A 69,740-nucleotide genomic window follows, 5' to 3' on the forward strand; every position below is an offset into this window, starting at 1 on the left:
TTTCCCCAGTGCTCTGCAAGCTCTCCAGGACAACAACAAATCTGGGGCTCTGTGCTTTCTTTCGTTCTGAACAAGTGTTACTGTTTTCTGCACAAAAGCGATTCTGCCAAGCAATGTGAACACTTCTGCTTCCCAGGCACAGAGAAGGTGCTAGCAGGGAATTCTCTGCCTGCCTTTCCCCAGTGCTCTGCAAGCTCTCCAGGACAACATAAAATCTGGGGCTCTGTGCTTTCTTTCGTTCTGAACAAGTGTTACTGTTTTCTGCACAAAAGCGATTCTGCGAAGCAATGTGAACCCTTCTGCTTCCCAGGCACAGAGAAGGTGCTAGCAGGGAATTCTCTGCCTGCCTTTCCCCAGTGCTCTGCAAGCTCTCCAGGACAACATAAAATCTGGGGCTCTGTGCTTTCTTTCGTTCTGAACAAGTGTTACTGTTTTCTGCACAAAAGCGGTTCTGCCAAGCAATGTGAACAGGCACAGAGAAGGTGCTAGCAGGGAATTCTCTGCCTGCCTTTCCCCAGTGCTCTGCAAGCTCTCCAGGACAACATAAAATCTGGGGCTCTGTGCTTTCTTTCGTTCTGAACAAGTGTTACTGTTTTCTGCACAAAAGCGATTCTGCGAAGCAATGTGAACACTTCAGCTTCCAGGCACAGAGAAGGTGCTAGCAGGGAATTCTCTGCCTGCCTTTCCCCAGTGCTCCGCAAGCTCTCCAGGACAACATAAAATCTGGGGCTCTGTGCTTTCTTTCGTTCTGAACAAGTGTTAATGTTTTCTGCACAAAAGCGATTCTGCGAAGCAATGTGAACACTTCTGCTTCCCAGGCACAGAGAAGGTGCTAGCAGGGAATTCTCTGCCTGCCTTTCCCCAGTGCTCTGCAAGCTCTCCAGGACAACATAAAATCTGGGGCTCTGTGCTTTCTTTCGTTCTGAACAAGTGTTAGTATTTTCTGCACAAAAGCGATTCTGCGAAGCAATGTGAACACTTCTGCTTCCCAGGCACAGAGAAGGTGCTAGCAGGGAATTCTCTGCCTGCCTTTCCCCAGTGCTCCGCAAGCTCTCCAGGACAACATAAAATCTGGGGCTCTGTGCTTTCTTTCGTTCTGAACAAGTGTTAGTGTTTTCTGCACAAAAGCGATTCTGCCAAGCAATGTGAACACTTCTGCTTCCCAGGCACAGAGAAGGTGCTAGCAGGGAATTCTCTGCCTGCCTTTCCCCAGTGCTCTGCAAGCTCTCCAGGACAACATAAAATCTGGGGCTCTGTGCTTTCTTTCATTCTGAACAAGTGTTACTGTTTTCTGCACAAAAGCGATTCTGCCAAGCAATGTGAACACTTCAGCTTCCAGGCACAGAGAAGGTGCTAGCAGGGAATTCTCTGCCTGCCTTTCCCCAGTGCCCTGCAAGCTCTCCAGGACAACAACAAATCTGGGGCTCTGTGCTTTCTTTCGTTCTGAACAAGTGTTACTGTTTTCTGCACAAAAGCGATTCTGCCAAGCAATGTGAACAGGCACAGAGAAGGTGCTAGCAGGGAATTCTCTGCCTGCCTTTCCCCAGTGCTCTGCAAGCTCTCCAGGACAACAACAAATCTGGGGCTCTGTGCTTTCTTTCGTTCTGAACAAGTGTTACTGTTTTCTGCACAAAAGCGATTCTGCCAAGCAATGTGAACACTTCTGCTTCCCAGGCACAGAGAAGGTGCTAGCAGGGAATTCTCTGCCTGCCTTTCCCCAGTGCTCTGCAAGCTCTCCAGGACAACAACAAATCTGGGGCTCTGTGCTTTCTTTCGTTCTGAACAAGTGTTACTGTTTTCTGCACAAAAGCGATTCTGCGAAGCAATGTGAACACTTCTGCTTCCAGGCACAGAGAAGGTGCTAGCAGGGAATTCTCTGCCTGCCTTTCCCCAGTGGTCTGCAAGCTCTCCAGGACAACAACAAATCTGGGGCTCTGTGCTTTCTTTCGTTCTGAACAAGTGTTACTGTTTTCTGCACAAAAGCGATTCTGCGAAGCAATGTGAACACTTCTGCTTCCCAGGCACAGAGAAGGTGCTAGCAGGGAATTCTCTGCCTGCCTTTCCCCAGTGCTCTGCAAGCTCTCCAGGACAACATAAAATCTGGGGCTCTGTGCTTTCTTTCGTTCTGAACAAGTGTTACTGTTTTCTGCACAAAAGCGGTTCTGCGAAGCAATGTGAACACTTCTGCTTCCCAGGCACAGAGAAGGTGCTAGCAGGGAATTCTCTGCCTGCCTTTCCCCAGTGCTCTGCAAGCTCTCCAGGACAACAACAAATCTGGGGCTCTGTGCTTTCTTTCGTTCTGAACAAGTGTTACTGTTTTCTGCACAAAAGCGATTCTGCGAAGCAATGTGAACACTTCTGCTTCCCAGGCACAGAGAAGGTGCTAGCAGGGAATTCTCTGCCTGCCTTTCCCCAGTGCTCTGCAAGCTCTCCAGGACAACATAAAATCTGGGGCTCTGTGCTTTCTTTCATTTTGAACAAGTGTTACTGTTTTCTGCACAAAAGCGATTCTGCGAAGCAATGTGAACACTTCTGCTTCCCAGGCACAGAGAAGGTGCTAGCAGGGAATTCTCTGCCTGCCTTTCCCCAGTGCTCCGCAAGCTCTCCAGGCAAACATAAAATCTGGGGCTCTGAGCTTTCTTTCGTTCTGAACAAGTGTTACTGTTTTCTGCACAAAAGCGATTCTGCCAAGCAATGTGAACAGGCACAGAGAAGGTGCTAGCAAGGAATTCTCTGCCTGCCTTTCCCCAGTGCTCTGCAAGCTCTCCAGGACAACATAAAATCTGGGGCTCTATGCTTTCTTTCGTTCTGAACAAGTGTTACTGTTTTCTGCACAAAAGCGATTCTGCCAAGCAATGTGAACACTTCTGCTTCCCAGGCACAGAGAAGGTGCTAGCAGGGAATTCTCTGCCTGCCTTTCCCCAGTGCTCTGCAAGCTCTCCAGGACAACAACAAATCTGGGGCTCTGTGCTTTCTTTCGTTCTGAACAAGTGTTACTGTTTTCTGCACAAAAGCGATTCTGCCAAGCAATGTGAACACTTCTGCTTCCCAGGCACAGAGAAGGTGCTAGCAGGGAATTCTCTGCCTGCCTTTCCCCAGTGCTCTGCAAGCTCTCCAGGACAACATAAAATCTGGGGCTCTGTGCTTTCTTTCGTTCTGAACAAGTGTTACTGTTTTCTGCACAAAAGCGATTCTGCGAAGCAATGTGAACACTTCTGCTTCCCAGGCACAGAGAAGGTGCTAGCAGGGAATTCTCTGCCTGCCTTTCCCCAGTGCTCTGCAAGCTCTCCAGGACAACATAAAATCTGGGGCTCTGTGCTTTCTTTCGTTCTGAACAAGTGTTACTGTTTTCTGCACAAAAGCGATTCTGCCAAGCAATGTGAACACTTGTCCTTCCCAGGCACAGAGAAGGTGCTAGCAGGGAATTCTCTGCCTGCCTTTCCCCAGTGCTCTGCAAGCTCTCCAGGACAACATAAAATCTGGGGCTCTGTGCTTTCTTTCGTTCTGAACAAGTGTTACTGTTTTCTGCACAAAAGCGATTCTGCCAAGCAATGTGAACACTTCTGCTTCCCAGGCACAGAGAAGGTGCTAGCAGGGAATTCTCTGCCTGCCTTTCCCCAGTGCTCTGCAAGCTCTCCAGGACAACATAAAATCTGGGGCTCTGTGCTTTCTTTCGTTCTGAACAAGTGTTACTGTTTTCTGCACAAAAGCGATTCTGCGAAGCAATGTGAACACTTCTGCTTCCCAGGCACAGAGAAGGTGCTAGCAGGGAATTCTCTGCCTGCCTTTCCCCAGTGCTCTGCAAGCTCTCCAGGACAACATAAAATCTGGGGCTCTGTGCTTTCTTTCGTTCTGAACAAGTGTTACTGTTTTCTGCACAAAAGCGATTCTGCCAAGCAATGTGAACACTTCTGCTTCCCAGGCACAGAGAAGGTGCTAGCAGGGAATTCTCTGCCTGCCTTTCCCCAGTGCTCTGCAAGCTCTCCAGGACAACATAAAATCTGGGGCTCTGTGCTGTCTTTCGTTCTGAACAAGTGTTACTGTTTTCTGCACAAAAGCGATTCTGTCAAGCAATGTGAACAGGCACAGAGAAGGTGCTAGCAGGGAATTCTCTGCCTGCCTTTCCCCAGTGCTCTGCAAGCTCTCCAGGACAACATAAAATCTGGGGCTCTGTGCTTTCTTTCGTTCTGAACAAGTGTTACTGTTTTCTGCACAAAAGCGATTCTGCCAAGCAATGTGAACACTTCTGCTTCCCAGGCACAGAGAAGGTGCTAGCAGGGAATTCTCTGCCTGCCTTTCCCCAGTGCTCTGCAAGCTCTCCAGGACAACATAAAATCTGGGGCTCTGTGCTTTCTTTCGTTCTGAACAAGTGTTACTGTTTTCTGCACAAAAGCGATTCTGCCAAGCAATGTGAACACTTCTGCTTCCCAGGCACAGAGAAGGTGCTAGCAGGGAATTCTCTGCCTGCCTTTCCCCAGTGCTCTGCAAGCTCTCCAGGACAACATAAAATCTGGGGCTCTATGCTTTCTTTCGTTCTGAACAAGTGTTACTGTTTTCTGCACAAAAGCGATTCTGCCAAGCAATGTGAACACTTCAGCTTCCAGGCACAGAGAAGGTGCTAGCAGGGAATTCTCTGCCTGCCTTTCCCCAGTGCTCCGCAAGCTCTCCAGGACAACATAAAATCTGGGGCTCTGTGCTTTCTTTCGTTCTGAACAAGTGTTAATGTTTTCTGCACAAAAGCGATTCTGCGAAGCAATGTGAACACTTCTGCTTCCCAGGCACAGAGAAGGTGCTAGCAGGGAATTCTCTGCCTGCCTTTCCCCAGTGCTCTGCAAGCTCTCCAGGACAACATAAAATCTGGGGCTCTGTGCTTTCTTTCGTTCTGAACAAGTGTTAGTATTTTCTGCACAAAAGCGATTCTGCGAAGCAATGTGAACACTTCTGCTTCCCAGGCACAGAGAAGGTGCTAGCAGGGAATTCTCTGCCTGCCTTTCCCCAGTGCTCCGCAAGCTCTCCAGGACAACATAAAATCTGGGGCTCTGTGCTTTCTTTCGTTCTGAACAAGTGTTAGTGTTTTCTGCACAAAAGCGATTCTGCCAAGCAATGTGAACACTTCTGCTTCCCAGGCACAGAGAAGGTGCTAGCAGGGAATTCTCTGCCTGCCTTTCCCCAGTGCTCTGCAAGCTCTCCAGGACAACATAAAATCTGGGGCTCTGTGCTTTCTTTCATTCTGAACAAGTGTTACTGTTTTCTGCACAAAAGCGATTCTGCCAAGCAATGTGAACACTTCAGCTTCCAGGCACAGAGAAGGTGCTAGCAGGGAATTCTCTGCCTGCCTTTCCCCAGTGCCCTGCAAGCTCTCCAGGACAACAACAAATCTGGGGCTCTGTGCTTTCTTTCGTTCTGAACAAGTGTTACTGTTTTCTGCACAAAAGCGATTCTGCCAAGCAATGTGAACAGGCACAGAGAAGGTGCTAGCAGGGAATTCTCTGCCTGCCTTTCCCCAGTGCTCTGCAAGCTCTCCAGGACAACAACAAATCTGGGGCTCTGTGCTTTCTTTCGTTCTGAACAAGTGTTACTGTTTTCTGCACAAAAGCGATTCTGCCAAGCAATGTGAACACTTCTGCTTCCCAGGCACAGAGAAGGTGCTAGCAGGGAATTCTCTGCCTGCCTTTCCCCAGTGCTCTGCAAGCTCTCCAGGACAACAACAAATCTGGGGCTCTGTGCTTTCTTTCGTTCTGAACAAGTGTTACTGTTTTCTGCACAAAAGCGATTCTGCCAAGCAATGTGAACACTTCTGCTTCCCAGGCACAGAGAAGGTGCTAGCAGGGAATTCTCTGCCTGCCTTTCCCCAGTGGTCTGCAAGCTCTCCAGGACAACAACAAATCTGGGGCTCTGTGCTTTCTTTCGTTCTGAACAAGTGTTACTGTTTTCTGCACAAAAGCGATTCTGCGAAGCAATGTGAACACTTCTGCTTCCCAGGCACAGAGAAGGTGCTAGCAGGGAATTCTCTGCCTGCCTTTCCCCAGTGCTCTGCAAGCTCTCCAGGACAACAACAAATCTGGGGCTCTGTGCTTTCTTTCGTTCTGAACAAGTGTTACTGTTTTCTGCACAAAAGCGATTCTGCCAAGCAATGTGAACACTTCTGCTTCCCAGGCACAGAGAAGGTGCTAGCAGGGAATTCTCTGCCTGCCTTTCCCCAGTGCTCTGCAAGCTCTCCAGGACAACATAAAATCTGGGGCTCTGTGCTTTCTTTCGTTCTGAACAAGTGTTACTGTTTTCTGCACAAAAGCGATTCTGCGAAGCAATGTGAACACTTCTGCTTCCCAGGCACAGAGAAGGTGCTAGCAGGGAATTCTCTGCCTGCCTTTCCCCAGTGCTCTGCAAGCTCTCCAGGACAACATAAAATCTGGGGCTCTGTGCTTTCTTTCGTTCTGAACAAGTGTTACTGTTTTCTGCACAGAAGCGATTCTGCGAAGCAATGTGAACACTTGTCCTTCCCAGGCACAGAGAAGGTGCTAGCAGGGAATTCTCTGCCTGCCTTTCCCCAGTGCTCTGCAAGCTCTCCAGGACAACATAAAATCTGGGGCTCTGTGCTTTCTTTCGTTCTGAACAAGTGTTACTGTTTTCTGCACAAAAGCGATTCTGCCAAGCAATGTGAACACTTCTGCTTCCCAGGCACAGAGAAGGTGCTAGCAGGGAATTCTCTGCCTGCCTTTCCCCAGTGCTCTGCAAGCTCTCCAGGACAACATAAAATCTGGGGCTCTGTGCTTTCTTTCGTTCTGAACAAGTGTTACTGTTTTCTGCACAAAAGCGATTCTGCGAAGCAATGTGAACACTTCTGCTTCCCAGGCACAGAGAAGGTGCTAGCAGGGAATTCTCTGCCTGCCTTTCCCCAGTGCTCTGCAAGCTCTCCAGGACAACATAAAATCTGGGGCTCTGTGCTTTCTTTCGTTCTGAACAAGTGTTACTGTTTTCTGCACAAAAGCGATTCTGCCAAGCAATGTGAACACTTCTGCTTCCCAGGCACAGAGAAGGTGCTAGCAGGGAATTCTCTGCCTGCCTTTCCCCAGTGCTCTGCAAGCTCTCCAGGACAACAACAAATCTGGGTCTCTGTGCTTTCTTTCGTTCTGAACAAGTGTTACTGTTTTCTGCACAAAAGCGATTCTGCGAAGCAATGTGAACACTTCTGCTTCCCAGGCACAGAGAAGGTGCTAGCAGGGAATTCTCTGCTTGCCTTTCCCCAGTGCTCTGCAAGCTCTCCAGGACAACAACAAATCTGGGGCTCTGTGCTTTCTTTCGTTCTGAACAAGTGTTACTGTTTTCTGCACAAAAGCGATTCTGCGAAGCAATGTGAACACTTCTGCTTCCCAGGCACAGAGAAGGTGCTAGCAGGGAATTCTCTGCCTGCCTTTCCCCAGTGCTCTGCAAGCTCTCCAGGACAACATAAAATCTGGGGCTCTGTGCTGTCTTTCGTTCTGAACAAGTGTTACTGTTTTCTGCACAAAAGCGATTCTGCCAAGCAATGTGAACAGGCACAGAGAAGGTGCTAGCAGGGAATTCTCTGCCTGCCTTTCCCCAGTGGTCTGCAAGCTCTCCAGGACAACATAAAATCTGGGGCTCTGTGCTTTCTTTCGTTCTGAACAAGTGTTACTGTTTTCTGCACAAAAGCGATTCTGCCAAGCAATGTGAACACTTCTGCTTCCCAGGCACAGAGAAGGTGCTAGCAGGGAATTCTCTGCCTGCCTTTCCCCAGTGCTCTGCAAGCTCTCCAGGACAACATAAAATCTGGGGCTCTGTGCTTTCTTTCGTTCTGAACAAGTGTTACTGTTTTCTGCACAAAAGCGATTCTGCCAAGCAATGTGAACACTTCTGCTTCCCAGGCACAGAGAAGGTGCTAGCAGGGAATTCTCTGCCTGCCTTTCCCCAGTGCTCTGCAAGCTCTCCAGGACAACATAAAATCTGGGGCTCTGTGCTTTCTTTCGTTCTGAACAAGTGTTACTGTTTTCTGCACAAAAGCGATTCTGCCAAGCAATGTGAACACTTCAGCTTCCAGGCACAGAGAAGGTGCTAGCAGGGAATTCTCTGCCTGCCTTTCCCCAGTGCTCCGCAAGCTCTCCAGGACAACATAAAATCTGGGGCTCTGTGCTTTCTTTCGTTCTGAACAAGTGTTACTGTTTTCTGCACAAAAGCGATTCTGCCAAGCAATGTGAACAGGCACAGAGAAGGTGCTAGCAGGGAATTCTCTGCCTGCCTTTCCCCAGTGCTCTGCAAGCTCTCCAGCACAACATAAAATCTGGGGCTCTGTGCTTTCTTTCGTTCTGAACAAGTGTTACTGTTTTCTGCACAAAAGCGATTCTGCGAAGCAATGTGAACACTTCAGCTTCCAGGCACAGAGAAGGTGCTAGCAGGGAATTCTCTGCCTGCCTTTCCCCAGTGCTCCGCAAGCTCTCCAGGACAACATAAAATCTGGGGCTCTGTGCTTTCTTTCGTTCTGAACAAGTGTTACTGTTTTCTGCACAAAAGCGATTCTGCGAAGCAATGTGAACACTTCTGCTTCCCAGGCACAGAGAAGGTGCTAGCAGGGAATTCTCTGCCTGCCTTTCCCCAGTGCTCTGCAAGCTCTCCAGGACAACATAAAATCTGGGGCTCTGTGCTTTCTTTCGTTCTGAACAAGTGTTAGTGTTTTCTGCACAAAAGCGATTCTGCCAAGCAATGTGAACACTTCTGCTTCCCAGGCACAGAGAAGGTGCTAGCAGGGAATTCTCTGCCTGCCTTTCCCCAGTGCTCTGCAAGCTCTCCAGGACAACATAAAATCTGGGGCTCTGTGCTTTCTTTCGTTCTGAACAAGTGTTACTGTTTTCTGCACAAAAGCGATTCTGCCAAGCAATGTGAACAGGCACAGAGAAGGTGCTAGCAGGGAATTCTCTGCCTGCCTTTCCCCAGTGCTCTGCAAGCTCTCCAGGACAACAACAAATCTGGGGCTCTGTGCTTTCTTTCGTTCTGAACAAGTGTTACTGTTTTCTGCACAAAAGCGATTCTGCCAAGCAATGTGAACACTTCTGCTTCCCAGGCACAGAGAAGGTGCTAGCAGGGAATTCTCTGCCTGCCTTTCCCCAGTGGTCTGCAAGCTCTCCAGGACAACAACAAATCTGGGGCTCTGTGCTTTCTTTCGTTCTGAACAAGTGTTACTGTTTTCTGCACAAAAGCGATTCTGCCAAGCAATGTGAACACTTCTGCTTCCCAGGCACAGAGAAGGTGCTAGCAGGGAATTCTCTGCCTGCCTTTCCCCAGTGCTCTGCAAGCTCTCCAGGACAACATAAAATCTGGGGCTCTGTGCTTTCTTTCGTTCTGAACAAGTGTTACTGTTTTCTGCACAAAAGCGGTTCTGCGAAGCAATGTGAACACTTCTGCTTCCAGGCACAGAGAAGGTGCTAGCAGGGAATTCTCTGCCTGCCTTTCCCCAGTGCTCTGCAAGCTCTCCAGGACAACAACAAATCTGGGGCTCTGTGCTTTCTTTCATTTTGAACAAGTGTTACTGTTTTCTGCACAAAAGCGATTCTGCGAAGCAATGTGAACACTTCTGCTTCCCAGGCACAGAGAAGGTGCTAGCAGGGAATTCTCTGCCTGCCTTTCCCCAGTGCTCTGCAAGCTCTCCAGGACAACAACAAATCTGGGGCTCTGTGCTTTCTTTCGTTCTGAACAAGTGTTACTGTTTTCTGCACAAAAGCGATTCTGCGAAGCAATGTGAACACTTGTCCTTCCAAGGCACAGAGAAGGTGCTAGCAGGGAATTCTCTGCCTGCCTTTCCCCAGTGCTCTGCAAGCTCTCCAGGACAACAACAAATCTGGGGCTCTGTGCTTTCTTTCATTTTGAACAAGTGTTACTGTTTTCTGCACAAAAGCGATTCTGCCAAGCAATGTGAACACTTCTGCTTCCCAGGCACAGAGAAGGTGCTAGCAGGGAATTCTCTGCCTGCCTTTCCCCAGTGCTCTGCAAGCTCTCCAGGACAACAACAAATCTGGGGCTCTGTGCTTTCTTTCGTTCTGAACAAGTGTTACTGTTTTCTGCACAAAAGCGATTCTGCGAAGCAATGTGAACACTTCTGCTTCCCAGGCACAGAGAAGGTGCTAGCAGGGAATTCTCTGCCTGCCTTTCCCCAGTGCTCTGCAAGCTCTCCAGGACAACAACAAATCTGGGGCTCTGTGCTTTCTTTCGTTCTGAACAATTTTTACTGTTTTCTGCACAAAAGCGATTCTGCCAAGCAATGTGAACACTTCTGCTTCCCAGGCACAGAGAAGGTGCTAGCAGGGAATTCTCTGCCTGCCTTTCCCCAGTGCTCTGCAAGCTCTCCAGGACAACAACAAATCTGGGGCTCTGTGCTTTCTTTCATTTTGAACAAGTGTTACTGTTTTCTGCACAAAAGCGATTCTGCGAAGCAATGTGAACACTTCTGCTTCCCAGGCACAGAGAAGGTGCTAGCAGGGAATTCTCTGCCTGCCTTTCCCCAGTGCTCTGCAAGCTCTCCAGGACAACAACAAATCTGGGGCTCTGTGCTTTCTTTCATTTTGAACAAGTGTTACTGTTTTCTGCACAAAAGCGATTCTGCGAAGCAATGTGAACACTTCTGCTTCCCAGGCACAGAGAAGGTGCTAGCAGGGAATTCTCTGCCTGCCTTTCCCCAGTGCTCTGCAAGCTCTCCAGGACAACATAAAATCTGGGGCTCTGTGTTTTCTTTCGTTCTGAACAAGTGTTACTGTTTTCTGCACAAAAGCGATTCTGCGAAGCAATGTGAACACTTCTGCTTCCCAGGCACAGAGAAGGTGCTAGCAGGGAATTCTCTGCCTGCCTTTCCCCAGTGCTCTGCAAGCTCTCCAGGACAACATAAAATCTGGGGCTCTGTGCTTTCTTTCGTTCTGAACAAGTGTTACTGTTTTCTGCACAAAAGCGATTCTGCGAAGCAATGTGAACACTTCTGCTTCCCAGGCACAGAGAAGGTGCTAGCAGGGAATTCTCTGCCTGCCTTTCCCCAGTGCTCTGCAAGCTCTCCAGGACAACAACAAATCTGGGGCTCTGTGCTTTCTTTCATTTTGAACAAGTGTTACTGTTTTCTGCACAAAAGCGATTCTGCCAAGCAATGTGAACACTTCTGCTTCCCAGGCACAGAGAAGGTGCTAGCAGGGAATTCTCTGCCTGCCTTTCCCCAGTGCTCTGCAAGCTCTCCAGGACAACATAAAATCTGGGGCTCTGTGCTTTCTTTCGTTCTGAACAAGTGTTACTGTTTTCTGCACAAAAGCGATTCTGCGAAGCAATGTGAACACTTCTGCTTCCCAGGCACAGAGAAGGTGCTAGCAGGGAATTCTCTGCCTGCCTTTCCCCAGTGCTCTGCAAGCTCTCCAGGACAACAACAAATCTGGGGCTCTGTGCTTTCTTTCATTTTGAACAAGTGTTACTGTTTTCTGCACAAAAGCGATTCTGCGAAGCAATGTGAACACTTCTGCTTCCCAGGCACAGAGAAGGTGCTAGCAGGGAATTCTCTGCCTGCCTTTCCCCAGTGCTCTGCAAGCTCTCCAGGACAACATAAAATCTGGGGCTCTGTGCTTTCTTTCGTTCTGAACAAGTGTTACTGTTTTCTGCACAAAAGCGATTCTGCCAAGCAATGTGAACACTTCTGCTTCCCAGGCACAGAGAAGGTGCTAGCAGGGAATTCTCTGCCTGCCTTTCCCCAGTGCTCTGCAAGCTCTCCAGGACAACAACAAATCTGGGGCTCTGTGCTTTCTTTCGTTCTGAACAAGTGTTACTGTTTTCTGCACAAAAGCGATTCTGCGAAGCAATGTGAACACTTCTGCTTCCCAGGCACAGAGAAGGTGCTAGCAGGGAATTCTCTGCCTGCCTTTCCCCAGTGCTCTGCAAGCTCTCCAGGACAACATAAAATCTGGGGCTCTGTGCTTTCTTTCGTTCTGAACAAGTCTTATGGTTTTCTGCACAAAAGCGATTCTGCCAAGCAATGTGAACACTTCTGCTTCCCAGGCACAGAGAAGGTGCTAGCAGGGAATTCTCTGCCTGCCTTTCCCCAGTGCTCTGCAAGCTCTCCCGGACAACATAAAATCTGGGGCTCTGTGCTTTCTTTCGTTCTGAACAAGTGTTACTGTTTTCTGCACAAAAGCGATTCTGCGAAGCAATGTGAACACTTCTGCTTCCCAGGCACAGAGAAGGTGCTAGCAGGGAATTCTCTGCCTGCCTTTCCCCAGTGCTCTGCAAGCTCTCCAGGACAACAACAAATCTGGGGCTCTGTGCTTTCTTTCGTTCTGAACAAGTGTTACTGTTTTCTGCACAAAAGCGATTCTGCCAAGCAATGTGAACACTTCGGCTTCCCAGGCACAGAGAAGGTGCTAGCAGGGAATTCTGTGCCTGCCTTTCCCCAGTGCTCTGCAAGCTCTCCAGGACAACATAAATTCTGGGGCTCTGTGCTTTCTTTCGTTCTGAACAAGTGTTACTGTTTTCTGCACAAAAGCGGTTCTGCGAAGCAATGTGAACACTTCTGCTTCCCAGGCACAGAGAAGGTGCTAGCAGGGAATTCTCTGCCTGCCTTTCCCCAGTGCTCTGCAAGCTCTCCAGGACAACAACAAATCTGGGGCTCTGTGCTTTCTTTCATTTTGAACAAGTGTTACTGTTTTCTGCACAAAAGCGATTCTGCGAAGCAATGTGAACACTTCTGCTTCCCAGGCACAGAGAAGGTGCTAGCAGGGAATTCTCTGCCTGCCTTTCCCCAGTGCTCTGCAAGCTCTCCAGGACAACATAAAATCTGGGGCTCTGTGCTTTCTTTCGTTCTGAACAAGTGTTACTGTTTTCTGCACAAAAGCGATTCTGCGAAGCAATGTGAACACTTCTGCTTCCCAGGCACAGAGAAGGTGCTAGCAGGGAATTCTCTGCCTGCCTTTCCCCAGTGCTCTGCAAGCTCTCCAGGACAACAACAAATCTGGGGCTCTGTGCTTTCTTTCGTTCTGAACAAGTGTTAATGTTTTCTGCACAAAAGCGATTCTGCGAAGCAATGTGAACACTTCTGCTTCCCAGGCACAGAGAAGGTGCTAGCAGGGAATTCTCTGCCTGCCTTTCCCCAGTGCTCTGCAAGCTCTCCAGGACAACAACAAATCTGGGGCTCTGTGCTTTCTTTCGTTCTGAACAAGTGTTACTGTTTTCTGCACAAAAGCGATTCTGCCAAGCAATGTGAACACTTCTGCTTCCCAGGCACAGAGAAGGTGCTAGCAGGGAATTCTCTGCCTGCCTTTCCCCAGTGCTCTGCAAGCTCTCCAGGACAACATAAAATCTGGGGCTCTGTGCTTTCTTTCGTTCTGAACAAGTATTACTGTTTTCTGCACAAAAGCGATTCTGCGAAGCAATGTGAACACTTCTGCTTCCCAGGCACAGAGAAGGTGCTAGCAGGGAATTCTCTGCCTGCCTTTCCCCAGTGCTCTGCAAGCTCTCCAGGACAACATAAAATCTGGGGCTCTGTGCTTTCTTTCGTTCTGAACAAGTGTTACTGTTTTCTGCACAAAAGCGATTCTGCCAAGCAATGTGAACACTTCTGCTTCCCAGGCACAGAGAAGGTGCTAGCAGGGAATTCTCTGCCTGCCTTTCCCCAGTGCTCTGCAAGCTCTCCAGGACAACATAAAATATGGGGCTCTGTGCTTTCTTTCGTTCTGAACAAGTGTTACTGTTTTCTGCACAAAAGCGATTCTGCGAAGCAATGTGAACACTTCTGCTTCCCAGGCACAGAGAAGGTGCTAGCAGGGAATTCTCTGCCTGCCTTTCCCCAGTGCTCCGCAAGCTCTCCAGGACAACATAAAATCTGGGGCTCTGTGCTTTCTTTCGTTCTGAACAAGTGTTAGTGTTTTCTGCACAAAAGCGATTCTGCCAAGCAATGTGAACACTTCTGCTTCCCAGGCACAGAGAAGGTGCTAGCAGGGAATTCTCTGCCTGCCTTTCCCCAGTGCTCTGCAAGCTCTCCAGGACAACATAAAATCTGGGGCTCTGTGCTTTCTTTCGTTCTGAACAAGTGTTACTGTTTTCTGCACAAAAGCGATTCTGCCAAGCAATGTGAACAGGCACAGAGAAGGTGCTAGCAGGGAATTCTCTGCCTGCCTTTCCCCAGTGCTCTGCAAGCTCTCCAGGACAACATAAAATCTGGGGCTCTGTGCTTTCTTTCGTTCTGAACAAGTGTTACTGTTTTCTGCACAAAAGCGATTCTGCCAAGCAATGTGAACAGGCACAGAGAAGGTGCTAGCAGGGAATTCTCTGCCTGCCTTTCCCCAGTGCTCTGCAAGCTCTCCAGGACAACAACAAATCTGGGGCTCTATGCTTTCTTTCGTTCTGAACAAGTGTTACTGTTTTCTGCACAAAAGCGATTCTGCCAAGCAATGTGAACACTTCAGCTTCCAGGCACAGAGAAGGTGCTAGCAGGGAATTCTCTGCCTGCCTTTCCCCAGTGCTCTGCAAGCTCTCCAGGACAATATAAAATCTGGGGCTCTGTGCTTTCTTTCGTTCTGAACAAGTGTTACTGTTTTCTGCACAAAAGCGATTCTGCCAAGCAATGTGAACACTTCTGCTTCCCAGGCACAGAGAAGGTGCTAGCAGGGAATTCTCTGCCTGCCTTTCCCCAGTGCTCTGCAAGCTCTCCAGGACAACATAAAATCTGGGGCTCTGTGCTTTCTTTCGTTCTGAACAAGTGTTACTGTTTTCTGCACAAAAGCGATTCTGCCAAGCAATGTGAACACTTCTGCTTCCCAGGCACAGAGAAGGTGCTAGCAGGGAATTCTCTGCCTGCCTTTCCCCAGTGCTCTGCAAGCTCTCCAGGACAACATAAAATCTGGGGCTCTGTGCTTTCTTTCGTTCTGAACAAGTGTTACTGTTTTCTGCACAAAAGCGATTCTGCGAAGCAATGTGAACACTTGTCCTTCCCAGGCACAGAGAAGGTGCTAGCAGGGAATTCTCTGCCCGCCTTTCCCCAGTGCTCTGCAAGCTCTCCAGGACAACAACAAATCTGGGGCTCTGTGCTTTCTTTCGTTCTGAACAAGTGTTACTGTTTTCTGCACAAAAGCGATTCTGCCAAGCAATGTGAACACTTCTGCTTCCCAGGCACAGAGAAGGTGCTAGCAGGGAATTCTCTGCCTGCCTTTCCCCAGTGCTCTGCAAGCTCTCCAGGACAACATAAAATCTGGGGCTCTGTGCTTTCTTTCGTTCTGAACAATTTTTACTGTTTTCTGCACAAAAGCGATTCTGCCAAGCAATGTGAACAGGCACAGAGAAGGTGCTAGCAGGGAATTCTCTGCCTGCCTTTCCCCAGTGCTCCGCAAGCTCTCCAGGACAACATAAAATCTGGGGCTCTGTGCTTTCTTTCGTTCTGAACAAGTGTTAGTGTTTTCTGCACAAAAGCGATTCTGCCAAGCAATGTGAACACTTCTGCTTCCCAGGCACAGAGAAGGTGCTAGCAGGGAATTCTCTGCCTGCCTTTCCCCAGTGCTCTGCAAGCTCTCCAGGACAACATAAAATCTGGGGCTCTGTGTTTTCTTTCGTTCTGAACAAGTGTTACTGTTTTCTGCACAAAAGCGATTCTGCCAAGCAATGTGAACAGGCACAGAGAAGGTGCTAGCAGGGAATTCTCTGCCTGCCTTTCCCCAGTGCTCCGCAAGCTCTCCAGGACAACATAAAATCTGGGGCTCTGTGCTTTCTTTCGTTCTGAACAAGTGTTACTGTTTTCTGCACAAAAGCGATTCTGCCAAGCAATGTGAACACTTCTGCTTCCCAGGCACAGAGAAGGTGCTAGCAGGGAATTCTCTGCCTGCCTTTCCCCAGTGCTCTGCAAGCTCTCCAGGACAACAACAAATCTGGGGCTCTGTGCTTTCTTTCGTTCTGAACAAGTGTTACTGTTTTCTGCACAAAAGCGATTCTGCGAAGCAATGTGAACACTTCTGCTTCCCAGGCACAGAGAAGGTGCTAGCAGGGAATTCTCTGCCTGCCTTTCCCCAGTGCTCCGCAAGCTCTCCAGGACAACATAAAATCTGGGGCTCTGTGCTTTCTTTCGTTCTGAACAAGTGTTACTGTTTTCTGCACAAAAGCGATTCTGCGAAGCAATGTGAACACTTCTGCTTCCCAGGCACAGAGAAGGTGCTAGCAGGGAATTCTCTGCCTGCCTTTCCCCAGTGCTCTGCAAGCTCTCCAGGACAACAACAAATCTGGGGCTCTGTGCTTTCTTTCGTTCTGAACAAGTGTTACTGTTTTCTGCACAAAAGCGATTCTGCCAAGCAATGTGAACACTTCGGCTTCCCAGGCACAGAGAAGGTGCTAGCAGGGAATTCTGTGCCTGCCTTTCCCCAGTGCTCTGCAAGCTCTCCAGGACAACATAAAATCTGGGGCTCTGTGCTTTCTTTCGTTCTGAACAAGTGTTACTGTTTTCTGCACAAAAGCGGTTCTGCGAAGCAATGTGAACACTTCTGCTTCCCAGGCACAGAGAAGGTGCTAGCAGGGAATTCTCTGCCTGCCTTTCCCCAGTGCTCTGCAAGCTCTCCAGGACAACAACAAATCTGGGGCTCTGTGCTTTCTTTCATTTTGAACAAGTGTTACTGTTTTCTGCACAAAAGCGATTCTGCGAAGCAATGTGAACACTTCTGCTTCCCAGGCACAGAGAAGGTGCTAGCAGGGAATTCTCTGCCTGCCTTTCCCCAGTGCTCTGCAAGCTCTCCAGGACAACATAAAATCTGGGGCTCTGTGCTTTCTTTCGTTCTGAACAAGTGTTACTGTTTTCTGCACAAAAGCGATTCTGCCAAGCAATGTGAACACTTCTGCTTCCCAGGCACAGAGAAGGTGCTAGCAGGGAATTCTCTGCCTGCCTTTCCCCAGTGCTCTGCAAGCTCTCCAGGACAACATAAAATCTGGGGCTCTGTGCTTTCTTTCGTTCTGAACAAGTGTTACTGTTTTCTGCACAAAAGCGATTCTGCCAAGCAATGTGAACACTTCTGCTTCCCAGGCACAGAGAAGGTGCTAGCAGGGAATTCTCTGCCTGCCTTTCCCCAGTGCTCTGCAAGCTCTCCAGGACAACAACAAATCTGGGGCTCTGTGCTTTCTTTCGTTCTGAACAAGTGTTACTGTTTTCTGCACAAAAGCGATTCTGCCAAGCAATGTGAACACTTCTGCTTCCCAGGCACAGAGAAGGTGCTAGCAGGGAATTCTCTGCCTGCCTTTCCCCAGTGCTCTGCAAGCTCTCCAGGACAACATAAAATCTGGGGCTCTGTGCTTTCTTTCGTTCTGAACAAGTGTTACTGTTTTCTGCACAAAAGCGGTTCTGCGAAGCAATGTGAACACTTCTGCTTCCCAGGCACAGAGAAGGTGCTAGCAGGGAATTCTCTGCCTGCCTTTCCCCAGTGCTCTGCAAGCTCTCCAGGACAACAACAAATCTGGGGCTCTGTGCTTTCTTTCGTTCTGAACAAGTGTTACTGTTTTCTGCACAAAAGCGATTCTGCGAAGCAATGTGAACACTTCTGCTTCCCAGGCACAGAGAAGGTGCTAGCAGGGAATTCTCTGCCTGCCTTTCCCCAGTGCTCTGCAAGCTCTCCAGGACAACATAAAATCTGGGGCTCTGTGCTTTCTTTCATTTTGAACAAGTGTTACTGTTTTCTGCACAAAAGCGATTCTGCGAAGCAATGTGAACACTTCTGCTTCCCAGGCACAGAGAAGGTGCTAGCAGGGAATTCTCTGCCTGCCTTTCCCCAGTGCTCCGCAAGCTCTCCAGGCAAACATAAAATCTGGGGCTCTGAGCTTTCTTTCGTTCTGAACAAGTGTTACTGTTTTCTGCACAAAAGCGATTCTGCCAAGCAATGTGAACAGGCACAGAGAAGGTGCTGGCAAGGAATTCTCTGCCTGCCTTTCCCCAGTGCTCTGCAAGCTCTCCAGGACAACATAAAATCTGGGGCTCTATGCTTTCTTTCGTTCTGAACAAGTGTTACTGTTTTCTGCACAAAAGCGATTCTGCCAAGCAATGTGAACACTTCTGCTTCCCAGGCACAGAGAAGGTGCTAGCAGGGAATTCTCTGCCTGCCTTTCCCCAGTGCTCTGCAAGCTCTCCAGGACAACAACAAATCTGGGGCTCTGTGCTTTCTTTCGTTCTGAACAAGTGTTACTGTTTTCTGCACAAAAGCGATTCTGCCAAGCAATGTGAACACTTCTGCTTCCCAGGCACAGAGAAGGTGCTAGCAGGGAATTCTCTGCCTGCCTTTCCCCAGTGCTCTGCAAGCTCTCCAGGACAACATAAAATCTGGGGCTCTGTGCTTTCTTTCGTTCTGAACAAGTGTTACTGTTTTCTGCACAAAAGCGATTCTGCGAAGCAATGTGAACACTTCTGCTTCCCAGGCACAGAGAAGGTGCTAGCAGGGAATTCTCTGCCTGCCTTTCCCCAGTGCTCTGCAAGCTCTCCAGGACAACATAAAATCTGGGGCTCTGTGCTTTCTTTCGTTCTGAACAAGTGTTACTGTTTTCTGCACAGAAGCGATTCTGCGAAGCAATGTGAACACTTGTCCTTCCCAGGCACAGAGAAGGTGCTAGCAGGGAATTCTCTGCCTGCCTTTCCCCAGTGCTCTGCAAGCTCTCCAGGACAACATAAAATCTGGGGCTCTGTGCTTTCTTTCGTTCTGAACAAGTGTTACTGTTTTCTGCACAAAAGCGATTCTGCCAAGCAATGTGAACACTTCTGCTTCCCAGGCACAGAGAAGGTGCTAGCAGGGAATTCTCTGCCTGCCTTTCCCCAGTGCTCTGCAAGCTCTCCAGGACAACATAAAATCTGGGGCTCTGTGCTTTCTTTCGTTCTGAACAAGTGTTACTGTTTTCTGCACAAAAGCGATTCTGCGAAGCAATGTGAACACTTCTGCTTCCCAGGCACAGAGAAGGTGCTAGCAGGGAATTCTCTGCCTGCCTTTCCCCAGTGCTCTGCAAGCTCTCCAGGACAACATAAAATCTGGGGCTCTGTGCTTTCTTTCGTTCTGAACAAGTGTTACTGTTTTCTGCACAAAAGCGATTCTGCCAAGCAATGTGAACACTTCTGCTTCCCAGGCACAGAGAAGGTGCTAGCAGGGAATTCTCTGCCTGCCTTTCCCCAGTGCTCTGCAAGCTCTCCAGGACAACAACAAATCTGGGTCTCTGTGCTTTCTTTCGTTCTGAACAAGTGTTACTGTTTTCTGCACAAAAGCGATTCTGCGAAGCAATGTGAACACTTCTGCTGCCCAGGCACAGAGAAGGTGCTAGCAGGGAATTCTCTGCTTGCCTTTCCCCAGTGCTCTGCAAGCTCTCCAGGACAACAACAAATCTGGGGCTCTGTGCTTTCTTTCGTTCTGAACAAGTGTTACTGTTTTCTGCACAAAAGCGATTCTGCGAAGCAATGTGAACACTTCTGCTTCCCAGGCACAGAGAAGGTGCTAGCAGGGAATTCTCTGCCTGCCTTTCCCCAGTGCTCTGCAAGCTCTCCAGGACAACATAAAATCTGGGGCTCTGTGCTGTCTTTCGTTCTGAACAAGTGTTACTGTTTTCTGCACAAAAGCGATTCTGTCAAGCAATGTGAACAGGCACAGAGAAGGTGCTAGCAGGGAATTCTCTGCCTGCCTTTCCCCAGTGCTCTGCAAGCTCTCCAGGACAACATAAAATCTGGGGCTCTGTGCTTTCTTTCGTTCTGAACAAGTGTTACTGTTTTCTGCACAAAAGCGATTCTGCCAAGCAATGTGAACACTTCTGCTTCCCAGGCACAGAGAAGGTGCTAGCAGGGAATTCTCTGCCTGCCTTTCCCCAGTGCTCTGCAAGCTCTCCAGGACAACATAAAATCTGGGGCTCTGTGCTTTCTTTCGTTCTGAACAAGTGTTACTGTTTTCTGCACAAAAGCGATTCTGCCAAGCAATGTGAACACTTCTGCTTCCCAGGCACAGAGAAGGTGCTAGCAGGGAATTCTCTGCCTGCCTTTCCCCAGTGCTCTGCAAGCTCTCCAGGACAACATAAAATCTGGGGCTCTGTGCTTTCTTTCGTTCTGAACAAGTGTTACTGTTTTCTGCACAAAAGCGATTCTGCCAAGCAATGTGAACACTTCAGCTTCCAGGCACAGAGAAGGTGCTAGCAGGGAATTCTCTGCCTGCCTTTCCCCAGTGCTCCGCAAGCTCTCCAGGACAACATAAAATCTGGGGCTCTGTGCTTTCTTTCGTTCTGAACAAGTGTTACTGTTTTCTGCACAAAAGCGATTCTGCCAAGCAATGTGAACAGGCACAGAGAAGGTGCTAGCAGGGAATTCTCTGCCTGCCTTTCCCCAGTGCTCTGCAAGCTCTCCAGCACAACATAAAATCTGGGGCTCTGTGCTTTCTTTCGTTCTGAACAAGTGTTACTGTTTTCTGCACAAAAGCGATTCTGCGAAGCAATGTGAACACTTCAGCTTCCAGGCACAGAGAAGGTGCTAGCAGGGAATTCTCTGCCTGCCTTTCCCCAGTGCTCCGCAAGCTCTCCAGGACAACATAAAATCTGGGGCTCTGTGCTTTCTTTCGTTCTGAACAAGTGTTACTGTTTTCTGCACAAAAGCGATTCTGCGAAGCAATGTGAACACTTCTGCTTCCCAGGCACAGAGAAGGTGCTAGCAGGGAATTCTCTGCCTGCCTTTCCCCAGTGCTCTGCAAGCTCTCCAGGACAACATAAAATCTGGGGCTCTGTGCTTTCTTTCGTTCTGAACAAGTGTTAGTGTTTTCTGCACAAAAGCGATTCTGCCAAGCAATGTGAACACTTCTGCTTCCCAGGCACAGAGAAGGTGCTAGCAGGGAATTCTCTGCCTGCCTTTCCCCAGTGCTCTGCAAGCTCTCCAGGACAACATAAAATCTGGGGCTCTGTGCTTTCTTTCGTTCTGAACAAGTGTTACTGTTTTCTGCACAAAAGCGATTCTGCCAAGCAATGTGAACAGGCACAGAGAAGGTGCTAGCAGGGAATTCTCTGCCTGCCTTTCCCCAGTGCTCTGCAAGCTCTCCAGGACAACATAAAATCTGGGGCTCTGTGCTTTCTTTCGTTCTGAACAAGTGTTACTGTTTTCTGCACAAAAGCGATTCTGCCAAGCAATGTGAACACTTCTGCTTCCCAGGCACAGAGAAGGTGCTAGCAGGGAATTCTCTGCCTGCCTTTCCCCAGTGGTCTGCAAGCTCTCCAGGACAACAACAAATCTGGGGCTCTGTGCTTTCTTTCGTTCTGAACAAGTGTTACTGTTTTCTGCACAAAAGCGGTTCTGCGAAGCAATGTGAACACTTCTGCTTCCAGGCACAGAGAAGGTGCTAGCAGGGAATTCTCTGCCTGCCTTTCCCCAGTGCTCTGCAAGCTCTCCAGGACAACAACAAATCTGGGGCTCTGTGCTTTCTTTCATTTTGAACAAGTGTTACTGTTTTCTGCACAAAAGCGATTCTGCGAAGCAATGTGAACACTTCTGCTTCCCAGGCACAGAGAAGGTGCTAGCAGGGAATTCTCTGCCTGCCTTTCCCCAGTGCTCTGCAAGCTCTCCAGGACAACAACAAATCTGGGGCTCTGTGCTTTCTTTCGTTCTGAACAAGTGTTACTGTTTTCTGCACAAAAGCGATTCTGCGAAGCAATGTGAACACTTGTCCTTCCAAGGCACAGAGAAGGTGCTAGCAGGGAATTCTCTGCCTGCCTTTCCCCAGTGCTCTGCAAGCTCTCCAGGACAACAACAAATCTGGGGCTCTGTGCTTTCTTTCATTTTGAACAAGTGTTACTGTTTTCTGCACAAAAGCGATTCTGCGAAGCAATGTGAACACTTCTGCTTCCCAGGCACAGAGAAGGTGCTAGCAGGGAATTCTGTGCCTGCCTTTCCCCAGTGCTCTGCAAGCTCTCCAGGACAACATAAAATCTGGGGCTCTGTGCTTTCTTTCGTTCTGAACAAGTGTTACTGTTTTCTGCACAAAAGCGATTCTGCCAAGCAATGTGAACACTTCTGCTTCCCAGGCACAGAGAAGGTGCTAGCAGGGAATTCTCTGCCTGCCTTTCCCCAGTGCTCTGCAAGCTCTCCAGGACAACAACAAATCTGGGGCTCTGTGCTTTCTTTCGTTCTGAACAATTTTTACTGTTTTCTGCACAAAAGCGATTCTGCCAAGCAATGTGAACACTTCTGCTTCCCAGGCACAGAGAAGGTGCTAGCAGGGAATTCTCTGCCTGCCTTTCCCCAGTGCTCTGCAAGCTCTCCAGGACAACAACAAATCTGGGGCTCTGTGCTTTCTTTCATTTTGAACAAGTGTTACTGTTTTCTGCACAAAAGCGATTCTGCGAAGCAATGTGAACACTTCTGCTTCCCAGGCACAGAGAAGGTGCTAGCAGGGAATTCTCTGCCTGCCTTTCCCCAGTGCTCTGCAAGCTCTCCAGGACAACAACAAATCTGGGGCTCTGTGCTTTCTTTCATTTTGAACAAGTGTTACTGTTTTCTGCACAAAAGCGATTCTGCCAAGCAATGTGAACACTTCTGCTTCCCAGGCACAGAGAAGGTGCTAGCAGGGAATTCTCTGCCTGCCTTTCCCCAGTGCTCTGCAAGCTCTCCAGGACAACATAAAATCTGGGGCTCTGTGTTTTCTTTCGTTCTGAACAAGTGTTACTGTTTTCTGCACAAAAGCGATTCTGCGAAGCAATGTGAACACTTCTGCTTCCCAGGCACAGAGAAGGTGCTAGCAGGGAATTCTCTGCCTGCCTTTCCCCAGTGCTCTGCAAGCTCTCCAGGACAACATAAAATCTGGGGCTCTGTGCTTTCTTTCGTTCTGAACAAGTGTTACTGTTTTCTGCACAAAAGCGATTCTGCGAAGCAATGTGAACACTTCTGCTTCCCAGGCACAGAGAAGGTGCTAGCAGGGAATTCTCTGCCTGCCTTTCCCCAGTGCTCTGCAAGCTCTCCAGGACAACAACAAATCTGGGGCTCTGTGCTTTCTTTCATTTTGAACAAGTGTTACTGTTTTCTGCACAAAAGCGATTCTGCCAAGCAATGTGAACACTTCTGCTTCCCAGGCACAGAGAAGGTGCTAGCAGGGAATTCTCTGCCTGCCTTTCCCCAGTGCTCTGCAAGCTCTCCAGGACAACATAAAATCTGGGGCTCTGTGCTTTCTTTCGTTCTGAACAAGTGTTACTGTTTTCTGCACAAAAGCGATTCTGCGAAGCAATGTGAACACTTCTGCTTCCCAGGCACAGAGAAGGTGCTAGCAGGGAATTCTCTGCCTGCCTTTCCCCAGTGCTCTGCAAGCTCTCCAGGACAACAACAAATCTGGGGCTCTGTGCTTTCTTTCATTTTGAACAAGTGTTACTGTTTTCTGCACAAAAGCGATTCTGCCAAGCAATGTGAACACTTCTGCTTCCCAGGCACAGAGAAGGTGCTAGCAGGGAATTCTCTGCCTGCCTTTCCCCAGTGCTCTGCAAGCTCTCCAGGACAACATAAAATCTGGGGCTCTGTGCTTTCTTTCGTTCTGAACAAGTGTTACTGTTTTCTGCACAAAAGCGATTCTGCCAAGCAATGTGAACACTTCTGCTTCCCAGGCACAGAGAAGGTGCTAGCAGGGAATTCTCTGCCTGCCTTTCCCCAGTGCTCTGCAAGCTCTCCAGGACAACAACAAATCTGGGGCTCTGTGCTTTCTTTCGTTCTGAACAAGTGTTACTGTTTTCTGCACAAAAGCGATTCTGCGAAGCAATGTGAACACTTCTGCTTCCCAGGCACAGAGAAGGTGCTAGCAGGGAATTCTCTGCCTGCCTTTCCCCAGTGCTCTGCAAGCTCTCCAGGACAACATAAAATCTGGGGCTCTGTGCTTTCTTTCGTTCTGAACAAGTGTTACTGTTTTCTGCACAAAAGCGATTCTGCCAAGCAATGTGAACAGGCACAGAGAAGGTGCTAGCAGGGAATTCTCTGCCTGCCTTTCCCCAGTGCTCTGCAAGCTCTCCAGCACAACATAAAATCTGGGGCTCTGTGCTTTCTTTCGTTCTGAACAAGTGTTACTGTTTTCTGCACAAAAGCGATTCTGCGAAGCAATGTGAACACTTCAGCTTCCAGGCACAGAGAAGGTGCTAGCAGGGAATTCTCTGCCTGCCTTTCCCCAGTGCTCCGCAAGCTCTCCAGGACAACATAAAATCTGGGGCTCTGTGCTTTCTTTCGTTCTGAACAAGTGTTACTGTTTTCTGCACAAAAGCGATTCTGCGAAGCAATGTGAACACTTCTGCTTCCCAGGCACAGAGAAGGTGCTAGCAGGGAATTCTCTGCCTGCCTTTCCCCAGTGCTCTGCAAGCTCTCCAGGACAACAACAAATCTGGGGCTCTGTGCTTTCTTTCATTTTGAACAAGTGTTACTGTTTTCTGCACAAAAGCGATTCTGCCAAGCAATGTGAACACTTCTGCTTCCCAGGCACAGAGAAGGTGCTAGCAGGGAATTCTCTGCCTGCCTTTCCCCAGTGCTCTGCAAGCTCTCCAGGACAACATAAAATCTGGGGCTCTGTGCTTTCTTTCGTTCTGAACAAGTGTTACTGTTTTCTGCACAAAAGCGATTCTGCGAAGCAATGTGAACACTTCTGCTTCCCAGGCACAGAGAAGGTGCTAGCAGGGAATTCTCTGCCTGCCTTTCCCCAGTGCTCTGCAAGCTCTCCAGGACAACAACAAATCTGGGGCTCTGTGCTTTCTTTCATTTTGAACAAGTGTTACTGTTTTCTGCACAAAAGCGATTCTGCCAAGCAATGTGAACACTTCTGCTTCCCAGGCACAGAGAAGGTGCTAGCAGGGAATTCTCTGCCTGCCTTTCCCCAGTGCTCTGCAAGCTCTCCAGGACAACATAAAATCTGGGGCTCTGTGCTTTCTTTCGTTCTGAACAAGTGTTACTGTTTTCTGCACAAAAGCGATTCTGCCAAGCAATGTGAACACTTCTGCTTCCCAGGCACAGAGAAGGTGCTAGCAGGGAATTCTCTGCCTGCCTTTCCCCAGTGCTCTGCAAGCTCTCCAGGACAACAACAAATCTGGGGCTCTGTGCTTTCTTTCGTTCTGAACAAGTGTTACTGTTTTCTGCACAAAAGCGATTCTGCGAAGCAATGTGAACACTTCTGCTTCCCAGGCACAGAGAAGGTGCTAGCAGGGAATTCTCTGCCTGCCTTTCCCCAGTGCTCTGCAAGCTCTCCAGGACAACATAAAATCTGGGGCTCTGTGCTTTCTTTCGTTCTGAACAAGTCTTATGGTTTTCTGCACAAAAGCGATTCTGCCAAGCAATGTGAACACTTCTGCTTCCCAGGCACAGAGAAGGTGCTAGCAGGGAATTCTCTGCCTGCCTTTCCCCAGTGCTCTGCAAGCTCTCCCGGACAACATAAAATCTGGGGCTCTGTGCTTTCTTTCGTTCTGAACAAGTGTTACTGTTTTCTGCACAAAAGCGATTCTGCGAAGCAATGTGAACACTTCTGCTTCCCAGGCACAGAGAAGGTGCTAGCAGGGAATTCTCTGCCTGCCTTTCCCCAGTGCTCTGCAAGCTCTCCAGGACAACAACAAATCTGGGGCTCTGTGCTTTCTTTCGTTCTGAACAAGTGTTACTGTTTTCTGCACAAAAGCGATTCTGCCAAGCAATGTGAACACTTCGGCTTCCCAGGCACAGAGAAGGTGCTAGCAGGGAATTCTCTGCCTGCCTTTCCCCAGTGCTCTGCAAGCTCTCCAGGACAACATAAAATCTGGGGCTCTGTGCTTTCTTTCGTTCTGAACAAGTGTTACTGTTTTCTGCACAAAAGCGGTTCTGCGAAGCAATGTGAACACTTCTGCTTCCCAGGCACAGAGAAGGTGCTAGCAGGGAATTCTCTGCCTGCCTTTCCCCAGTGCTCTGCAAGCTCTCCAGGACAACAACAAATCTGGGGCTCTGTGCTTTCTTTCATTTTGAACAAGTGTTACTGTTTTCTGCACAAAAGCGATTCTGCGAAGCAATGTGAACACTTCTGCTTCCCAGGCACAGAGAAGGTGCTAGCAGGGAATTCTCTGCCTGCCTTTCCCCAGTGCTCTGCAAGCTCTCCAGGACAACATAAAATCTGGGGCTCTGTGCTTTCTTTCGTTCTGAACAAGTGTTACTGTTTTCTGCACAAAAGCGATTCTGCGAAGCAATGTGAACACTTCTGCTTCCCAGGCACAGAGAAGGTGCTAGCAGGGAATTCTCTGCCTGCCTTTCCCCAGTGCTCTGCAAGCTCTCCAGGACAACAACAAATCTGGGGCTCTGTGCTTTCTTTCGTTCTGAACAAGTGTTAATGTTTTCTGCACAAAAGCGATTCTGCGAAGCAATGTGAACACTTCTGCTTCCCAGGCACAGAGAAGGTGCTAGCAGGGAATTCTCTGCCTGCCTTTCCCCAGTGCTCTGCAAGCTCTCCAGGACAACAACAAATCTGGGGCTCTGTGCTTTCTTTCGTTCTGAACAAGTGTTACTGTTTTCTGCACAAAAGCGATTCTGCCAAGCAATGTGAACACTTCTGCTTCCCAGGCACAGAGAAGGTGCTAGCAGGGAATTCTCTGCCTGCCTTTCCCCAGTGCTCTGCAAGCTCTCCAGGACAACATAAAATCTGGGGCTCTGTGCTTTCTTTCGTTCTGAACAAGTATTACTGTTTTCTGCACAAAAGCGATTCTGCGAAGCAATGTGAACACTTCTGCTTCCCAGGCACAGAGAAGGTGCTAGCAGGGAATTCTCTGCCTGCCTTTCCCCAGTGCTCTGCAAGCTCTCCAGGACAACATAAAATCTGGGGCTCTGTGCTTTCTTTCGTTCTGAACAATTTTTACTGTTTTCTGCACAAAAGCGATTCTGCCAAGCAATGTGAACAGGCACAGAGAAGGTGCTAGCAGGGAATTCTCTGCCTGCCTTTCCCCAGTGCTCCGCAAGCTCTCCAGGACAACATAAAATCTGGGGCTCTGTGCTTTCTTTCGTTCTGAACAAGTGTTAGTGTTTTCTGCACAAAAGCGATTCTGCCAAGCAATGTGAACACTTCTGCTTCCCAGGCACAGAGAAGGTGCTAGCAGGGAATTCTCTGCCTGCCTTTCCCCAGTGCTCTGCAAGCTCTCCAGGACAACATAAAATCTGGGGCTCTGTGCTTTCTTTCGTTCTGAACAAGTGTTACTGTTTTCTGCACAAAAGCGATTCTGCCAAGCAATGTGAACAGGCACAGAGAAGGTGCTAGCAGGGAATTCTCTGCCTGCCTTTCCCCAGTGCTCCGCAAGCTCTCCAGGACAACATAAAATCTGGGGCTCTGTGCTTTCTTTCGTTCTGAACAAGTGTTACTGTTTTCTGCACAAAAGCGATTCTGCCAAGCAATGTGAACAGGCACAGAGAAGGTGCTAGCAGGGAATTCTCTGCCTGCCTTTCCCCAGTGCTCTGCAAGCTCTCCAGGACAACATAAAATCTGGGGCTCTATGCTTTCTTTCGTTCTGAACAAGTGTTACTGTTTTCTGCACAAAAGCGATTCTGCCAAGCAATGTGAACACTTCAGCTTCCAGGCACAGAGAAGGTGCTAGCAGGGAATTCTCTGCCTGCCTTTCCCCAGTGCTCTGCAAGCTCTCCAGGACAATATAAAATCTGGGGCTCTGTGCTTTCTTTCGTTCTGAACAAGTGTTACTGTTTTCTGCACAAAAGCGATTCTGCCAAGCAATGTGAACACTTCTGCTTCCCAGGCACAGAGAAGGTGCTAGCAGGGAATTCTCTGCCTGCCTTTCCCCAGTGCTCTGCAAGCTCTCCAGGACAACATAAAATCTGGGGCTCTGTGCTTTCTTTCGTTCTGAACAAGTGTTACTGTTTTCTGCACAAAAGCGATTCTGCCAAGCAATGTGAACACTTCTGCTTCCCAGGCACAGAGAAGGTGCTAGCAGGGAATTCTCTGCCTGCCTTTCCCCAGTGCTCTGCAAGCTCTCCAGGACAACATAAAATCTGGGGCTCTGTGCTTTCTTTCGTTCTGAACAAGTGTTACTGTTTTCTGCACAAAAGCGATTCTGCGAAGCAATGTGAACACTTGTCCTTCCCAGGCACAGAGAAGGTGCTAGCAGGGAATTCTCTGCCCGCCTTTCCCCAGTGCTCTGCAAGCTCTCCAGGACAACATAAAATCTGGGGCTCTGTGCTTTCTTTCGTTCTGAACAAGTGTTACTGTTTTCTGCACAAAAGCGATTCTGCCAAGCAATGTGAACACTTCTGCTTCCCAGGCACAGAGAAGGTGCTAGCAGGGAATTCTCTGCCTGCCTTTCCCCAGTGCTCTGCAAGCTCTCCAGGACAACATAAAATCTGGGGCTCTGTGCTTTCTTTCGTTCTGAACAATTTTTACTGTTTTCTGCACAAAAGCGATTCTGCCAAGCAATGTGAACAGGCACAGAGAAGGTGCTAGCAGGGAATTCTCTGCCTGCCTTTCCCCAGTGCTCCGCAAGCTCTCCAGGACAACATAAAATCTGGGGCTCTGTGCTTTCTTTCGTTCTGAACAAGTGTTAGTGTTTTCTGCACAAAAGCGATTCTGCCAAGCAATGTGAACACTTCTGCTTCCCAGGCACAGAGAAGGTGCTAGCAGGGAATTCTCTGCCTGCCTTTCCCCAGTGCTCTGCAAGCTCTCCAGGACAACATAAAATCTGGGGCTCTGTGTTTTCTTTCGTTCTGAACAAGTGTTACTGTTTTCTGCACAAAAGCGATTCTGCCAAGCAATGTGAACAGGCACAGAGAAGGTGCTAGCAGGGAATTCTCTGCCTGCCTTTCCCCAGTGCTCCGCAAGCTCTCCAGGACAACATAAAATCTGGGGCTCTGTGCTTTCTTTCGTTCTGAACAAGTGTTACTGTTTTCTGCACAAAAGCGATTCTGCCAAGCAATGTGAACACTTCTGCTTCCCAGGCACAGAGAAGGTGCTAGCAGGGAATTCTCTGCCTGCCTTTCCCCAGTGCTCTGCAAGCTCTCCAGGACAACATAAAATCTGGGGCTCTGTGCTTTCTTTCGTTCTGAACAAGTGTTACTGTTTTCTGCACAAAAGCGATTCTGCCAAGCAATGTGAACACTTCTGCTTCCCAGGCACAGAGAAGGTGCTAGCAGGGAATTCTCTGCCTGCCTTTCCCCAGTGCTCCGCAAGCTCTCCAGGACAACATAAAATCTGGGGCTCTGTGCTTTCTTTCGTTCTGAACAAGTGTTAGTGTTTTCTGCACAAAAGCGATTCTGCCAAGCAATGTGAACACTTCTGCTTCCCAGGCACACAGAAGGTGCTAGCAGGGAATTCTCTGCCTGCCTTTCCCCAGTGCTCTGCAAGCTCTCCAGGACAACATAAAATCTGGGGCTCTGTGCTTTCTTTCGTTCTGAACAACTGTTACTGTTTTCTGCACAAAAGCGATTCTGCGAAGCAATGTGAACAGGCACAGAGAAGGTGCTAGCAGGGAATTCTCTGCCTGCCTTTCCCCAGTGCTCTGCAAGCTCTCCAGGACAACATAAATTCTGGGGCTCTATGCTTTCTTTCATTCTGAACAAGTGTTACTGTTTTCTGCACAAAAGCGATTCTGCCAAGCAATGTGAACACTTCAGCTTCCAGGCACAGAGAAGGTGCTAGCAGGGAATTCTCTGCCTGCCTTTCCCCAGTGCTCTGCAAGCTCTCCAGGACAACAACAAATCTGGGGCTCTGTGCTTTCTTTCGTTCTGAACAAGTGTTACTGTTTTCTGCACAAAAGCGATTCTGCGAAGCAATGTGAACACTTCTGCTTCCCAGGCACAGAGAAGGTGCTAGCAGGGAATTCTCTGCCTGCCTTTCCCCAGTGCTCTGCAAGCTCTCCCGGACAACAACAAATCTGGGGCTCTGTGCTTTCTTTCGTTCTGAACAAGTGTTACTGTTTTCTGCACAAAAGCGATTCTGCGAAGCAATGTGAACACTTCTGCTTCCCAGGCACAGAGAAGGTGCTAGCAGGGAATTCTCTGCCTGCCTTTCCCCAGTGCTCTGCAAGCTCTCCAGGACAACATAAAATCTGGGGCTCTGTGCTTTCTTTCGTTCTGAACAAGTGTTACTGTTTTCTGCACAAAAGCGGTTCTGCGAAGCAATGTGAACACTTCTGCTTCCCAGGCACAGAGAAGGTGCTAGCAGGGAATTCTCTGCCTGCCTTTCCCCAGTGCTCTGCAAGCTCTCCAGGACAACAACAAATCTGGGGCTCTGTGCTTTCTTTCATTTTGAACAAGTGTTACTGTTTTCTGCACAAAAGCGATTCTGCGAAGCAATGTGAACACTTCTGCTTCCCAGGCACAGAGAAGGTGCTAGCAGGGAATTCTCTGCCTGCCTTTCCCCAGTGCTCTGCAAGCTCTCCAGGACAACATAAAATCTGGGGCTCTGTGCTTTCTTTCGTTCTGAACAAGTGTTACTGTTTTCTGCACAAAAGCGATTCTGCGAAGCAATGTGAACACTTCTGCTTCCCAGGCACAGAGAAGGTGCTAGCAGGGAATTCTCTGCCTGCCTTTCCCCAGTGCTCTGCAAGCTCTCCAGGACAACAACAAATCTGGGGCTCTGTGCTTTCTTTCGTTCTGAACAAGTGTTAATGTTTTCTGCACAAAAGCGATTCTGCGAAGCAATGTGAACACTTCTGCTTCCCAGGCACAGAGAAGGTGCTAGCAGGGAATTCTCTGCCTGCCTTTCCCCAGTGCTCTGCAAGCTCTCCAGGACAACAACAAATCTGGGGCTCTGTGCTTTCTTTCGTTCTGAACAAGTGTTACTGTTTTCTGCACAAAAGCGATTCTGCCAAGCAATGTGAACACTTCTGCTTCCCAGGCACAGAGAAGGTGCTAGCAGGGAATTCTCTGCCTGCCTTTCCCCAGTGCTCTGCAAGCTCTCCAGGACAACATAAAATCTGGGGCTCTGTGCTTTCTTTCGTTCTGAACAAGTATTACTGTTTTCTGCACAAAAGCGATTCTGCGAAGCAATGTGAACACTTCTGCTTCCCAGGCACAGAGAAGGTGCTAGCAGGGAATTCTCTGCCTGCCTTTCCCCAGTGCTCTGCAAGCTCTCCAGGACAACATAAAATCTGGGGCTCTGTGCTTTCTTTCGTTCTGAACAATTTTTACTGTTTTCTGCACAAAAGCGATTCTGCCAAGCAATGTGAACAGGCACAGAGAAGGTGCTAGCAGGGAATTCTCTGCCTGCCTTTCCCCAGTGCTCCGCAAGCTCTCCAGGACAACATAAAATCTGGGGCTCTGTGCTTTCTTTCGTTCTGAACAAGTGTTAGTGTTTTCTGCACAAAAGCGATTCTGCCAAGCAATGTGAACACTTCTGCTTCCCAGGCACAGAGAAGGTGCTAGCAGGGAATTCTCTGCCTGCCTTTCCCCAGTGCTCTGCAAGCTCTCCAGGACAACATAAAATCTGGGGCTCTGTGCTTTCTTTCGTTCTGAACAAGTGTTACTGTTTTCTGCACAAAAGCGATTCTGCCAAGCAATGTGAACAGGCACAGAGAAGGTGCTAGCAGGGAATTCTCTGCCTGCCTTTCCCCAGTGCTCTGCAAGCTCTCCAGGACAACATAAAATCTGGGGCTCTGTGCTTTCTTTCGTTCTGAACAAGTGTTACTGTTTTCTGCACAAAAGCGATTCTGCCAAGCAATGTGAACAGGCACAGAGAAGGTGCTAGCAGGGAATTCTCTGCCTGCCTTTCCCCAGTGCTCTGCAAGCTCTCCAGGACAACATAAAATCTGGGGCTCTATGCTTTCTTTCGTTCTGAACAAGTGTTACTGTTTTCTGCACAAAAGCGATTCTGCCAAGCAATGTGAACACTTCAGCTTCCAGGCACAGAGAAGGTGCTAGCAGGGAATTCTCTGCCTGCCTTTCCCCAGTGCTCTGCAAGCTCTCCAGGACAATATAAAATCTGGGGCTCTGTGCTTTCTTTCGTTCTGAACAAGTGTTACTGTTTTCTGCACAAAAGCGATTCTGCCAAGCAATGTGAACACTTCTGCTTCCCAGGCACAGAGAAGGTGCTAGCAGGGAATTCTCTGCCTGCCTTTCCCCAGTGCTCTGCAAGCTCTCCAGGACAACATAAAATCTGGGGCTCTGTGCTTTCTTTCGTTCTGAACAAGTGTTAGTGTTTTCTGCACAAAAGCGATTCTGCCAAGCAATGTGAACACTTCTGCTTCCCAGGCACAGAGAAGGTGCTAGCAGGGAATTCTCTGCCTGCCTTTCCCCAGTGCTCTGCAAGCTCTCCAGGACAACATAAAATCTGGGGCTCTGTGCTTTCTTTCGTTGTGAACAAGTGTTACTGTTTTCTGCACAAAAGCGATTCTGCGAAGCAATGTGAACACTTGTCCTTCCCAGGCACAGAGAAGGTGCTAGCAGGGAATTCTCTGCCCGCCTTTCCCCAGTGCTCTGCAAGCTCTCCAGGACAACATAAAATCTGGGGCTCTGTGCTTTCTTTCGTTCTGAACAAGTGTTACTGTTTTCTGCACAAAAGCGATTCTGCGAAGCAATGTGAACACTTCTGCTTCCCAGGCACAGAGAAGGTGCTAGCAGGGAATTCTCTGCCTGCCTTTCCCCAGTGCTCTGCAAGCTCTCCAGGACAACATAAAATCTGGGGCTCTGTGCTTTCTTTCGTTCTGAACAATTTTTACTGTTTTCTGCACAAAAGCGATTCTGCCAAGCAATGTGAACAGGCACAGAGAAGGTGCTAGCAGGGAATTCTCTGCCTGCCTTTCCCCAGTGCTCCGCAAGCTCTCCAGGACAACATAAAATCTGGGGCTCTGTGCTTTCTTTCGTTCTGAACAAGTGTTACTGTTTTCTGCACAAAAGCGATTCTGCCAAGCAATGTGAACACTTCTGCTTCCCAGGCACAGAGAAGGTGCTAGCAGGGAATTCTCTGCCTGCCTTTCCCCAGTGCTCTGCAAGCTCTCCAGGACAACAACAAATCTGGGGCTCTGTGCTTTCTTTCGTTCTGAACAAGTGTTACTGTTTTCTGCACAAAAGCGATTCTGCCAAGCAATGTGAACACTTCGGCTTCCCAGGCACAGAGAAGGTGCTAGCAGGGAATTCTCTGCCTGCCTTTCCCCAGTGCTCTGCAAGCTCTCCAGGACAACATAAAATCTGGGGCTCTGTGCTTTCTTTCGTTCTGAACAAGTGTTACTGTTTTCTGCACAAAAGCGGTTCTGCGAAGCAATGTGAACACTTCTGCTTCCCAGGCACAGAGAAGGTGCTAGCAGGGAATTCTCTGCCTGCCTTTCCCCAGTGCTCTGCAAGCTCTCCAGGACAACAACAAATCTGGGGCTCTGTGCTTTCTTTCATTTTGAACAAGTGTTACTGTTTTCTGCACAAAAGCGATTCTGCGAAGCAATGTGAACACTTCTGCTTCCCAGGCACAGAGAAGGTGCTAGCAGGGAATTCTCTGCCTGCCTTTCCCCAGTGCTCTGCAAGCTCTCCAGGACAACATAAAATCTGGGGCTCTGTGCTTTCTTTCGTTCTGAACAAGTGTTACTGTTTTCTGCACAAAAGCGATTCTGCGAAGCAATGTGAACACTTCTGCTTCCCAGGCACAGAGAAGGTGCTAGCAGGGAATTCTCTGCCTGCCTTTCCCCAGTGCTCTGCAAGCTCTCCAGGACAACATAAAATCTGGGGCTCTGTGCTTTCTTTCGTTCTGAACAAGTGTTAATGTTTTCTGCACAAAAGCGATTCTGCGAAGCAATGTGAACACTTCTGCTTCCCAGGCACAGAGAAGGTGCTAGCAGGGAATTCTCTGCCTGCCTTTCCCCAGTGCTCTGCAAGCTCTCCAGGACAACAACAAATCTGGGGCTCTGTGCTTTCTTTCGTTCTGAACAAGTGTTACTGTTTTCTGCACAAAAGCGATTCTGCCAAGCAATGTGAACACTTCTGCTTCCCAGGCACAGAGAAGGTGCTAGCAGGGAATTCTCTGCCTGCCTTTCCCCAGTGCTCTGCAAGCTCTCCAGGACAACATAAAATCTGGGGCTCTGTGCTTTCTTTCGTTCTGAACAAGTATTACTGTTTTCTGCACAAAAGCGATTCTGCGAAGCAATGTGAACACTTCTGCTTCCCAGGCACAGAGAAGGTGCTAGCAGGGAATTCTCTGCCTGCCTTTCCCCAGTGCTCTGCAAGCTCTCCAGGACAACATAAAATCTGGGGCTCTGTGCTTTCTTTCGTTCTGAACAATTTTTACTGTTTTCTGCACAAAAGCGATTCTGCCAAGCAATGTGAACAGGCACAGAGAAGGTGCTAGCAGGGAATTCTCTGCCTGCCTTTCCCCAGTGCTCCGCAAGCTCTCCAGGACAACATAAAATCTGGGGCTCTGTGCTTTCTTTCGTTCTGAACAAGTGTTAGTGTTTTCTGCACAAAAGCGATTCTGCCAAGCAATGTGAACACTTCTGCTTCCCAGGCACAGAGAAGGTGCTAGCAGGGAATTCTCTGCCTGCCTTTCCCCAGTGCTCTGCAAGCTCTCCAGGACAACATAAAATCTGGGGCTCTGTGCTTTCTTTCGTTCTGAACAAGTGTTACTGTTTTCTGCACAAAAGCGATTCTGCCAAGCAATGTGAACAGGCACAGAGAAGGTGCTAGCAGGGAATTCTCTGCCTGCCTTTCCCCAGTGCTCTGCAAGCTCTCCAGGACAACATAAAATCTGGGGCTCTGTGCTTTCTTTCGTTCTGAACAAGTGTTACTGTTTTCTGCACAAAAGCGATTCTGCCAAGCAATGTGAACAGGCACAGAGAAGGTGCTAGCAGGGAATTCTCTGCCTGCCTTTCCCCAGTGCTCTGCAAGCTCTCCAGGACAACATAAAATCTGGGGCTCTATGCTTTCTTTCGTTCTGAACAAGTGTTACTGTTTTCTGCACAAAAGCGATTCTGCCAAGCAATGTGAACACTTCAGCTTCCAGGCACAGAGAAGGTGCTAGCAGGGAATTCTCTGCCTGCCTTTCCCCAGTGCTCTGCAAGCTCTCCAGGACAATATAAAATCTGGGGCTCTGTGCTTTCTTTCGTTCTGAACAAGTGTTACTGTTTTCTGCACAAAAGCGATTCTGCCAAGCAATGTGAACACTTCTGCTTCCCAGGCACAGAGAAGGTGCTAGCAGGGAATTCTCTGCCTGCCTTTCCCCAGTGCTCTGCAAGCTCTCCAGGACAACATAAAATCTGGGGCTCTGTGCTTTCTTTCGTTCTGAACAAGTGTTACTGTTTTCTGCACAAAAGCGATTCTGCCAAGCAATGTGAACACTTCTGCTTCCCAGGCACAGAGAAGGTGCTAGCAGGGAATTCTCTGCCTGCCTTTCCCCAGTGCTCTGCAAGCTCTCCAGGACAACATAAAATCTGGGGCTCTGTGCTTTCTTTCGTTCTGAACAAGTGTTACTGTTTTCTGCACAAAAGCGATTCTGCGAAGCAATGTGAACACTTGTCCTTCCCAGGCACAGAGAAGGTGCTAGCAGGGAATTCTCTGCCCGCCTTTCCCCAGTGCTCTGCAAGCTCTCCAGGACAACATAAAATCTGGGGCTCTGTGCTTTCTTTCGTTCTGAACAAGTGTTACTGTTTTCTGCACAAAAGCGATTCTGCCAAGCAATGTGAACACTTCTGCTTCCCAGGCACAGAGAAGGTGCTAGCAGGGAATTCTCTGCCTGCCTTTCCCCAGTGCTCTGCAAGCTCTCCAGGACAACATAAAATCTGGGGCTCTGTGCTTTCTTTCGTTCTGAACAATTTTTACTGTTTTCTGCACAAAAGCGATTCTGCCAAGCAATGTGAACAGGCACAGAGAAGGTGCTAGCAGGGAATTCTCTGCCTGCCTTTCCCCAGTGCTCCGCAAGCTCTCCAGGACAACATAAAATCTGGGGCTCTGTGCTTTCTTTCGTTCTGAACAAGTGTTAGTGTTTTCTGCACAAAAGCGATTCTGCCAAGCAATGTGAACACTTCTGCTTCCCAGGCACAGAGAAGGTGCTAGCAGGGAATTCTCTGCCTGCCTTTCCCCAGTGCTCTGCAAGCTCTCCAGGACAACATAAAATCTGGGGCTCTGTGCTTTCTTTCGTTCTGAACAAGTGTTACTGTTTTCTGCACAAAAGCGATTCTGCCAAGCAATGTGAACACTTCTGCTTCCCAGGCACAGAGAAGGTGCTAGCAGGGAATTCTCTGCCTGCCTTTCCCCAGTGCTCCGCAAGCTCTCCAGGACAACATAAAATCTGGGGCTCTGTGCTTTCTTTCGTTCTGAACAAGTGTTAGTGTTTTCTGCACAAAAGCGATTCTGCCAAGCAATGTGAACACTTCGGGTTCCCAGGCACACAGAAGGTGCTAGCAGGGAATTCTCTGCCTGCCTTTCCCCAGTGCTCTGCAAGCTCTCCAGGACAACATAAAATCTGGGGCTCTGTGCTTTCTTTCGTTCTGAACAACTGTTACTGTTTTCTGCACAAAAGCGATTCTGCGAAGCAATGTGAACAGGCACAGAGAAGGTGCTAGCAGGGAATTCTCTGCCTGCCTTTCCCCAGTGCTCTGCAAGCTCTCCAGGACAACATAAATTCTGGGGCTCTATGCTTTCTTTCATTCTGAACAAGTGTTACTGTTTTCTGCACAAAAGCGATTCTGCCAAGCAATGTGAACACTTCAGCTTCCAGGCACAGAGAAGGTGCTAGCAGGGAATTCTCTGCCTGCCTTTCCCCAGTGCTCTGCAAGCTCTCCAGGACAACAACAAATCTGGGGCTCTGTGCTTTCTTTCGTTCTGAACAAGTGTTACTGTTTTCTGCACAAAAGCGATTCTGCGAAGCAATGTGAACACTTCTGCTTCCCAGGCACAGAGAAGGTGCTAGCAGGGAATTCTCTGCCTGCCTTTCCCCAGTGCTCTGCAAGCTCTCCCGGACAACAACAAATCTGGGGCTCTGTGCTTTCTTTCGTTCTGAACAAGTGTTACTGTTTTCTGCACAAAAGCGATTCTGCGAAGCAATGTGAACACTTCTGCTTCCCAGGCACAGAGAAGGTGCTAGCAGGGAATTCTCTGCCTGCCTTTCCCCAGTGCTCTGCAAGCTCTCCAGGACAACATAAAATCTGGGGCTCTGTGCTTTCTTTCGTTCTGAACAAGTGTTACTGTTTTCTGCACAAAAGCGGTTCTGCGAAGCAATGTGAACACTTCTGCTTCCCAGGCACAGAGAAGGTGCTAGCAGGGAATTCTCTGCCTGCCTTTCCCCAGTGCTCTGCAAGCTCTCCAGGACAACAACAAATCTGGGGCTCTGTGCTTTCTTTCATTTTGAACAAGTGTTACTGTTTTCTGCACAAAAGCGATTCTGCGAAGCAATGTGAACACTTCTGCTTCCCAGGCACAGAGAAGGTGCTAGCAGGGAATTCTCTGCCTGCCTTTCCCCAGTGCTCTGCAAGCTCTCCAGGACAACATAAAATCTGGGGCTCTGTGCTTTCTTTCGTTCTGAACAAGTGTTACTGTTTTCTGCACAAAAGCGATTCTGCGAAGCAATGTGAACACTTCTGCTTCCCAGGCACAGAGAAGGTGCTAGCAGGGAATTCTCTGCCTGCCTTTCCCCAGTGCTCTGCAAGCTCTCCAGGACAACAACAAATCTGGGGCTCTGTGCTTTCTTTCGTTCTGAACAAGTGTTAATGTTTTCTGCACAAAAGCGATTCTGCGAAGCAATGTGAACACTTCTGCTTCCCAGGCACAGAGAAGGTGCTAGCAGGGAATTCTCTGCCTGCCTTTCCCCAGTGCTCTGCAAGCTCTCCAGGACAACAACAAATCTGGGGCTCTGTGCTTTCTTTCGTTCTGAACAAGTGTTACTGTTTTCTGCACAAAAGCGATTCTGCCAAGCAATGTGAACACTTCTGCTTCCCAGGCACAGAGAAGGTGCTAGCAGGGAATTCTCTGCCTGCCTTTCCCCAGTGCTCTGCAAGCTCTCCAGGACAACATAAAATCTGGGGCTCTGTGCTTTCTTTCGTTCTGAACAAGTATTACTGTTTTCTGCACAAAAGCGATTCTGCGAAGCAATGTGAACACTTCTGCTTCCCAGGCACAGAGAAGGTGCTAGCAGGGAATTCTCTGCCTGCCTTTCCCCAGTGCTCTGCAAGCTCTCCAGGACAACATAAAATCTGGGGCTCTGTGCTTTCTTTCGTTCTGAACAATTTTTACTGTTTTCTGCACAAAAGCGATTCTGCCAAGCAATGTGAACAGGCACAGAGAAGGTGCTAGCAGGGAATTCTCTGCCTGCCTTTCCCCAGTGCTCCGCAAGCTCTCCAGGACAACATAAAATCTGGGGCTCTGTGCTTTCTTTCGTTCTGAACAAGTGTTAGTGTTTTCTGCACAAAAGCGATTCTGCCAAGCAATGTGAACACTTCTGCTTCCCAGGCACAGAGAAGGTGCTAGCAGGGAATTCTCTGCCTGCCTTTCCCCAGTGCTCTGCAAGCTCTCCAGGACAACATAAAATCTGGGGCTCTGTGCTTTCTTTCGTTCTGAACAAGTGTTACTGTTTTCTGCACAAAAGCGATTCTGCCAAGCAATGTGAACAGGCACAGAGAAGGTGCTAGCAGGGAATTCTCTGCCTGCCTTTCCCCAGTGCTCTGCAAGCTCTCCAGGACAACATAAAATCTGGGGCTCTGTGCTTTCTTTCGTTCTGAACAAGTGTTACTGTTTTCTGCACAAAAGCGATTCTGCCAAGCAATGTGAACAGGCACAGAGAAGGTGCTAGCAGGGAATTCTCTGCCTGCCTTTCCCCAGTGCTCTGCAAGCTCTCCAGGACAACATAAAATCTGGGGCTCTATGCTTTCTTTCGTTCTGAACAAGTGTTACTGTTTTCTGCACAAAAGCGATTCTGCCAAGCAATGTGAACACTTCAGCTTCCAGGCACAGAGAAGGTGCTAGCAGGGAATTCTCTGCCTGCCTTTCCCCAGTGCTCTGCAAGCTCTCCAGGACAATATAAAATCTGGGGCTCTGTGCTTTCTTTCGTTCTGAACAAGTGTTACTGTTTTCTGCACAAAAGCGATTCTGCCAAGCAATGTGAACACTTCTGCTTCCCAGGCACAGAGAAGGTGCTAGCAGGGAATTCTCTGCCTGCCTTTCCCCAGTGCTCTGCAAGCTCTCCAGGACAACATAAAATCTGGGGCTCTGTGCTTTCTTTCGTTCTGAACAAGTGTTACTGTTTTCTGCACAAAAGCGATTCTGCCAAGCAATGTGAACACTTCTGCTTCCCAGGCACAGAGAAGGTGCTAGCAGGGAATTCTCTGCCTGCCTTTCCCCAGTGCTCTGCAAGCTCTCCAGGACAACATAAAATCTGGGGCTCTGTGCTTTCTTTCGTTCTGAACAAGTGTTACTGTTTTCTGCACAAAAGCGATTCTGCGAAGCAATGTGAACACTTGTCCTTCCCAGGCACAGAGAAGGTGCTAGCAGGGAATTCTCTGCCCGCCTTTCCCCAGTGCTCTGCAAGCTCTCCAGGACAACATAAAATCTGGGGCTCTGTGCTTTCTTTCGTTCTGAACAAGTGTTACTGTTTTCTGCACAAAAGCGATTCTGCGAAGCAATGTGAACACTTCTGCTTCCCAGGCACAGAGAAGGTGCTAGCAGGGAATTCTCTGCCTGCCTTTCCCCAGTGCTCTGCAAGCTCTCCAGGACAACATAAAATCTGGGGCTCTGTGCTTTCTTTCGTTCTGAACAATTTTTACTGTTTTCTGCACAAAAGCGATTCTGCCAAGCAATGTGAACAGGCACAGAGAAGGTGCTAGCAGGGAATTCTCTGCCTGCCTTTCCCCAGTGCTCCGCAAGCTCTCCAGGACAACATAAAATCTGGGGCTCTGTGCTTTCTTTCGTTCTGAACAAGTGTTACTGTTTTCTGCACAAAAGCGATTCTGCCAAGCAATGTGAACACTTCTGCTTCCCAGGCACAGAGAAGGTGCTAGCAGGGAATTCTCTGCCTGCCTTTCCCCAGTGCTCTGCAAGCTCTCCAGGACAACATAAAATCTGGGGCTCTGTGTTTTCTTTCGTTCTGAACAAGTGTTACTGTTTTCTGCACAAAAGCGATTCTGCCAAGCAATGTGAACAGGCACAGAGAAGGTGCTAGCAGGGAATTCTCTGCCTGCCTTTCCCCAGTGCTCTGCAAGCTCTCCAGCACAACATAAAATCTGGGGCTCTGTGCTTTCTTTCGTTCTGAACAAGTGTTACTGTTTTCTGCACAAAAGCGATTCTGCCAAGCAATGTGAACACTTCAGCTTCCAGGCACAGAGAAGGTGCTAGCAGGGAATTCTCTGCCTGCCTTTCCCCAGTGCTCCGCAAGCTCTCCAGGACAACATAAAATCTGGGGCTCTGTGCTTTCTTTCGTTCTGAACAAGTGTTACTGTTTTCTGCACAAAAGCGATTCTGCCAAGCAATGTGAACACTTCTGCTTCCCAGGCACAGAGAAGGTGCTAGCAGGGAATTCTCTGCCTGCCTTTCCCCAGTGCTCTGCAAGCTCTCCAGGACAACAACAAATCTGGGGCTCTGTGCTTTCTTTCGTTCTGAACAAGTGTTACTGTTTTCTGCACAAAAGCGATTCTGCGAAGCAATGTGAACAGGCACAGAGAAGGTGCTAGCAGGGAATTCTCTGCCTGCCTTTCCCCAGTGCTCTGCAAGCTCTCCAGGACAACATAAATTCTGGGGCTCTATGCTTTCTTTCATTCTGAACAAGTGTTACTGTTTTCTGCACAAAAGCGATTCTGCCAAGCAATGTGAACACTTCAGCTTCCAGGCACAGAGAAGGTGCTAGCAGGGAATTCTCTGCCTGCCTTTCCCCAGTGCTCTGCAAGCTCTCCAGGACAACAACAAATCTGGGGCTCTGTGCTTTCTTTCGTTCTGAACAAGTGTTACTGTTTTCTGCACAAAAGCGATTCTGCGAAGCAATGTGAACACTTCTGCTTCCCAGGCACAGAGAAGGTGCTAGCAGGGAATTCTCTGCCTGCCTTTCCCCAGTGCTCTGCAAGCTCTCCAGGACAACAACAAATCTGGGGCTCTGTGCTTTCTTTCGTTCTGAACAAGTGTTACTGTTTTCTGCACAAAAGCGATTCTGCCAAGCAATGTGAACACTTCTGCTTCCCAGGCACAGAGAAGGTGCTAGCAGGGAATTCTCTGCCTGCCTTTCCCCAGTGCTCTGCAAGCTCTCCAGGACAACATAAAATCTGGGGCTCTGTGCTTTCTTTCGTTCTGAACAAGTGTTACTGTTTTCTGCACAAAAGCGATTCTGCCAAGCAATGTGAACACTTCTGCTTCCCAGGCACAGAGAAGGTGCTAGCAGGGAATTCTCTGCCTGCCTTTCCCCAGTGCTCTGCAAGCTCTCCAGGACAACAACAAATCTGGGGCTCTGTGCTTTCTTTCGTTCTGAACAAGTGTTACTGTTTTCTGCACAAAAGCGATTCTGCGAAGCAATGTGAACACTTCTGCTTCCCAGGCACAGAGAAGGTGCTAGCAGGGAATTCTCTGCCTGCCTTTCCCCAGTGCTCTGCAAGCTCTCCAGGACAACAACAAATCTGGGGCTCTGTGCTTTCTTTCGTTCTGAACAAGTGTTACTGTTTTCTGCACAAAAGCGATTCTGCCAAGCAATGTGAACACTTCTGCTTCCCAGGCACAGAGAAGGTGCTAGCAGGGAATTCTCTGCCTGCCTTTCCCCAGTGCTCTGCAAGCTCTCCAGGACAACAACAAATCTGGGGCTCTGTGCTTTCTTTCGTTCTGAACAAGTGTTACTGTTTTCTGCACAAAAGCGATTCTGCGAAGCAATGTGAACACTTCTGCTTCCCAGGCACAGAGAAGGTGCTAGCAGGGAATTCTCTGCCTGCCTTTCCCCAGTGCTCTGCAAGCTCTCCAGGACAACAACAAATCTGGGGCTCTGTGCTTTCTTTCATTTTGAACAAGTGTTACTGTTTTCTGCACAAAAGCGATTCTGCGAAGCAATGTGAACACTTCTGCTTCCCAGGCACAGAGAAGGTGCTAGCAGGGAATTCTCTGCCTGCCTTTCCCCAGTGCTCTGCAAGCTCTCCAGGACAACATAAAATCTGGGGCTCTGTGCTTTCTTTCATTTTGAACAAGTGTTACTGTTTTCTGCACAAAAGCGATTCTGCGAAGCAATGTGAACACTTCTGCTTCCCAGGCACAGAGAAGGTGCTAGCAGGGAATTCTCTGCCTGCCTTTCCCCAGTGCTCTGCAAGCTCTCCAGGACAACATAAAATCTGGGGCTCTGTGCTTTCTTTCGTTCTGAACAAGTGTTACTGTTTTCTGCACAAAAGCGATTCTGCGAAGCAATGTGAACACTTCTGCTTCCCAGGCACAGAGAAGGTGCTAGCAGGGAATTCTCTGCCTGCCTTTCCCCAGTGCTCTGCAAGCTCTCCAGGACAACAACAAATCTGGGGCTCTGTGCTTTCTTTCGTTCTGAACAAGTGTTACTGTTTTCTGCACAAAAGCGATTCTGCGAAGCAATGTGAACACTTCTGCTTCCCAGGCACAGAGAAGGTGCTAGCAGGGAATTCTCTGCCTGCCTTTCCCCAGTGCTCTGCAAGCTCTCCAGGACAACAACAAATCTGGGGCTCTGTGCTTTCTTTCATTTTGAACAAGTGTTACTGTTTTCTGCACAAAAGCGATTCTGCGAAGCAATGTGAACACTTCTGCTTCCCAGGCACAGAGAAGGTGCTAGCAGGGAATTCTGTGCCTGCCTTTCCCAGTGCTCTGCAAGCTCTCCAGGACAACATAAAATCTGGGGCTCTGTGCTTTCTTTCGTTCTGAACAAGTGTTACTGTTTTCTGCACAAAAGCGATTCTGCGAAGCAATGTGAACACTTCTGCTTCCCAGGCACAGAGAAGGTGCTAGCAGGGAATTCTCTGCCTGCCTTTCCCCAGTGCTCTGCAAGCTCTCCAGGACAACAACAAATCTGGGGCTCTGTGCTTTCTTTCGTTCTGAACAAGTGTTACTGTTTTCTGCACAAAAGCGATTCTGCGAAGCAATGTGAACACTTCTGCTTCCCAGGCACAGAGAAGGTGCTAGCAGGGAATTCTCTGCCTGCCTTTCCCCAGTGCTCTGCAAGCTCTCCAGGACAACATAAAATCTGGGGCTCTGTGCTTTCTTTCGTTCTGAACAAGTGTTACTGTTTTCTGCACAAAAGCGATTCTGCGAAGCAATGTGAACACTTCTGCTTCCCAGGCACAGAGAAGGTGCTAGCAGGGAATTCTCTGCCTGCCTTTCCCCAGAGCTCTGCAAGCTCTCCAGGACAACAACAAATCTGGGGCTCTGTGCTTTCTTTCATTTTGAACAAGTGTTACTGTTTTCTGCACAAAAGCGATTCTGCGAAGCAATGTGAACACTTCTGCTTCCCAGGCACAGAGAAGGTGCTAGCAGGGAATTCTCTGCCTGCCTTTCCCCAGTGCTCTGCAAGCTCTCCAGGACAACAACAAATCTGGGGCTCTGTGCTTTCTTTCATTTTGAACAAGTGTTACTGTTTTCTGCACAAAAGCGATTCTGCGAAGCAATGTGAACACTTCTGCTTCCCAGGCACAGAGAAGGGGCTAGCAGGGAATTCTCTGCCTGCCTTTCCCCAGTGCTCTGCAAGCTCTCCAGGACAACAACAAATCTGGGGCTCTGTGCTTTCTTTCGTTCTGAACAAGTGTTACTGTTTTCTGCACAAAAGCGATTCTGCCAAGCAATGTGAACACTTCTGCTTCCCAGGCACAGAGAAGGTGCTAGCAGGGAATTCTCTGCCTGCCTTTCCCCAGTGCTCTGCAAGCTCTCCAGGACAACAACAAATCTGGGGCTCTGTGTTTTCTTTCGTTCTGAACAAGTGTTACTGTTTTCTGCACAAAAGCGATTCTGCGAAGCAATGTGAACACTTCTGCTTCCCAGGCACAGAGAAGGTGCTAGCAGGGAATTCTCTGCCTGCCTTTCCCCAGTGCTCTGCAAGCTCTCCAGGACAACAACAAATCTGGGGCTCTGTGCTTTCTTTCGTTCTGAACAAGTGTTACTGTTTTCTGCACAAAAGCGATTCTGCCAAGCAATGTGAACACTTCTGCTTCCCAGGCACAGAGAAGGTGCTAGCAGGGAATTCTGTGCCTGCCTTTCCCCAGTGCTCTGCAAGCTCTCCAGGACAACATAAAATCTGGGGCTCTGTGCTTTCTTTCGTTCTGAACAAGTGTTACTGTTTTCTGCACAAAAGCGGTTCTGCGAAGCAATGTGAACACTTCTGCTTCCCAGGCACAGAGAAGGTGCTAGCAGGGAATTCTCTGCCTGCCTTTCCCCAGTGCTCTGCAAGCTCTCCAGGACAACATAAAATCTGGGGCTCTGTGCTTTCTTTCATTTTGAACAAGTGTTACTGTTTTCTGCACAAAAGCGATTCTGCGAAGCAATGTGAACACTTCTGCTTCCCAGGCACAGAGAAGGTGCTAGCAGGGAATTCTCTGCCTGCCTTTCCCCAGTGCTCTGCAAGCTCTCCAGGACAACATAAAATCTGGGGCTCTGTGCTTTCTTTCGTTCTGAACAAGTGTTACTGTTTTCTGCACAAAAGCGGTTCTGCGAAGCAATGTGAACACTTCTGTTTCCCAGGCACAGAGAAGGTGCTAGCAGGGAATTCTCTGCCTGCCTTTCCCCAGTGCTCTGCAAGCTCTCCAGGACAACAACAAATCTGGGGCTCTGTGCTTTCTTTCATTTTGAACAAGTGTTACTGTTTTCTGCACAAAAGCGATTCTGCGAAGCAATGTGAACACTTCTGCTTCCCAGGCACAGAGAAGGTGCTAGCAGGGAATTCTCTGCCTGCCTTTCCCCAGTGCTCTGCAAGCTCTCCAGGACAACAACAAATCTGGGGCTCTGTGCTTTCTTTCGTTCTGAACAAGTGTTACTGTTTTCTGCACAAAAGCGATTCTGCCAAGCAATGTGAACACTTCTGCTTCCCAGGCACAGAGAAGGTGCTAGCAGGGAATTCTCTGCCTGCCTTTCCCCAGTGCTCTGCAAGCTCTCCAGGACAACAACAAATCTGGGGCTCTGTGCTTTCTTTCGTTCTGAACAAGTGTTACTGTTTTCTGCACAAAAGCGATTCTGCGAAGCAATGTGAACACTTCTGCTTCCCAGGCACAGAGAAGGTGCTAGCAGGGAATTCTCTGCCTGCCTTTCCCCAGTGCTCTGCAAGCTCTCCAGGACAACAACAAATCTGGGGCTCTGTGCTTTCTTTCATTTTGAACAAGTGTTACTGTTTTCTGCACAAAAGCGATTCTGCCAAGCAATGTGAACACTTCTGCTTCCCAGGCACAGAGAAGTTGCTAGCAGGGAATTCTCTGCCTGCCTTTCCCCAGTGCTCTGCAAGCTCTCCAGGACAACATAAAATCTGGGGCTCTGTGCTTTCTTTCGTTCTGAACAAGTGTTACTGTTTTCTGCACAAAAGCGATTCTGCCAAGCAATGTGAACTCTTCTGCTTCCCAGGCACAGAGAAGGTGCTAGCAGGGAATTCTCTGCCTGCCTTTCCCCAGTGCTCTGCAAGCTCTCCAGGACAACAACAAATCTGGGGCTCTGTGCTTTCTTTCGTTCTGAACAAGTGTTACTGTTTTCTGCACAAAAGCGATTCTGCCAAGCAATGTGAACACTTCTGCTTCCCAGGCACAGAGAAGGTGCTAGCAGGGAATTCTCTGCCTGCCTTTCCCCAGTGCTCTGCAAGCTCTCCAGGACAACATAAAATCTGGGGCTCTGTGCTTTCTTTCGTTCTGAACAAGTGTTACTGTTTTCTGCACAAAAGCGATTCTGCCAAGCAATGTGAACACTTCTGCTTCCCAGGCACAGAGAAGGTGCTAGCAGGGAATTCTCTGCCTGCCTTTCCCCAGTGCTCTGCAAGCTCTCCAGGACAACATAAAATCTGGGGCTCTGTGCTTTCTTTCGTTCTGAACAAGTGTTAGTGTTTTCTGCACAAAAGCGATTCTGCGAAGCAATGTGAACACTTCTGCTTCCCAGGCACAGAGAAGGTGCTAGCAGGGAATTCTCTGCCTGCCTTTCCCCAGTGCTCTGCAAGCTCTCCAGGACAACAACAAATCTGGGGCTCTGTGCTTTCTTTCGTTCTGAACAAGTGTTACTGTTTTCTGCACAAAAGCGATTCTGCGAAGCAATGGGAACACTTCTGTTTCCCAGGCACAGAGAAGGTGCTAGCAGGGAATTCTCTGCCTGCCTTTCCCCAGTGCTCTGCAAGCTCTCCAGGACAACATAAAATCTGGGGCTCTGTGCTTTCTTTCGTTCTGAACAAGTGTTACTGTTTTCTGCACAAAAGCGATTCTGCGAAGCAATGTGAACACTTCTGCTTCCCAGGCACAGAGAAGGTGCTAGCAGGGAATTCTCTGCCTGCCTTTCCCCAGTGCTCTGCAAGCTCTCCAGGACAACATAAAATCTGGGGCTCTGTGCTTTCTTTCGTTCTGAACAAGTGTTACTGTTTTCTGCACAAATGCGATTCTGCCAAGCAATGTGAACAGGCACAGAGAAGGTGCTAGCAGGGAATTCTGTGCCTGCCTTTCCCCAGTGCTCTGCAAGCTCTCCAGGACAACATAAAATCTGGGGCTCTGTGCTTTCTTTCGTTCTGAACAAGTGTTACTGTTTTCTGCACAAAAGCGATTCTGCCAAGCAATGTGAACACTTCTGCTTCCCAGGCACAGAGAAGGTGCTAGCAGGGAATTCTGTGCCTGCCTTTCCCCAGTGCTCTGCAAGCTCTCCAGGACAACATAAAATCTGGGGCTCTGTGCTTTCTTTCGTTCTGAACAAGTGTTAAGGTTTTCTGCAGAAAAGCGATTCTGCCAAGCAATGTGAACAGGCACAGAGAAGGTGCTAGCAGGGAATTCTCTGCCTGCCTTTCCCCAGTGCTCTGCAAGCTCTCCAGGACAACAACAAATCTGGGGCTCTGTGCTTTCTTTTGTTGTGAACAAGTGTTACTGTTTTCTGCACAAAAGCGATTCTGCCAAGCAATGTGAACACTTCAGCTTCCAGGCACAGAGAAGGTGCTAGCAGGGAATTCTCTGCCTGCCTTTCCCCAGTGCTCCGCAAGCTCTCCAGGACAACATAAAATCTGGGGCTCTGTGCTTTCTTTCGTTCTGAACAAGTGTTACTGTTTTCTGCACAAAAGCGATTCTGCGAAGCAATGTGAACACTTCTGCTTCCCAGGCACAGAGAAGGTGCTAGCAGGGAATTCTCTGCCTGCCTTTCCCCAGTGCTCTGCAAGCTCTCCAGGACAACAACAAATCTGGGGCTCTGTGCTTTCTTTCGTTCTGAACAAGTGTTACTGTTTTCTGCACAAAAGCGATTCTGCCAAGCAATGTGAACACTTCTGCTTCCCAGGCACAGAGAAGGTGCTAGCAGGGAATTCTCTGCCTGCCTTTCCCCAGTGCTCTGCAAGCTCTCCAGGACAACATAAAATCTGGGGCTCTGTGCTTTCTTTCGTTCTGAACAAGTGTTACTGTTTTCTGCACAAAAGCGATTCTGCCAAGCAATGTGAACACTTCTGCTTCCCAGGCACAGAGAAGGTGCTAGCAGGGAATTCTCTGCCTGCCTTTCCCCAGTGCTCTGCAAGCTCTCCAGGACAACATAAAATCTGGGGCTCTGTGCTTTCTTTCGTTCTGAACAAGTGTTACTGTTTTCTGCACAAAAGCGATTCTGCCAAGCAATGTGAACACTTCTGCTTCCCAGGCACAGAGAAGGTGCTAGCAGGGAATTCTCTGCCTGCCTTTCCCCAGTGCTCTGCAAGCTCTCCAGGACAACATAAAATCTGGGGCTCTGTGCTTTCTTTCGTTCTGAACAAGTGTTAGTGTTTTCTGCACAAAAGCGATTCTGCCAAGCAATGTGAACACTTCTGCTTCCCAGGCACAGAGAAGGTGCTAGCAGGGAATTCTCTGCCTGCCTTTCCCCAGTGCTCTGCAAGCTCTCCAGGACAACATAAAATCTGGGGCTCTGTGCTTTCTTTCGTTCTGAACAAGTGTTAGTGTTTTCTGCACAAAAGCGATTCTGCCAAGCAATGTGAACAGTTCTGCTTCCCAGGCACAGAGAAGGTGCTAGCAGGGAATTCTCTGCCTGCCTTTCCCCAGTGCTCTGCAAGCTCTCCAGGACAACATAAAATCTGGGGCTCTGTGCTTTCTTTCGTTCTGAACAAGTGTTAGTGTTTTCTGCACAAAAGCGATTCTGCCAAGCAATGTGAACAGGCACAGAGAAGGTGCTAGCAGGGAATTCTCTGCCTGCCTTTCCCCAGTGCTCTGCAAGCTCTCCAGGACAACATAAAATCTGGGGCTCTGTGCTTTCTTTCGTTCTGAACAAGTGTTAGTGTTTTCTGCACAAAAGCGATTCTGCGAAGCAATGTGAACACTTCTGCTTCCCAGGCACAGAGAAGGTGCTAGCAGGGAATTCTCTGCCTGCCTTTCCCCAGTGCTCTGCAAGCTCTCCAGGACAACAACAAATCTGGGGCTCTGTGCTTTCTTTCGTTGTGAACAAGTGTTACTGTTTTCTGCACAAAAGCGATTCTGCCAAGCAATGTGAACACTTCAGCTTCCAGGCACAGAGAAGGTGCTAGCAGGGAATTCTCTGCCTGCCTTTCCCCAGTGCTCCGCAAGCTCTCCAGGACAACATAAAATCTGGGGCTCTGTGCTTTCTTTCGTTCTGAACAAGTGTTACTGTTTTCTGCACAAAAGCGATTCTGCGAAGCAATGTGAACACTTCTGCTTCCCAGGCACAGAGAAGGTGCTAGCAGGGAATTCTCTGCCTGCCTTTCCCCAGTGCTCTGCAAGCTCTCCAGGACAACAACAAATCTGGGGCTCTGTGCTTTCTTTCGTTCTGAACAAGTGTTACTGTTTTCTGCACAAAAGCGATTCTGCCAAGCAATGTGAACACTTCTGCTTCCCAGGCACAGAGAAGGTGCTAGCAGGGAATTCTCTGCCTGCCTTTCCCCAGTGCTCTGCAAGCTCTCCAGGACAACATAAAATCTGGGGCTCTGTGCTTTCTTTCGTTCTGAACAAGTGTTACTGTTTTCTGCACAAAAGCGATTCTGCGAAGCAATGTGAACACTTCTGCTTCCCAGGCACAGAGAAGGTGCTAGCAGGGAATTCTCTGCCTGCCTTTCCCCAGTGCTCTGCAAGCTCTCCAGGACAACATAAAATCTGGGGCTCTGTGCTTTCTTTCGTTCTGAACAAGTGTTAGTGTTTTCTGCACAAAAGCGATTCTGCCAAGCAATGTGAACACTTCTGCTTCCCAGGCACAGAGAAGGTGCTAGCAGGGAATTCTCTGCCTGCCTTTCCCCAGTGCTCTGCAAGCTCTCCAGGACAACATAAAATCTGGGGCTCTGTGCTTTCTTTCGTTCTGAACAAGTGTTAAGGTTTTCTGCACAAAAGCGATTCTGCCAAGCAATGTGAACAGGCACAGAGAAGGTGCTAGCAGGGAATTCTCTGCCTGCCTTTCCCCAGTGCTCTGCAAGCTCTCCAGGACAACAACAAATCTGGGGCTCTGTGCTTTCTTTTGTTGTGAACAAGTGTTACTGTTTTCTGCACAAAAGCGATTCTGCCAAGCAATGTGAACACTTCAGCTTCCAGGCACAGAGAAGGTGCTAGCAGGGAATTCTCTGCCTGCCTTTCCCCAGTGCTCCGCAAGCTCTCCAGGACAACATAAAATCTGGGGCTCTGTGCTTTCTTTCGTTCTGAACAAGTGTTACTGTTTTCTGCACAAAAGCGATTCTGCGAAGCAATGTGAACACTTCTGCTTCCCAGGCACAGAGAAGGTGCTAGCAGGGAATTCTCTGCCTGCCTTTCCCCAGTGCTCTGCAAGCTCTCCAGGACAACATAAAATCTGGGGCTCTGTGCTTTCTTTCGTTCTGAACAAGTGTTACTGTTTTCTGCACAAAAGCGATTCTGCCAAGCAATGTGAACACTTCTGCTTCCCAGGCACAGAGAAGGTGCTAGCAGGGAATTCTCTGCCTGCCTTTCCCCAGTGCTCTGCAAGCTCTCCAGGACAACAACAAATCTGGGGCTCTGTGCTTTCTTTCGTTCTGAACAAGTGTTACTGTTTTCTGCACAAAAGCGATTCTGCCAAGCAATGTGAACAGGCACAGAGAAGGTGCTAGCAGGGAATTCTCTGCCTGCCTTTCCCCAGTGCTCTGCAAGCTCTCCAGGACAACATAAAATCTGGGGCTCTGTGCTTTCTTTCGTTCTGAACAAGTGTTACTGTTTTCTGCGCAAAAGCGATTCTGCCAAGCAATGTGAACACTTCAGCTTCCAGGCACAGAGAAGGTGCTAGCAGGGAATTCTCTGCCTGCCTTTCCCCAGTGCTCCGCAAGCTCTCCAGGACAACATAAAATCTGGGGCTCTGTGCTTTCTTTCGTTCTGAACAAGTGTTACTGTTTTCTGCACAAAAGCGATTCTGCGAAGCAATGTGAACACTTCTGCTTCCCAGGCACAGAGAAGGTGCTAGCAGGGAATTCTCTGCCTGCCTTTCCCCAGTGCTCTGCAAGCTCTCCAGGACAACAACAAATCTGGGGCTCTGTGCTTTCTTTCGTTCTGAACAAGTGTTACTGTTTTCTGCACAAAAGCGATTCTGCCAAGCAATGTGAACACTTCTGCTTCCCAGGCACAGAGAAGGTGCTAGCAGGGAATTCTCTGCCTGCCTTTCCCCAGTGCTCTGCAAGCTCTCCAGGACAACATAAAATCTGGGGCTCTGTGCTTTCTTTCGTTCTGAACAAGTGTTACTGTTTTCTGCACAAAAGCGATTCTGCCAAGCAATGTGAACACTTCTGCTTCCCAGGCACAGAGAAGGTGCTAGCAGGGAATTCTCTGCCTGCCTTTCCCCAGTGCTCTGCAAGCTCTCCAGGACAACATAAAATCTGGGGCTCTGTGCTTTCTTTCGTTCTGAACAAGTGTTACTGTTTTCTGCACAAAAGCGATTCTGCCAAGCAATGTGAACACTTCTGCTTCCCAGGCACAGAGAAGGTGCTAGCAGGGAATTCTCTGCCTGCCTTTCCCCAGTGCTCTGCAAGCTCTCCAGGACAACATAAAATCTGGGGCTCTGTGCTTTCTTTCGTTCTGAACAAGTGTTAGTGTTTTCTGCACAAAAGCGATTCTGCCAAGCAATGTGAACACTTCTGCTTCCCAGGCACAGAGAAGGTGCTAGCAGGGAATTCTCTGCCTGCCTTTCCCCAGTGCTCTGCAAGCTCTCCAGGACAACATAAAATCTGGGGCTCTGTGCTTTCTTTCGTTCTGAACAAGTGTTAGTGTTTTCTGCACAAAAGTGATTCTGCCAAGCAATGTGAACACTTCTGCTTCCCAGGCACAGAGAAGGTGCTAGCAGGGAATTCTCTGCCTGCCTTTCCCCAGTGCTCTGCAAGCTCTCCAGGACAACATAAAATCTGGGGCTCTGTGCTTTCTTTCGTTCTGAACAAGTGTTACTGTTTTCTGCACAAAAGCGATTCTGCCAAGCAATGTGAACAGGCACAGAGAAGGTGCTAGCAGGGAATTCTCTGCCTGCCTTTCCCCAGTGCTCTGCAAGCTCTCCAGGACAACATAAAATCTGGGGCTCTGTGCTTTCTTTCATTCTGAACAAGTGTTACTGTTTTCTGCACAAAAGCGATTCAGCGAAGCAATGTGAACACTTCTGCTTCCCAGGCACAGAGAAGGTGCTAGCAGGGAATTCTCTGCCTGCCTTTCCCCAGTGCTCTGCAAGCTCTCCAGGACAACATAAAATCTGGGGCTCTGTGCTTTCTTTCGTTCTGAACAAGTGTTACTGTTTTCTGCAGAAAAGCGATTCTGCGAAGCAATGTGAACATATCTGCTTCCCAGGCACAGAGAAGGTGCTAGCAGGGAATTCTCTGCCTGCCTTTCCCCAGTGCTCTGCAAGCTCTCCAGGACAACATAAAATCTGGGGCTCTGTGCTTTCTTTCGTTCTGAACAAGTGTTACTGTTTTCTGCACAAAAGCGATTCTGCCAAGCAATGTGAACACTTCTGCTTCCCAGGCACAGAGAAGGTGCTAGCAGGGAATTCTCTGCCTGCCTTTCCCCAGTGCTCTGCAAGCTCTCCAGGACAACATAAAATCTGGGGCTCTGTGCTTTCTTTCGTTCTGAACAAGTGTTACTGTTTTCTGCACAAAAGCGATTCTGCCAAGCAATGTGAACAGGCACAGAGAAGGTGCTAGCAGGGAATTCTCTGCCTGCGTTTCCCCAGTGCTCCGCAAGCTCTCCAGGACAACATAAAATCTGGGGCTCTGTGCTTTCTTTCGTTCTGAACAAGTGTTACTGTTTTCTGCACAAAAGCGATTCTGCGAAGCAATGTGAACACTTCTGCTTCCCAGGCACAGAGAAGGTGCTAGCAGGGAATTCTCTGCCTGCCTTTCCCCAGTGCTCTGCAAGCTCTCCAGGACAACATAAAATCTGGGGCTCTGTGCTTTCTTTCGTTCTGAACAAGTGTTAGTGTTTTCTGCACAAAAGCGATTCTGCCAAGCAATGTGAACAGGCACAGAGAAGGTGCTAGCAGGGAATTCTCTGCCTGCCTTTCCCCAGTGCTCTGCAAGCTCTCCAGGACAACAACAAATCTGGGGCTCTGTGCTTTCTTTCGTTCTGAACAAGTGTTACTGTTTTCTGCACAAAAGCGATTCTGCCAAGCAATGTGAAAAGGCACAGAGAAGGTGCTAGCAGGGAATTCTCTGCCTGCCTTTCCCCAGTGCTCTGCAAGCTCTCCAGGACAACATAAAATCTGGGGCTCTGTGCTTTCTTTCGTTCTGAACAAGTGTTACTGTTTTCTGCACAAAAGCGATTCTGCCAAGCAATGTGAACACTTCTGCTTCCCAGGCACAGAGAAGGTGCTAGCAGGGAATTCTCTGCCTGCCTTTCCCCAGTGCTCTGCAAGCTCTCCAGGACAACAACAAATCTGGGGCTCTGTGCTTTCTTTCATTTTGAACAAGTGTTACTGTTTTCTGCACAAAAGCGATTCTGCGAAGCAATGTGAACACTTCAGCTTCCACGCACAGAGAAGTTGCTAGCAGGGAATTCTCTGCCTGCCTTTCCCCAGTGCTCTGCAAGCTCTCCAGGACAACATAAAATCTGGGGCTCTGTGCTTTCTTTCGTTCTGAACAAGTGTTACTGTTTTCTGCACAAAAGCGATTCTGCCAAGCAATGTGAACTCTTCTGCTTCCCAGGCACAGAGAAGGTGCTAGCAGGGAATTCTCTGCCTGCCTTTCCCCAGTGCTCTGCAAGCTCTCCAGGACAACAACAAATCTGGGGCTCTGTGCTTTCTTTCGTTCTGAACAAGTGTTACTGTTTTCTGCACAAAAGCGATTCTGCCAAGCAATGTGAACACTTCTGCTTCCCAGGCACAGAGAAGGTGCTAGCAGGGAATTCTCTGCCTGCCTTTCCCCAGTGCTCTGCAAGCTCTCCAGGACAGCAACAAATCTGGGGCTCTGTGCTTTCTTTCGTTCTGAACAAGTGTTACTGTTTTCTGCACAAAAGCGATTCTGCCAAGCAATGTGAACAGTTCTGCTTCCCAGGCACAGAGAAGATGCTAGCAGGGAATTCTCTGCCTGCCTTTCCCCAGTGCTCTGCAAGCTCTCCAGGACAACATAAAATCTGGGGCTCTGTGCTTTCTTTCGTTCTGAACAAGTGTTACTGTTTTCTGCACAAAAGCGATTCTGCCAAGCAATGTGAACACTTCTGCTTCCCAGGCACAGAGAAGGTGCTAGCAGGGAATTCTCTGCCTGCCTTTCCCCAGTGCTCTGCAAGCTCTCCAGGACAACAACAAATCTGGGGCTCTGTGCTTTCTTTCGTTCTGAACAAGTGTTACTGTTTTCTGCACAAAAGCGATTCTGCCAAGCAATGTGAACACTTCTGCTTCCCAGGCACAGAGAAGGTGCTAGCAGGGAATTCTCTGCCTGCCTTTCCCCAGTGCTCTGCAAGCTCTCCAGGACAACAACAAATCTGGGGCTCTGTGCTTTCTTTCGTTCTGAACAAGTGTTACTGTTTTCTGCACAAAAGCGATTCTGCGAAGCAATGTGAACACTTCTGCTTCCCAGGCACAGAGAAGGTGCTAGCAGGGAATTCTCTGCCTGCCTTTCCCCAGTGCTCTGCAAGCTCTCCAGGACAACAACAAATCTGGGGCTCTGTGCTTTCTTTCGTTCTGAACAAGTGTTACTGTTTTCTGCACAAAAGCGATTCTGCCAAGCAATGTGAACACTTCTGCTTCCCAGGCACAGAGAAGGTGCTAGCAGGGAATTCTCTGCCTGCCTTTCCCCAGTGCTCTGCAAGCTCTCCAGGACAACATAAAATCTGGGGCTCTGTGCTTTCTTTCGTTCTGAACAAGTGTTACTGTTTTCTGCACAAAAGCGATTCTGCCAAGCAATGTGAACAGGCACAGAGAAGGTGCTAGCAGGGAATTCTCTGCCTGCCTTTCCCCAGTGCTCTGCAAGCTCTCCAGGACAACATAAAATCTGGGGCTCTGTGCTTTCTTTCGTTCTGAACAAGTGTTACTGTTTTCTGCACAAAAGCGATTCTGCCAAGCAATGTGAACACTCCTGCTTCCCAGGCACAGAGAAGGTGCTAGCAGGGAATTCTGTGCCTGCCTTTCCCCAGTGCTCTGCAAGCTCTCCAGGACAACATAAAATCTGGGGCTCTGTGCTTTCTTTCGTTCTGAACAAGTGTTACTGTTTTCTGCACAAAAGCGATTCTGCCAAGCAATGTGAACACTTCAGCTTCCAGGCACAGAGAAGGTGCTAGCAGGGAATTCTCTGCCTGCCTTTCCCCAGTGCTCTGCAAGCTCTCCAGGACAACATAAAATCTGGGGCTCTGTGCTTTCTTTCGTTCTGAACAAGTGTTACTGTTTTCTGCACAAAAGCGATTCTGCGAAGCAATGTGAACACTTCTGCTTCCCAGGCACAGAGAAGGTGCTAGCAGGGAATTCTCTGCCTGCCTTTCCCCAGTGCTCTGCAAGCTCTCCAGGACAACAACAAATCTGGGGCTCTGTGCTTTCTTTCGTTCTGAACAAGTGTTACTGTTTTCTGCACAAAAGCGATTCTGCCAAGCAATGTGAACACTTCTGCTTCCCAGGCACAGAGAAGGTGCTAGCAGGGAATTCTCTGCCTGCCTTTCCCCAGTGCTCTGCAAGCTCTCCAGGACAACATAAAATCTGGGGCTCTGTGCTTTCTTTCGTTCTGAACAAGTGTTACTGTTTTCTGCACAAAAGCGATTCTGCGAAGCAATGTGAACACTTCTGCTTCCCAGGCACAGAGAAGGTGCTAGCAGGGAATTCTCTGCCTGCCTTTCCCCAGTGCTCTGCAAGCTCTCCAGGACAACATAAAATCTGGGGCTCTGTGCTTTCTTTCGTTCTGAACAAGTGTTACTGTTTTCTGCACAAAAGCGATTCTGCCAAGCAATGTGAACACTTCTGCTTCCCAGGCACAGAGAAGGTGCTAGCAGGGAATTCTCTGCCTGCCTTTCCCCAGTGCTCTGCAAGCTCTCCAGGACAACATAAAATCTGGGTCTCTGTGCTTTCTTTCGTTCTGAACAAGTGTTACTGTTTTCTGCACAAAAGCGATTCTGCCAAGCAATGTGAACACTTCTGCTTCCCAGGCACAGAGAAGGTGCTAGCAGGGAATTCTCTGCCTGCCTTTCCCCAGTGCTCTGCAAGCTCTCCAGGACAACATAAAATCTGGGGCTCTGTGCTTTCTTTCGTTCTGAACAAGTGTTAGTGTTTTCTGCACAAAAGCGATTCTGCCAAGCAATGTGAACACTTCTGCTTCCCAGGCACAGAGAAGGTGCTAGCAGGGAATTCTCTGCCTGCCTTTCCCCAGTGCTCTGCAAGCTCTCCAGGACAACATAAAATCTGGGGCTCTGTGCTTTCTTTCGTTCTGAACAAGTGTTAGTGTTTTCTGCACAAAAGCGATTCTGCGAAGCAATGTGAACACTTCTGCTTCCCAGGCACAGAGAAGGTGCTAGCAGGGAATTCTCTGCCTGCCTTTCCCCAGTGCTCTGCAAGCTCTCCAGGACAACATAAAATCTGGGGCTCTGTGCTTTCTTTCGTTGTGAACAAGTGTTACTGTTTTCTGCACAAAAGCGATTCTGCCAAGCAATGTGAACAGGCACAGAGAAGGTGCTAGCAGGGAATTCTCTGCCTGCCTTTCCCCAGTGCTCTGCAAGCTCTCCAGGACAACATAAAATCTGGGGCTCTGTGCTTTCTTTCGTTCTGAACAAGTGTTACTGTTTTCTGCACAAAAGCGATTCTGCGAAGCAATGTGAACATATCTGCTTCCCAGGCACAGAGAAGGTGCTAGCAGGGAATTCTCTGCCTGCCTTTCCCCAGTGCTCTGCAAGCTCTCCAGGACAACATCAAATCTGGGGCTCTGTGCTTTCTTTCGTTCTGAACAAGTGTTACTGTTTTCTGCACAAAAGCGATTCTGCCAAGCAATGTGAACACTTCTGCTTCCCAGGCACAGAGAAGGTGCTAGCAGGGAATTCTCTGCCTGCCTTTCCCCAGTGCTCTGCAAGCTCTCCAGGACAACATAAAATATGGGGCTCTGTGCTTTCTTTCGTTCTGAACAAGTGTTACTGTTTTCTGCACAAAAGCGATTCTGCCAAGCAATGTGAACAGGCACAGAGAAGGTGCTAGCAGGGAATTCTCTGCCTGCCTTTCCCCAGTGCTCTGCAAGCTCTCCAGGACAACATAAAATCTGGGGGTCTGTGCTTTCTTTCGTTCTGAACAAGTGTTACTGTTTTCTGCACAAAAGCGATTCTGCCAAGCAATGTGAACTCTTCTGCTTCCCAGGCACAGAGAAGGTGCTAGCAGGGAATTCTCTGCCTGCCTTTCCCCAGTGCTCTGCAAGCTCTCCAGGACAACAACAAATCTGGGGCTCTGTGCTTTCTTTCGTTCTGAACAAGTGTTAGTGTTTTCTGCACAAAAGCGATTCTGCGAAGCAATGTGAACACTTCTGCTTCCCAGGCACAGAGAAGGTGCTAGCAGGGAATTCTCTGCCTGCCTTTCCCCAGTGCTCTGCAAGCTCTCCAGGACAGCAACAAATCTGGGGCTCTGTGCTTTCTTTCGTTCTGAACAAGTGTTACTGTTTTCTGCACAAAAGCGATTCTGCGAAGCAATGTGAACACTTCTGCTTCCCAGGCACAGAGAAGGTGCTAGCAGGGAATTCTCTGCCTGCCTTTCCCCAGTGCTCTGCAAGCTCTCCAGGACAACATAAAATCTGGGGCTCTGTGCTTTCTTTCGTTCTGAACAAGTGTTACTGTTTTCTGCACAAAAGCGATTCTGCCAAGCAATGTGAACACTTCTGCTTCCCAGGCACAGAGAAGGTGCTAGCAGGGAATTCTCTGCCTGCCTTTCCCCAGTGCTCTGCAAGCTCTCCAGGACAACATAAAATCTGGGGCTCTGTGCTTTCTTTCGTTCTGAACAAGTGTTACTGTTTTCTGCACAAAAGCGATTCTGCCAAGCAATGTGAACACTTCTGCTTCCCAGGCACAGAGAAGGTGCTAGCAGGGAATTCTCTGCCTGCCTTTCCCCAGTGCTCTGCAAGCTCTCCAGGACAACAACAAATCTGGGGCTCTGTGCTTTCTTTCGTTCTGAACAAGTGTTACTGTTTTCTGCACAAAAGCGATTCTGCGAAGCAATGTGAACACTTCTGCTTCCCAGGCACAGAGAAGGTGCTAGCAGGGAATTCTCTGCCTGCCTTTCCCCAGTGCTCTGCAAGCTCTCCAGGACAACAACAAATCTGGGGCTCTGTGCTTTCTTTCGTTCTGAACAAGTGTTACTGTTTTCTGCACAAAAGCGATTCTGCGAAGCAATGTGAACACTTCTGCTTCCCAGGCACAGAGAAGGTGCTAGCAGGGAATTCTCTGCCTGCCTTTCCCCAGTGCTCTGCAAGCTCTCCAGGACAACATAAAATCTGGGGCTCTGTGCTTTCTTTCGTTCTGAACAAGTGTTACTGTTTTCTGCACAAAAGCGATTCTGCCAAGCAATGTGAACAGGCACAGAGAAGGTGCTAGCAGGGAATTCTCTGCCTGCCTTTCCCCAGTGCTCTGCAAGCTCTCCAGGACAACATAAAATCTGGGGCTCTGTGCTTTCTTTCGTTCTGAACAAGTGTTACTGTTTTCTGCACAAAAGCGATTCTGCGAAGCAATGTGAACACTTCTGCTTCCCAGGCACAGAGAAGGTGCTAGCAGGGAATTCTGTGCCTGCCTTTCCCCAGTGCTCTGCAAGCTCTCCAGGACAACATAAAATCTGGGGCTCTGTGCTTTCTTTCGTTCTGAACAAGTGTTACTGTTTTCTGCACAAAAGCGATTCTGCCAAGCAATGTGAACAGGCACAGAGAAGGTGCTAGCAGGGAATTCTCTGCCTGCCTTTCCCCAGTGCTCTGCAAGCTCTCCAGGACAACATAAAATCTGGGGCTCTGTGCTTTCTTTCGTTCTGAACAAGTGTTACTGTTTTCTGCACAAAAGCGATTCTGCCAAGCAATGTGAACACTTCAGCTTCCAGGCACAGAGAAGGTGCTAGCAGGGAATTCTCTGCCTGCCTTTCCCCAGTGCTCCGCAAGCTCTCCAGGACAACATAAAATCTGGGGCTCTGTGCTTTCTTTCGTTCTGAACAAGTGTTACTGTTTTCTGCACAAAAGCGATTCTGCGAAGCAATGTGAACACTTCTGCTTCCCAGGCACAGAGAAGGTGCTAGCAGGGAATTCTCTGCCTGCCTTTCCCCAGTGCTCTGCAAGCTCTCCAGGACAACAACAAATCTGGGGCTCTGTGCTTTCTTTCGTTCTGAACAAGTGTTACTGTTTTCTGCACAAAAGCGATTCTGCCAAGCAATGTGAACACTTCTGCTTCCCAGGCACAGAGAAGGTGCTAGCAGGGAATTCTCTGCCTGCCTTTCCCCAGTGCTCTGCAAGCTCTCCAGGACAACATAAAATCTGGGGCTCTGTGCTTTCTTTCGTTCTGAACAAGTGTTACTGTTTTCTGCACAAAAGCGATTCTGCGAAGCAATGTGAACACTTCTGCTTCCCAGGCACAGAGAAGGTGCTAGCAGGGAATTCTCTGCCTGCCTTTCCCCAGTGCTCTGCAAGCTCTCCAGGACAACATAAAATCTGGGTCTCTGTGCTTTCTTTCGTTCTGAACAAGTGTTACTGTTTTCTGCACAAAAGCGATTCTGCGAAGCAATGTGAACACTTCTGCTTCCCAGGCACAGAGAAGGTGCTAGCAGGGAATTCTCTGCCTGCCTTTCCCCAGTGCTCTGCAAGCTCTCCAGGACAACATAAAATCTGGGGCTCTGTGCTTTCTTTCGTTCTGAACAAGTGTTACTGTTTTCTGCACAAAAGCGATTCTGCCAAGCAATGTGAACACTTCTGCTTCCCAGGCACAGAGAAGGTGCTAGCAGGGAATTCTCTGCCTGCCTTTCCCCAGTGCTCTGCAAGCTCTCCAGGACAGCAACAAATCTGGGGCTCTGTGCTTTCTTTCGTTCTGAACAAGTGTTACTGTTTTCTGCACAAAAGCGATTCTGCGAAGCAATGTGAACACTTCTGCTTCCCAGGCACAGAGAAGGTGCTAGCAGGGAATTCTCTGCCTGCCTTTCCCCAGTGCTCTGCAAGCTCTCCAGGACAACATAAAATCTGGGGCTCTGTGCTTTCTTTCGTTCTGAACAAGTGTTAGTGTTTTCTGCACAAAAGCGATTCTGCCAAGCAATGTGAACACTTCTGCTTCCCAGGCACAGAGAAGGTGCTAGCAGGGAATTCTCTGCCTGCCTTTCCCCAGTGCTCTGCAAGCTCTCCAGGACAACATAAAATCTGGGGCTCTGTGCTTTCTTTCGTTCTGAACAAGTGTTACTGTTTTCTGCACAAAAGCGATTCTGCGAAGCAATGTGAACACTTCTGCTTCCCAGGCACAGAGAAGGTGCTAGCAGGGAATTCTCTGCCTGCCTTTCCCCAGTGCTCTGCAAGCTCTCCAGGACAACATAAAATCTGGGGCTCTGTGCTTTCTTTCGTTCTGAACAAGTGTTAGTGTTTTCTGCACAAAAGCGATTCTGCCAAGCAATGTGAACACTTCTGCTTCCCAGGCACAGAGAAGGTGCTAGCAGGGAATTCTCTGCCTGCCTTTCCCCAGTGCTCTGCAAGCTCTCCAGGACAACATAAAATCTGGGGCTCTGTGCTTTCTTTCGTTCTGAACAAGTGTTACTGTTTTCTGCACAAAAGCGATTCTGCGAAGCAATGTGAACACTTCTGCTTCCCAGGCACAGAGAAGGTGCTAGCAGGGAATTCTCTGCCTGCCTTTCCCCAGTGCTCTGCAAGCTCTCCAGGACAACATAAAATCTGGGGCTCTGTGCTTTCTTTCGTTGTGAACAAGTGTTACTGTTTTCTGCACAAAAGCGATTCTGCCAAGCAATGTGAACAGGCACAGAGAAGGTGCTAGCAGGGAATTCTCTGCCTGCCTTTCCCCAGTGCTCTGCAAGCTCTCCAGGACAACATAAAATCTGGGGCTCTGTGCTTTCTTTCGTTCTGAACAAGTGTTACTGTTTTCTGCACAAAAGCGATTCTGCCAAGCAATGTGAACATATCTGCTTCCCAGGCACAGAGAAGGTGCTAGCAGGGAATTCTCTGCCTGCCTTTCCCCAGTGCTCTGCAAGCTCTCCAGGACAACATAAAATCTGGGGCTCTGTGCTTTCTTTCGTTCTGAACAAGTGTTACTGTTTTCTGCACAAAAGCGATTCTGCCAAGCAATGTGAACACTTCTGCTTCCCAGGCACAGAGAAGGTGCTAGCAGGGAATTCTCTGCCTGCCTTTCCCCAGTGCTCTGCAAGCTCTCCAGGACAACATAAAATCTGGGGCTCTGTGCTTTCTTTCGTTCTGAACAAGTGTTACTGTTTTCTGCACAAAAGCGATTCTGCCAAGCAATGTGAACAGGCACAGAGAAGGTGCTAGCAGGGAATTCTCTGCCTGCCTTTCCCCAGTGCTCTGCAAGCTCTCCAGGACAACAACAAATCTGGGGCTCTGTGCTTTCTTTCGTTCTGAACAAGTGTTACTGTTTTCTGCACAAAAGCGATTCTGCCAAGCAATGTGAACACTTCAGCTTCCAGGCACAGAGAAGGTGCTAGCAGGGAATTCTCTGCCTGCCTTTCCCCAGTGCTCTGCAAGCTCTCCAGGACAACATAAAATCTGGGGCTCTGTGCTTTCTTTCGTTCTGAACAAGTGTTACTGTTTTCTGCACAAAAGCGATTCTGCCAAGCAATGTGAACACTTCAGCTTCCAGGCACAGAGAAGGTGCTAGCAGGGAATTCTCTGCCTGCCTTTCCCCAGTGCTCCGCAAGCTCTCCAGGACAACATAAAATCTGGGGCTCTGTGCTTTCTTTCGTTCTGAACAAGTGTTACTGTTTTCTGCACAAAAGCGATTCTGCGAAGCAATGTGAACACTTCTGCTTCCCAGGCACAGAGAAGGTGCTAGCAGGGAATTCTCTGCCTGCCTTTCCCCAGTGCTCTGCAAGCTCTCCAGGACAACAACAAATCTGGGGCTCTGTGCTTTCTTTCGTTCTGAACAAGTGTTACTGTTTTCTGCACAAAAGCGATTCTGCCAAGCAATGTGAACACTTCTGCTTCCCAGGCACAGAGAAGGTGCTAGCAGGGAATTCTCTGCCTGCCTTTCCCCAGTGCTCTGCAAGCTCTCCAGGACAACATAAAATCTGGGGCTCTGTGCTTTCTTTCGTTCTGAACAAGTGTTACTGTTTTCTGCACAAAAGCGATTCTGCCAAGCAATGTGAACACTTCTGCTTCCCAGGCACAGAGAAGGTGCTAGCAGGGAATTCTCTGCCTGCCTTTCCCCAGTGCTCTGCAAGCTCTCCAGGACAACAACAAATCTGGGGCTCTGTGCTTTCTTTCGTTCTGAACAAGTGTTACTGTTTTCTGCACAAAAGCGATTCTGCGAAGCAATGTGAACACTTCTGCTTCCCAGGCACAGAGAAGGTGCTAGCAGGGAATTCTCTGCCTGCCTTTCCCCAGTGCTCTGCAAGCTCTCCAGGACAACATAAAATCTGGGGCTCTGTGCTTTCTTTCGTTCTGAACAAGTGTTACTGTTTTCTGCACAAAAGCGATTCTGCCAAGCAATGTGAACACTTCTGCTTCCCAGGCACAGAGAAGGTGCTAGCAGGGAATTCTCTGCCTGCCTTTCCCCAGTGCTCTGCAAGCTCTCCAGGACAACATAAAATCTGGGGCTCTGTGCTTTCTTTCGTTCTGAACAAGTGTTACTGTTTTCTGCACAAAAGCGATTCTGCCAAGCAATGTGAACACTTCTGCTTCCCAGGCACAGAGAAGGTGCTAGCAGGGAATTCTCTGCCTGCCTTTCCCCAGTGCTCTGCAAGCTCTCCAGGACAACATAAAATCTGGGGCTCTGTGCTTTCTTTCGTTCTGAACAAGTGTTAGTGTTTTCTGCACAAAAGCGATTCTGCCAAGCAATGTGAACACTTCTGCTTCCCAGGCACAGAGAAGGTGCTAGCAGGGAATTCTCTGCCTGCCTTTCCCCAGTGCTCTGCAAGCTCTCCAGGACAACATAAAATCTGGGGCTCTGTGCTTTCTTTCGTTCTGAACAAGTGTTACTGTTTTCTGCACAAAAGCGATTCTGCCAAGCAATGTGAACACTTCTGCTTCCCAGGCACAGAGAAGGTGCTAGCAGGGAATTCTCTGCCTGCCTTTCCCCAGTGCTCTGCAAGCTCTCCAGGACAACATAAAATCTGGGGCTCTGTGCTTTCTTTCGTTGTGAACAAGTGTTACTGTTTTCTGCACAAAAGCGATTCTGCCAAGCAATGTGAACAGGCACAGAGAAGGTGCTAGCAGGGAATTCTCTGCCTGCCTTTCCCCAGTGCTCTGCAAGCTCTCCAGGACAACATAAAATCTGGGGCTCTGTGCTTTCTTTCGTTCTGAACAAGTGTTACTGTTTTCTGCACAAAAGCGATTCTGCGAAGCAATGTGAACACTTCTGCTTCCCAGGCACAGAGAAGGTGCTAGCAGGGAATTCTCTGCCTGCCTTTCCCCAGTGCTCTGCAAGCTCTCCAGGACAACATAAAATCTGGGGCTCTGTGCTTTCTTTCGTTGTGAACAAGTGTTACTGTTTTCTGCACAAAAGCGATTCTGCCAAGCAATGTGAACAGGTACAGAGAAGGTGCTAGCAGGGAATTCTCTGCCTGCCTTTCCCCAGTGCTCTGCAAGCTCTCCAGGACAACATAAAATCTGGGGCTCTGTGCTTTCTTTCGTTCTGAACAAGTGTTACTGTTTTCTGCACAAAAGCGATTCTGCGAAGCAATGTGAACACTTCTGCTTCCCAGGCACAGAGAAGGTGCTAGCAGGGAATTCTCTGCCTGCCTTTCCCCAGTGCTCTGCAAGCTCTCCAGGACAACATAAAATCTGGGGCTCTGTGCTTTCTTTCGTTCTGAACAAGTGTTACTGTTTTCTGCACAAAAGCGATTCTGCCAAGCAATGTGAACACTTCTGCTTCCCAGGCACAGAGAAGGTGCTAGCAGGGAATTCTCTGCCTGCCTTTCCCCAGTGCTCTGCAAGCTCTCCAGGACAACATAAAATCTGGGGCTCTGTGCTTTCTTTCGTTCTGAACAAGTGTTACTGTTTTCTGCACAAAAGCGATTCTGCCAAGCAATGTGAACAGGCACAGAGAAGGTGCTAGCAGGGAATTCTCTGCCTGCCTTTCCCCAGTGCTCTGCAAGCTCTCCAGGACAACAACAAATCTGGGGCTCTGTGCTTTCTTTCGTTCTGAACAAGTGTTACTGTTTTCTGCACAAAAGCGATTCTGCCAAGCAATGTGAACACTTCAGCTTCCAGGCACAGAGAAGGTGCTAGCAGGGAATTCTCTGCCTGCCTTTCCCCAGTGCTCTGCAAGCTCTCCAGGACAACATAAAATCTGGGGCTCTGTGCTTTCTTTCGTTCTGAACAAGTGTTACTGTTTTCTGCACAAAAGCGATTCTGCCAAGCAATGTGAACACTTCAGCTTCCAGGCACAGAGAAGGTGCTAGCAGGGAATTCTCTGCCTGCCTTTCCCCAGTGCTCCGCAAGCTCTCCAGGACAACATAAAATCTGGGGCTCTGTGCTTTCTTTCGTTCTGAACAAGTGTTACTGTTTTCTGCACAAAAGCGATTCTGCGAAGCAATGTGAACACTTCTGCTTCCCAGGCACAGAGAAGGTGCTAGCAGGGAATTCTCTGCCTGCCTTTCCCCAGTGCTCTGCAAGCTCTCCAGGACAACAACAAATCTGGGGCTCTGTGCTTTCTTTCGTTCTGAACAAGTGTTACTGTTTTCTGCACAAAAGCGATTCTGCCAAGCAATGTGAACACTTCTGCTTCCCAGGCACAGAGAAGGTGCTAGCAGGGAATTCTCTGCCTGCCTTTCCCCAGTGCTCTGCAAGCTCTCCAGGACAACATAAAATCTGGGGCTCTGTGCTTTCTTTCGTTCTGAACAAGTGTTACTGTTTTCTGCACAAAAGCGATTCTGCCAAGCAATGTGAACACTTCTGCTTCCCAGGCACAGAGAAGGTGCTAGCAGGGAATTCTCTGCCTGCCTTTCCCCAGTGCTCTGCAAGCTCTCCAGGACAACAACAAATCTGGGGCTCTGTGCTTTCTTTCGTTCTGAACAAGTGTTACTGTTTTCTGCACAAAAGCGATTCTGCGAAGCAATGTGAACACTTCTGCTTCCCAGGCACAGAGAAGGTGCTAGCAGGGAATTCTCTGCCTGCCTTTCCCCAGTGCTCTGCAAGCTCTCCAGGACAACATAAAATCTGGGGCTCTGTGCTTTCTTTCGTTCTGAACAAGTGTTACTGTTTTCTGCACAAAAGCGATTCTGCCAAGCAATGTGAACACTTCTGCTTCCCAGGCACAGAGAAGGTGCTAGCAGGGAATTCTCTGCCTGCCTTTCCCCAGTGCTCTGCAAGCTCTCCAGGACAACATAAAATCTGGGGCTCTGTGCTTTCTTTCGTTCTGAACAAGTGTTACTGTTTTCTGCACAAAAGCGATTCTGCGAAGCAATGTGAACACTTCTGCTTCCCAGGCACAGAGAAGGTGCTAGCAGGGAATTCTCTGCCTGCCTTTCCCCAGTGCTCTGCAAGCTCTCCAGGACAACATAAAATCTGGGGCTCTGTGCTTTCTTTCGTTCTGAACAAGTGTTAGTGTTTTCTGCACAAAAGCGATTCTGCCAAGCAATGTGAACACTTCTGCTTCCCAGGCACAGAGAAGGTGCTAGCAGGGAATTCTCTGCCTGCCTTTCCCCAGTGCTCTGCAAGCTCTCCAGGACAACATAAAATCTGGGGCTCTGTGCTTTCTTTCGTTGTGAACAAGTGTTACTGTTTTCTGCACAAAAGCGATTCTGCCAAGCAATGTGAACAGGCACAGAGAAGGTGCTAGCAGGGAATTCTCTGCCTGCCTTTCCCCAGTGCTCTGCAAGCTCTCCAGGACAACATAAAATCTGGGGCTCTGTGCTTTCTTTCGTTCTGAACAAGTGTTACTGTTTTCTGCACAAAAGCGATTCTGCGAAGCAATGTGAACATATCTGCTTCCCAGGCACAGAGAAGGTGCTAGCAGGGAATTCTCTGCCTGCCTTTCCCCAGTGCTCTGCAAGCTCTCCAGGACAACATAAAATCTGGGGCTCTGTGCTTTCTTTCGTTCTGAACAAGTGTTACTGTTTTCTGCACAAAAGCGATTCTGCCAAGCAATGTGAACACTTCTGCTTCCCAGGCACAGAGAAGGTGCTAGCAGGGAATTCTCTGCCTGCCTTTCCCCAGTGCTCTGCAAGCTCTCCAGGACAACATAAAATCTGGGGCTCTGTGCTGTCTTTCGTTCTGAACAAGTGTTACTGTTTTCTGCACAAAAGCGATTCTGCCAAGCAATGTGAACAGGCACAGAGAAGGTGCTAGCAGGGAATTCTCTGCCTGCCTTTCCCCAGTGCTCTGCAAGCTCTCCAGGACAACAACAAATCTGGGGCTCTGTGCTTTCTTTCGTTCTGAACAAGTGTTACTGTTTTCTGCACAAAAGCGATTCTGCGAAGCAATGTGAACACTTCTGCTTCCCAGGCACAGAGAAGGTGCTAGCAGGGAATTCTCTGCCTGCCTTTCCCCAGTGCTCTGCAAGCTCTCCAGGACAACATAAAATCTGGGGCTCTGTGCTTTCTTTCGTTCTGAACAAGTGTTACTGTTTTCTGCACAAAAGCGATTCTGCCAAGCAATGTGAACACTTCTGCTTCCCAGGCACAGAGAAGGTGCTAGCAGGGAATTCTCTGCCTGCCTTTCCCCAGTGCTCTGCAAGCTCTCCAGGACAACAACAAATCTGGGGCTCTGTGCTTTCTTTCGTTCTGAACAAGTGTTACTGTTTTCTGCACAAAAGCGATTCTGCGAAGCAATGTGAACACTTCTGCTTCCCAGGCACAGAGAAGGTGCTAGCAGGGAATTCTCTGCCTGCCTTTCCCCAGTGCTCTGCAAGCTCTCCAGGACAACATAAAATCTGGGGCTCTGTGCTTTCTTTCGTTCTGAACAAGTGTTACTGTTTTCTGCACAAAAGCGATTCTGCCAAGCAATGTGAACACTTCTGCTTCCCAGGCACAGAGAAGGTGCTAGCAGGGAATTCTCTGCCTGCCTTTCCCCAGTGCTCTGCAAGCTCTCCAGGACAACAACAAATCTGGGGCTCTGTGCTTTCTTTCGTTCTGAACAAGTGTTACTGTTTTCTGCACAAAAGCGATTCTGCCAAGCAATGTGAACACTTCTGCTTCCCAGGCACAGAGAAGGTGCTAGCAGGGAATTCTCTGCCTGCCTTTCCCCAGTGCTCTGCAAGCTCTCCAGGACAACATAAAATCTGGGGCTCTGTGCTTTCTTTCGTTCTGAACAAGTGTTAGTGTTTTCTGCACAAAAGCGATTCTGCCAAGCAATGTGAACACTTCTGCTTCCCAGGCACAGAGAAGGTGCTAGCAGGGAATTCTCTGCCTGCCTTTCCCCAGTGCTCTGCAAGCTCTCCAGGACAACATAAAATCTGGGGCTCTGTGCTTTCTTTCGTTGTGAACAAGTGTTACTGTTTTCTGCACAAAAGCGATTCTGCCAAGCAATGTGAACAGGCACAGAGAAGGTGCTAGCAGGGAATTCTCTGCCTGCCTTTCCCCAGTGCTCTGCAAGCTCTCCAGGACAACATAAAATCTGGGGCTCTGTGCTTTCTTTCGTTCTGAACAAGTGTTACTGTTTTCTGCACAAAAGCGATTCTGCGAAGCAATGTGAACATATCTGCTTCCCAGGCACAGAGAAGGTGCTAGCAGGGAATTCTCTGCCTGCCTTTCCCCAGTGCTCTGCAAGCTCTCCAGGACAACATAAAATCTGGGGCTCTGTGCTTTCTTTCGTTCTGAACAAGTGTTACTGTTTTCTGCACAAAAGCGATTCTGCCAAGCAATGTGAACACTTCTGCTTCCCAGGCACAGAGAAGGTGCTAGCAGGGAATTCTCTGCCTGCCTTTCCCCAGTGCTCTGCAAGCTCTCCAGGACAACATAAAATCTGGGGCTCTGTGCTGTCTTTCGTTCTGAACAAGTGTTACTGTTTTCTGCACAAAAGCGATTCTGCCAAGCAATGTGAACAGGCACAGAGAAGGTGCTAGCAGGGAATTCTCTGCCTGCCTTTCCCCAGTGCTCTGCAAGCTCTCCAGGACAACAACAAATCTGGGGCTCTGTGCTTTCTTTCGTTCTGAACAAGTGTTACTGTTTTCTGCACAAAAGCGATTCTGCCAAGCAATGTGAACACTTCAGCTTCCAGGCACAGAGAAGGTGCTAGCAGGGAATTCTCTGCCTGCCTTTCCCCAGTGCTCCGCAAGCTCTCCAGGACAACATAAAATCTGGGGCTCTGTGCTTTCTTTCGTTCTGAACAAGTGTTACTGTTTTCTGCACAAAAGCGATTCTGCCAAGCAATGTGAACACTTCTGCTTCCCAGGCACAGAGAAGGTGCTAGCAGGGAATTCTCTGCCTGCCTTTCCCCAGTGCTCTGCAAGCTCTCCAGGACAACAACAAATCTGGGGCTCTGTGCTTTCTTTCGTTCTGAACAAGTGTTAGTGTTTTCTGCACAAAAGCGATTCTGCCAAGCAATGTGAACACTTCTGCTTCCCAGGCACAGAGAAGGTGCTAGCAGGGAATTCTCTGCCTGCCTTTCCCCAGTGCTCTGCAAGCTCTCCAGGACAACAACAAATCTGGGGCTCTGTGCTTTCTTTCGTTCTGAACAAGTGTTACTGTTTTCTGCACAAAAGCGATTCTGCCAAGCAATGTGAAAAGGCACAGAGAAGGTGCTAGCAGGGAATTCTCTGCCTGCCTTTCCCCAGTGCTCTGCAAGCTCTCCAGGACAACATAAAATCTGGGGCTCTGTGCTTTCTTTCGTTCTGAACAAGTGTTACTGTTTTCTGCACAAAAGCGATTCTGCCAAGCAATGTGAACTCTTCTGCTTCCCAGGCACAGAGAAGGTGCTAGCAGGGAATTCTCTGCCTGCCTTTCCCCAGTGCTCTGCAAGCTCTCCAGGACAACAACAAATCTGGGGCTCTGTGCTTTCTTTCGTTCTGAACAAGTGTTACTGTTTTCTGCACAAAAGCGATTCTGCCAAGCAATGTGAACACTTCTGCTTCCCAGGCACAGAGAAGGTGCTAGCAGGGAATTCTCTGCCTGCCTTTCCCCAGTGCTCTGCAAGCTCTCCAGGACAACATAAAATCTGGGGCTCTGTGCTTTCTTTCGTTCTGAACAAGTGTTACTGTTTTCTGCACAAAAGCGATTCTGCCAAGCAATGTGAACAGGCACAGAGAAGGTGCTAGCAGGGAATTCTCTGCCTGCCTTTCCCCAGTGCTCTGCAAGCTCTCCAGGACAACATAAAATCTGGGGCTCTGTGCTTTCTTTCGTTCTGAACAAGTGTTACTGTTTTCTGCACAAAAGCGATTCTGCCAAGCAATGTGAACACTTCTGCTTCCCAGGCACAGAGAAGGTGCTAGCAGGGAATTCTGTGCCTGCCTTTCCCCAGTGCTCTGCAAGCTCTCCAGGACAACATAAAATCTGGGGCTCTGTGCTTTCTTTCGTTCTGAACAAGTGTTACTGTTTTCTGCACAAAAGCGATTCTGCCAAGCAATGTGAACAGGCACAGAGAAGGTGCTAGCAGGGAATTCTCTGCCTGCCTTTCCCCAGTGCTCTGCAAGCTCTCCAGGACAACATAAAATCTGGGGCTCTGTGCTTTCTTTCGTTCTGAACAAGTGTTACTGTTTTCTGCACAAAAGCGATTCTGCCAAGCAATGTGAACACTTCAGCTTCCCAGGCACAGAGAAGGTGCTAGCAGGGAATTCTCTGCCTGCCTTTCCCCAGTGCTCCGCAAGCTCTCCAGGACAACATAAAATCTGGGGCTCTGTGCTTTCTTTCGTTCTGAACAAGTGTTACTGTTTTCTGCACAAAAGCGATTCTGCGAAGCAATGTGAACACTTCTGCTTCCCAGGCACAGAGAAGGTGCTAGCAGGGAATTCTCTGCCTGCCTTTCCCCAGTGCTCTGCAAGCTCTCCAGGACAACAACAAATCTGGGGCTCTGTGCTTTCTTTCGTTCTGAACAAGTGTTACTGTTTTCTGCACAAAAGCGATTCTGCCAAGCAATGTGAACACTTCTGCTTCCCAGGCACAGAGAAGGTGCTAGCAGGGAATTCTCTGCCTGCCTTTCCCCAGTGCTCTGCAAGCTCTCCAGGACAACATAAAATCTGGGGCTCTGTGCTTTCTTTCGTTCTGAACAAGTGTTACTGTTTTCTGCACAAAAGCGATTCTGCCAAGCAATGTGAACACTTCTGCTTCCCAG

The sequence above is a fragment of the Strix uralensis genome, chromosome 29 (genome assembly GCF_047716275.1).
Source record: "Strix uralensis isolate ZFMK-TIS-50842 chromosome 29, bStrUra1, whole genome shotgun sequence".
NCBI lineage: Eukaryota > Metazoa > Chordata > Aves > Strigiformes > Strigidae > Strix > Strix uralensis.